The sequence below is a fragment of the Cryptomeria japonica genome, unplaced genomic scaffold (assembly GCF_030272615.1).
Source record: "Cryptomeria japonica unplaced genomic scaffold, Sugi_1.0 HiC_scaffold_332, whole genome shotgun sequence".
Lineage (NCBI taxonomy): Eukaryota > Viridiplantae > Streptophyta > Pinopsida > Cupressales > Cupressaceae > Cryptomeria > Cryptomeria japonica.
The window spans coordinates 108,116-170,560 of NW_026729154.1; the positions used below are offsets into that span (position 1 = coordinate 108,116).

At 35.3% G+C, this 62,445-nt stretch overlaps 3 protein-coding genes across 3 annotated transcripts; all 3 read right to left on the reverse strand.

The window, feature by feature from the left end:
* Positions 1 to 3,419: 3,419 nt before the first annotated feature.
* Positions 3,420 to 27,692, reverse strand: LOC131030707 (laccase-4-like). The gene is made up of 7 exons (XM_059215886.1): positions 27,645 to 27,692; positions 5,575 to 5,706; positions 5,318 to 5,469; positions 4,967 to 5,211; positions 4,736 to 4,864; positions 3,659 to 4,630; positions 3,420 to 3,553 (listed from the first exon to the last, which is right to left on the reverse strand). Exons 1-7 carry the CDS (start codon positions 27,690 to 27,692, stop codon positions 3,420 to 3,422), a joined length of 1,812 nt encoding a protein of 603 aa, XP_059071869.1.
* A 177-nt stretch (positions 27,693 to 27,869) lies between these two features.
* Positions 27,870 to 52,145, reverse strand: LOC131870494 (laccase-4-like). Its single transcript, XM_059215887.1, has 7 exons — positions 52,098 to 52,145; positions 30,025 to 30,156; positions 29,768 to 29,919; positions 29,417 to 29,661; positions 29,186 to 29,314; positions 28,109 to 29,080; positions 27,870 to 28,003 (listed from the first exon to the last, which is right to left on the reverse strand). The coding sequence occupies exons 1-7, from the start codon at positions 52,143 to 52,145 to the stop codon at positions 27,870 to 27,872; spliced, it is 1,812 nt and encodes a 603-aa protein (XP_059071870.1).
* Positions 52,146 to 52,322: 177 nt separating this feature from the next.
* LOC131030717 (laccase-4-like) lies at positions 52,323 to 54,609 on the reverse strand (the record flags this gene model as incomplete). Its single annotated transcript, XM_059215888.1, has 6 exons — positions 52,323 to 52,456; positions 52,562 to 53,533; positions 53,639 to 53,767; positions 53,870 to 54,114; positions 54,221 to 54,372; positions 54,478 to 54,609. Coding segments are annotated over 6 exons (1,764 nt in total), but the record flags the coding sequence as incomplete, so codon positions are not given.
* Between the last annotated feature and the right edge of the window lie 7,836 nt (positions 54,610 to 62,445).

The following is a 62,445-nucleotide window of genomic DNA, read 5'->3' on the forward strand; positions in this document are numbered from 1 at the left end:
TCCAATAGCGCACAGTTCTCATTGGTGGACGAGATCCAATTAGAAGCCTTATTTTTAAGAGTGGAAAGATGAAAAAATATACTATTCTTATCCTCGCATCGCAACTATAGAGATCTCTCTATATTTGTTAGCATAATTCTTCCTCCTTTGAAATGAGGTTATGGAGACAAGCCAGCAAGGAATTTTTCTAGTCTAGGATACTGCAACTTTAACCATCTTTTTTGAATGGAATCTTACACAACCTTGAGATCCCTTTAAATGATTTTCTTCTCAGAAAAGATATGAACAAAACAAGTATCATTCAAAATAATAACCTTAGCTTTGACCAATCTCATTTTTTTAGAAACTCAAAACATAGTCGTATTGTTAGTCCTGACATTCCATCATTTTCTAATTCTATAGAACAGGTTAGGTTGCTTGAGCCACATTTTCTCAAAGTGAAAGGAAAAAAGAATTTCCTTCCAAGACAATCAAGCAAGAGAGATGGGGAAGTGATCAAATCCAATACGAAAGATCAACTAAAGGGACCACGAGTACAAAACAAAACAGTAATGGGTAATTAGGGCTCTATCCAATATCACTATAGTGTCAAAAAAAAAAATTAATTAATAATCAACACAAAATTTTAAATGAAAATTACAAACATTATTGACTAGGAGAAAAATAGTTACAGATGTAGAAATGAATCTCTATTTTTTTCCTTTTTTCACTTTGTCTTTGTTAACAAGTCGTGTCTCTTACATGCTTTGTTCTAAATCACTACTGCATCTATCTTCTCAATCCATTTACCACACAACCCTAGCAGGCTCATCTATTTCTGGTTTTCCTTGTCCATGCTTCATATCCTTTTCCATGATCTCTACCCTGTCTGTATTCATGCACTGGGCATCAATTTCTTATCATCTGTTCTTTATTTCCTCCACACGCTTTTCTGGCTATCCCTTTGTTTTTGAATCTCATAGGTTTGATGTCTTCTACTCTACACACTCTCCTTCCCTTTGTAATTAAAAATATGTTGATCTTCCCACACAATGTTATTATTTTTCCTTACTCATAAATCCCTTTTCACCTTTCAGTTTTTCTCAATCATTTTGGCGCACCCTCTCTTCTTTTTCGGATTTCTATTTTGTTTTATTTTACATAATAATTATTTCCCATCTTTTCAAATCCACATGTGGCCCCACGCCTTCATTCTTATTCTAGTTTTTTTTTGTTTAACATCCAAACTCTTCATTTACCCCAGACACCTCTTCGCCACGCCTCCATCCCACACTGATTGATATGCCTGCAATATGTTTCAATTATTTTATTTAAACTACCTATCACTTTAAACTTACTTGGACAATATTTCTTATTGTTTGTTCATTTCACCTCATATTTGACTCTCCTTAGCTTTGTTAGTGTTGTTAATTTTCTTCAAAGAATTTAATTACTCAAATAAAACACTTACAAACTTATAAGCTAAAATTTATCAAAATAAAGATAAGAAATGAAAATCCTCATTTTAATATTTCAAAATTGAGGTTTGGTGCAAGCTATTTGTGCCCCCTCCCAGATGCCCCTGCATCAATTTGTGTTTGATATAATTGTTAAAACATTTATATGTAACATATGCTTTATTTATTATGTAGTGAAAGCATATTTCAATTTCAATGGTCCTTGGATTATAATTCATATTATGTATGAATTGATTTAAATTATATGTATGTAGAATTTCAATACAAGCAAGTAGTTATTTGTGTGTGTGTGTGCATTTATTCCAATAATATGTTTTCTTAACTAGAAGAGATTCTATAGAGCCAAACCCCATCTCAAAACTCCACACCACAAAGCCCGAAACCCCCTCCACTTTATGAAGCTTTAATTAAGAGAAACAAAATATGAAAACATAGCCACATTATTGGTAGTATAGATTATTTCGCAATGAACTGAATAATTCCCATACATTAAATATTCAATACTGAAGATGTAAGTCATCATCGATTCCATGAAATAAGTCAATATCAATTGACGCGGCTGTAATAGTGGTATGTGCACTGACAATAAAAATGTCTATAAAGTTTTATGTGATAAATGAAAACCATATGAATATCAATTGATATCAATAGGTATACACCTTAACAATGATATACATCAATTATATGTTGTAGCTAGCTATATTTGTGTTATATTGTTGTTAAATCATTTATATGTCACACGTGCATTATGTATCATATACTGAAAACATATTAAAGTTTCAATGGTACTTATAAGATTACAATTCAAATTATATAGGAATTGAGTTAAATTATAAAAACAAATTAAATCATATGCATGTAGCATATCAATACAAGCAAGTGCAATTATGTGCATGTGTGGGGGGGAGAAACTAAATTCCAAGAATGTAGTTTTTATCTAGAAGAGATTCGACATAATGAATGCCCATCTCGGAGCTCTACACCACAAAGCCCCCACCCCCTCCGTTTGATAGAAGCTCTAATTAAGGGAATGAATAAATGTTCAAATATAGAGAGATTATTGAGAAAATATATTTTTTCACAATGAATTGAATAATTTCCATATATTTCATATTTAGTATTGAAGATATGAGTCATCATTAATCACATCAAATATGTTGATGCAAATCTAGATAGATTCTATGCATAGAAGGAGGAGAAGTGGTATTATAATTGAGATTAAATAAAACAAAGACAGATCTTTCATTTACATATCTATAAGTATGCCTTAATCCAATTATTTAATTAAATTTAACTTTTTATAATGCACTTAAAAACTAATTCAGAAAAGTGCTAGTCCTAGTACAAAATGAGGTAGTATCAGATAACAATCTGACAGAAATCATGAGAAAAAGGTTACAAACGATAGATATCAATGTGTTTTTAAAAGTTTCTTATAAATCTTACTATATTTCAAAATAGACTAAATTGTCAATAACAAAATTGTAATTTTTCTAATGATTCATTATACATTTTTTCTTATTTATTAATTGACTATTTAGATGTTGAAAAATGAAGATAATATTTAAGATTAAACTATCTGTCACAGAACAACATTATTTTCAATTAAGTATTCGAATGAAGAAATATACTGCTGAAAATCTCAACCATATAAAACAACAATAAATAAGTATATTATAAGGAAATGTGAATCTTACTGTTAGAAATTCTCTGCAAAACTTGTAATTTTAATTCTACCTTCGCACTTTCACTTTTGAAAGGTCCATGTGGAGATGTCTCTGTCATAGTAATTCAACCAAGGTCTCATCACTGATATATTCCAAAGCATACTTATTGATACACAAATATACTGATATGTTTCTCTTTATCGATCGTTTGCAAACTACTTTGGACCAGCACACGATTGGATGCAGTCAGATTTTAGGAAGCACAAATTGAATAGTCTAATTGAAGGATGAATGATCAACAGGGGGGAAGATCTTTGGGAGGAGGAAGAAGAGATTGAGATCTGCCACCATTTCCATTTAAAACAACCCACGCCATCTTCAATCCCCAGCTGGTATGCAGCTCGAGATGACAATGCATGAACCACACTCCTGCAAAAAACATACATACAATCGGATATATGTTTATACGAAAGAAGCACAAATCTTTGAACCAGATGAGCGATTGAAGCTAACATTACGTAATGATATTAATACCTGGATTATCAGCTAGGAATCTGAGAGCCACCCAACCTCCACTGGGAACTCCAACTGTGTTTCTCTCCGGAGGATCCACCAGATTAAAGTTAGATGGGTCAGTGCTTGCATTGTAGTTTCCCATACCCTGACCCACTATGAAGAAGTTGAAGCCGTGCAGATGCAGAGGATGGCTCTCGAAGGTCGCAATGCTGGTGTCCTGCAGAACTAGCTGTACGCTAGTGTTAAAGGGAAGCACTTCGACTCTGGTGTCGTTGAGGGTCTGTGTGTTGTTAGGCGGCGTGCCGGTGTAGTTGAAAGGAAATGGCGGATTGTCAGGGAAAGTGGTATTGTAAACTCCATTGGACTGATTAAAGTAGTATGCTTGAAGAAGAGCGGTGGTGGGAAGAATGAAGGATATGTTGTTAATGGAGGCTGCAAATTTGGTACCGTTGGGGCCTTGACATGTCTGTCCTTGGGGACACGGATTTAGCCCCAACCCGACTGTGAATAGGAACTGTTTATCCATCTTCTGAGGGACAGCTGCTGCAGGAAATTTCGGATTGCCCAAGCTTCTCATCTTTTGGCTAAAATTGGCGGCAAAGGAGGTATCGTTGGGGGCTGGAAGCGTCGGTTTCATCATAGGAAGAGAGGATGAGGATGAATTAACTGCTGTCGCATTGGAAGTTACATACTCTAAAATTCCAGCACTGGTTGAGTTATCAAAAGCTGCTGTTCCCGTAGCGAATGGGCCTGCTAACATGAGGAATGTGGCATTGGGTGGCTGAGACATAGCTGTCAAGAGGACGTTGGTAGTCTGACCGGGAGTGATGAGAATAACATTGGTTTGAAAAGGCTTGACATACACAGCATCCGCTTCTACCACAGTCAATGTGTGGTTGGCTATTGCGAAAAACAGGTCACTATTGAGTGCAGCATTAACTATACGCAGTAGGTAAGTTTTCCCAGGGTTCACTTTGAGCCTGAATGTATCTGCATTACACAACACAGGAAACCTTTGTTACATTTACATTTAAACAAATGAACAATAGCGACCAGTCTAGTTATGTTTCATCCATTTTAATACCCCGCCCTCACCGTTGGTAGAGCAGTTATACATAAGTCCAGGGAGCCCGTTGATGGTATATGCATCTGACACATTAGCTTGCGCACCACTTTGCATTGCTTGATTGATAACAGTCTCAGTGTCTGCATTCCACCACTCCCCTGCAATTTGCAACACATTATCAACAGCAGTATTTTCATTGTAAATTTAGGACTATGTACGTACAATGGCAACACATTATCAACGAGTACTGAAGGGCATACCGAAAACAATAGGCACTTCCTGGTGTGGGCGAGGGAATGGGTAAGAAGCATTCTTCTTGGGATAGATGATAATGGGCCCATGTATGCTTGCTCGCAACCATGAGATGTGGGCATGCCACCACAGTGTTCCTCTCTGCCTTTTGACAATAAACTTGTACACATAACTTTGCCCGGTTTGAATTGGACACTGAGTGACATAAGCAGGACCATCCGCCCATCCAGATCTAAGCTGCCGAATTCCATGCCTGAGCGATTCATAGGAATTCATTAGGTGCACCCACTAAAGGGACATCAGCATATAATATTATTTTTATTAAGTAAATAACTGAGTAGCGGGAGCAGAAGAGATACCAATGTATGCTAATATTGTTTTTAACATTATTTGTTACTTTGATAACCACGCGATCTCCTTCTCGAGCAACTACTGGAGGCCCCGGATATTGCCCGTTGACAGTCAAGAGAGCTTTCGTGGTGCAAAGACGAGTCACATTCGTCATTTGGATCTGTGGATATTTAGAACAAAGAATCAATCACGGCTATCTGTAAAAATTTAATACTTTCCTAAACAATAAAACATTCAACTCATTCCATAGAATTATATAACCCACAGTGAAATTGTAGCGCCGTGTGATCACAGCATGTTTCGCTGAAACAAATTGAATAGTGAACCACAATGCCAAAAGTGGCAGCACGAGGCGGCCATAAAATGTCTGCATTGCTAGAATCGTACAATACTTCCTCTTTCAGAGTCTGATCACAACTTAAACAGGCTAAAATGCCAAATTGTTTCTGAACTGAGATGTGAAAATCTGTTTCTTTGTGTTTGTATATATAGATACACGAATTAAATCAGCTGTTGTTGGGTAGGTTGGTAGGCAATACTGATATTTTAACACGAGTATAAATCGACATGAACAAGTATTGTTAGCAACTGTATTAATCTATTTCATTTTCTTGACTTTTAATGATTCACATGTACTCTTCGTCGTTTTTGTTTGTTATGGAGATAAGGTGGGGCTTTCTATCCGGAGTGGCAACCAAGTAAACGATTCGCCCGATGAATACACCATCTTTTCCATTGTCATTAAAATCCATGAAATGTAAACCTATTTTGGTATACCAACCACTGCTCATATTTTTGTTATTGGGAATTTTTGAGTTACTGGGTTCACATCCGTTCGTTCCAGACTGGTCTAAGCCTCCACTCCCGGTCTTCGAAGCAACATCGTTTACCCATGCGGGACTACGAAACTTTAACTCCTTTTAGCTTCTAGGATCACATGAAATGATTGCATGATTAGAATTTCAGTAAACATAAATCAAACGAGACCACTCCTAAAAACACTCTGATGTTTTCTCAATCTTCATTTATGATTGTCATATCTACATGATGCCAATCAACTTCAAGCATCCGATCTTGCTCATGGATGTGACGATATAGCTCCTATATATATTTTTAGCTCATTGTTAATCACACACCACACCCTAATTTCCCAATGGAAATTACTGAGCCCCGTTTTGGAGGTTGGTCTAATCCTCATTCATTTGAATTAGGTCCTATATTTGTGCATGTGTGGTCCCTTCATTGGAAAACCATAGTTATGTTAATAAGTGATTTGAGAGTGTTTGTTTTCGCATATAGATTTCCCTTGTGTTTCTCCCATGCCTGCGACATTCAGTCTAACCTCCTCACCCAAAGTTATGATTCCTAGGCTACCTTCTATGTTAGTAATTTGAATACACATGTAATTAGTGTTTATATGTCACAAATTAAATTTACTATAATGTTCAATGTTCATGTTTGTGGGTGTGCCATGAGGTCTTGTTTTGTGAGTAACAAGTCAGAATCAGGGCCAAGTGGCTAAATAAATTGGTTTGCAATCGATTTCATTCTCCTCATTTTTCACATATTAGTCGATCTAGTTGTGATCAATGTTAATCATAATATACATTCAAAGCCCTTATCCTAACCCATCTCATGTTCTAGTGAGATAGGGATTTAATAAATAAAAAATGATAATTGAAAAAGATTCTAGTGTATTATATGTTGTCACACAACCAGTGTTTCTTTTGTATCAATACATGTGGCTAGAGCAGATGATTAAAAATGCAATTATAATACTTCTATGAGTCTTGACATAAAATAATGGAGATATACAACTACAAAAATGTGCATTATTAAATCTTTACTATACTAATATAAAGTGCATCCATTCATTTACAATTTATATGTTCAATTCTCTATAACACTAAAAAAAATTACTATACCTTAGAATTGGTTTAGTGACCAATTATTTAAATGAACTACTAGTTCATATAGATATATCATTAGATCTATCATTTATTAGCGTTTAGCAACTCTTGGGAGACTTGGTACTAGGAAATTGTTAAATATTCAAGGAAAATTGTGATGTCCCACTCACAATTAACTATTATTTAACAGTCACATTCAAAAAATTGTGAAAAACGTTTTAGTAATTTCATTCATCACTCCTATAGGTCTAGCATGAAATGAAGTGAGGAAACCTAGAAAATATATTGCAAATAGAATCTAGATATTGTCTTAAGTTTATCATGATCTATGATAGTAACCACAAAAATAATTAGGGAAAAAAAACCCATTTCATTCATTTTTACTTCTTAAATATACGTCATTTTGGCTAAAATATATACCTTTGTGGCACTTGCAAAATTAAATTTGGTGATTGTAGGGGCTTATCAACCACTAATGGAATCACGAGCATTGCAAAAGGATAGGCGACATTTATTAGAGATATTTAGCATGCTATTATTCATTATATCTCTTTCTATAATTAAAATAATTATTTTAGCTACGCTTACTTGATATGTTAGATCTTTTTTCCTATTATGAACCATGTCATATTGTTGGCACAATAGTGAGCTTTTGAAATATGGACCACACTTTTGAATGGTTTGAAAACTCATACACCTTGTAATTCTTTTGCCTATGCATCTTTATTTGATTTTAAATGGTGATTCAAAGTGTTTCAAAGCCTACATGAAATCGATAATACCTATTCACATCATCTTCAGTTTAGAGCATTTCCCCTCACAGAATCATGTTGAGGATTTATAAGGTTCTTAAACCTTCATATTGTCCAAAACCAATACTTGCTTTTTTCTCTCTTTCATGTCAAATATTTTGTAAACATTTTAACTTGATGCATGAGACACTTCTTCATTGTTTGTGTTTGCATATTGAGAGTATTGAGGTAAACATCCCTTAAAGTAGGTGGATGGACGAAATCCTGACAAGTTGATAAGCATATAGGAAAGTTAAACTCCTAGAAGGAAGCATGGGGACCGAGGGAATCTTAAAAGTCCAACTTTAAAAGTTATTAAAAGGGCCTTTGAATATTTTAGAGGATTGAGGAAGGTATGAAGGGAAGGCCAAGTCTAAAGGTTGAAGAAATAGACTTAGAAAATGTTCAGAGGACAAGGGATTAGGATATCAATTTTAACAGGTAAATGGTATTTGGGATGGGAATGTCCAATGGTCCAACTTGAAAGACTCAATTTTTTTTAAAGGTGATGTATTAGGAGGTTAGGATTGACGAGAAAGATGTGACATAAACTGAAACTTTGAAACTATATGAATTTGGCAAACATAGAAAACACCGAGGAAATCAAGTAGAGAGCTCTCATACTTAAATTTTATGGAAATTTGATATTTTTTAATATATGAGGGGATTAAAAATAACTACAATAAGTTATAAATCATAAATTAATACCCACATAGATGTTTCTTAGATTGATTACAAGTAATGGGTCAAATAGGGTTAAACATACAAAAGGGAGGGGACTCAAGAAGTATTGTGGGATCACCCGTGAAGAGGGACAAGAACAAGAAGAGGAACAAGACACAAAAGGAAAGGAACGACAAAAATCTAAGTAAAATTAGAAGAAGAAGGTCAATGAGAAGGAGAAGGAAAAGTAGAAGAAAGGCAATAAGAAGAGGAAAAATTACATGAAATTAAAATATCTAATACAAATATAGTGTGGTATTAATAGTAGGTCAAATAAGAGTATATCACAGAAGATAACATAAAACATTTTGAAGAATAAGTATCTGATCATTATACCTATTTCATTATTACAATATATTACCCTTTTACATGAATATTGTGACAAAATATGTAGCTTGATAATTCTTCTTGCCAAAGAGCTTCCTTATTTTTGGCGCTAAATTTTTTTTTGATTTTATGGTACTTGAATATTCATGTCAAACACTATATTTTTTTGTTGGGCACTGGGGTCACCATTCGTATTTTCCTTGTTGACCTTGGTGGCCTCTACAATATCCCTTTTTAAAGTAATTAATGCATTTAATACACTGCATGAGTTCTATGAACACAAATTTCTAAGTTAGTTTAGTGCACTTGTTCCCTTGAGTTGAGTAGTCCTACAAAGTGGGGGAAAAATTTAGTGTCGTAAACTACACCTAGTGCATTAATGACACTTATGCAATAGGCTCGGTGTGTTTATAATAAAAAATAATAATCAAGATACTATCATTCCAGCATCATGGATTTTAAAGATGAAGCATTAGCAACCCCTAATCCAAATGTGGGATTGATTTGGTCAAATGGGAGAGTGGTGAGCATACATGTATGTAGCGCACAAACGTCCCGAAATGATTTTAGATTTAAATTGGATATATTCTACATCGAGCCTCTTTTGATGCATGTCCCTTCTTTTGGGCACATTCAAAATGGCTATTCCCACTCATTTTGAGCAGAAAAACTCTTCTTTCTCTTTCATTTTGCAACATTCACACTCTCGGATATCTATCTCTCACACTAGTAATAAAACTCTACCAAAATCTGCACTCATGAAAATAAAAAACAATTATTATCTTGCTTACAATCGTGCCATTATTTCAAGAGAGGGGTCTTTCCTATGTAATGTTTTCCTTTCTCTCTTATCTCTTGTATGTATTTTTTTTCAATATAACATCATGTCACTAGTCTCTAAATGTATTTATTATCTATTTGAATTAATCAAATTAACATTTTATCTCAAATAATAGTGGGTTTCCTCCATTAAGAAGAGTTTGTTTCTATTGCACAATCTAATCTTTTATTTTATCCAATCTATGTATCTAGTTGTCTATGGAGGTATAAACATAGAAACAGGGGTTTGAATAAGGCAAACCCCTATACAACCCCAACATGTTGCCCTATATGAGTGTGTGTTGGTGATGAATAGTTTCATAGTGCATGAGATTCTTTTTGGTGTGACTTTTGGTGCTTTTCTATTTTTTGTTTCTACATATGACACCGCAATGTGTAGATGTCCCTCTGGCACATTGGTATCCAAGGCTAAGGCTTCACCAGTTCATGGGTAAAGTATGCATTTATAGAGATTTCTTTTTCTATAATCAAAATATTTTGACTATTTGATATTCCTTTCTTATGTAGTATTTTATGTTTATAGACATAGTTTAGTTTGTTTCCTTTCTTCCATATCAATCTTCTTGGCTCACGAGAGTGAAAATTAAGTGATGTATCGAAGGTTGGTTTCCTACACAAGATATTTTCATCTCAATGGTAGTAAATACTCTCCTCTACACTCTCTTTTTTAAACATGATAAATATCTAAGAGCATTTGAAGAAGATTCCGAAGTACAATGGAGGCTTCATACATTCAATAAATTCCTTAATCTAGCAATTCCTTTTCATTTAAACCTCCTTCAAAATTTGAAGGATTAAATTGTAGCTTCAAATTAATCCAGGTGATGGCCTTGATGAATATCTCCTCTCTTTGATCAAGCCTGAGTTGATTCACATTATCTCCCCCTTCAACAGTATACTCTTTGACATTTTCATTGACGTCCTCTATATGGGCTCCTCTTCTCTGAGACATCTCCAATGTGTCCATTTTCCATATTAAACCTCTAACTATGTCTGTAATATCGAGCTCAAAGCCTCTTTGTCTTCTTCCTCTTCAACCCTTGTTTCTATATGTCATATTGGCTACCTATAGGTCTTCTTCTTGACACAAATGAACTTCCTCTAATCCTACTTGATGCATGCCAACTTACTAAACAGAATTTCAAATTGGGTATGGTTTATTATTAAGGAAAAAATGGTTTTGAAGGGATCTGAAAACCCTGAGTACAAAGAGCTGCAAATAGAAAACACATAGCCAAACAACAACACAAAAATTACCTAGAATACAGAACCCTAAAATAGTAGGCCAACAAAAGAAAATATAAAACCTAACACAAATTCTTCAGGGCTTTAGCAAACTCAACTTTCATTTGTTCCATATTTTGGGTAATGTTCATCAGATCTTGCAATTCTATGTTTGCTTTAGCTCCCTAGCGTTCTTGAGATGTCCATGGGTTTGAGATGATGGACCTACACTATCATCCTTATTCTAGTTACTCTTCTCGACTAGGTTGATATTAATTGAAATGTTGCCCCCAAACTTCAAAGCCTACATAGTCTACCACTGATTCACAAAAGTTTTATCCCCTTCTACATTGCTGTGAATGGTTTTAAGGCTCATGCTAATAGATTAGTGAGGTTATAATTAATTCTCTTCATCTTGGCTTCAATAGCCCAAGTCTACCTTCATAGTCTTCAAGTGAGCAACATATTTGGTCATGTTTTCTAAGATAGAGAGCATTTTGTCTTTTTCCTCATAAGAGATCACATTGTCAACAGGATCCCTAAACGAATATCGACCATCACCTTGCTCCAAAATAACCACTTTTCTTTTAATGGATTGGATGTTGATATTAACTTGATTGATTTCTAAAAAAGGCTCTTAGGAAATCCTAAACTAGTCTACTATGGCATCCCTATTAATACCCAAAAAATAGCTAGATTCCCAGGGTCACTTCCAAGGAAAGGGGACTATTTTTAAAGATCCCTAGGAAAGGGAGGATTATTAATTCTCTCTTGATTAGCATAATTAAAAGATCAAGGGGAAGGGGAACTCCCAAGAAGCCTTCTCCTCCACCCATCACATTCTCCCTTTCGCCCAAAAAATTCTCCCCTTCCAAATTTTGGTTCTTGTCAACCTCCTCAGCATCTAACTCCTCATCAAGTCATCTAGGAGAATCATGCATGTAAAATTATTTAATTTAACAAATCTTTCTTTTTATACTGAATTTAATGAGATTCTCTTTTTCTTCTCCTCTGACACATTATTCTTGTTTTACTTTGAGGAAGTTTCATCCTTTGTTTGCTAGTCCTCATCCTCTGAATCATCATCACATTCCCCTATATTTCTCTACATACCCTCCTTTGACACCTATTCACCGAGTGCAAAGGGGGATAACCTTGATATTTTCACTTAGAGGAAAATGGGAGGGCATTGAATTGTTCCATAATTAGAAGGATCGAGCCCTCATGAAGATTAGGGTTTCTTTGCTTCTTATTATGTTCTTTAATATTGGCTTCCAAGGATGATAAGAGATAGAATGGAAACAAACGAAGAACTTATTTCTAAAGTGTTTAAGCCGAGAAAAATGACCACCATAGATTTTGGTAAACCACCCATCTAAGGTAAAATATTGTATAAGGACCTTAGCCACACCCACCCAAAGGGGTTTAAGGGTGTCTACTTGGTAAGAAATGTTTGAATTGTTGACAAGATTCAACCCCTCTCCATATTTTAGAAAGGTTTTCACCATGGACTCAGAAGATTTTGCCCTTGAAATTGTTTGTTCCTTCCATAGGCAGCCCAATAAGCTCCACAATCAACTCCTTTGTGAAATATGAGCTTTTATTGTCATTTCAAAAAAATAAAGTGCATCCATTATCTACCAAAAATCTTTGTTACCTTTGGATCAAAGCCATGAGGATTCTCTAAAAAGGGTGTAACCCCACATTAAGTAAAAATCCACAAATTTTTCTCTTTTATGTGCATTTCGTCAGAGGAAATGCGCTCCTATTGATGTCTCTCCTCCTATTATGGATCCCACATATAAAATAAAAAAGAAATGCCTACCCCAACAACAGTCATAATCAAAGCCCTAAAAACCCCACCATGAATGTCATCAGAGGAAATGGACTCCTATTGATGTATGTCCCCCGCCATGATGGAGCCCACACATAAAATAACAAAGAAATGCCTACCCCACAATTGACCACCCAACAACATAGTCTCAATTGAAGCCCTTAAAAGCGCTATTTGAAATAAGGAAATCTAAAAACCAAGAAACTGGGTACTAATATCACCCACAATCCAACTGGAAATAGTTAGCTAGTGAGCACCAAGGGGGAAAAATACCTAACTATCATCATTAAAACATATCAAATAATGAAGAAAGGATAGGTTGAAAAATATAATCACCCACATAGACAAAAACAAGTTAACCAAGGTGGTTAATATTGTTAAATATCCAGGCAACTGAGAGGGGCTTGAATTAGTTGAAAAACATAAATCAATTTCATGTAACCCTTTTGCACATCTGGAGTAACCAATAGAATTAATTAAGATAGATATAGCATGAAAACATAAACATACAACAAATCACACAATGAACACTAGATATGATGTGGAAAACCCAGAAAGCGAAAAATCACAGAGAATGTTAGTTCTCAATATAAAATATTGGTTTAGGTGACACCAGTTAAGGTAATTTTTACAAAGGGTTTCTCATTGTTAGAATACTCACTTCAAGAGGGCTCATTGCCCAGAAAAAAGGTCGACTACTGAAGAAACAAAAAATGAAAAGAAAGAATCCACCATTGAATCTCAATCTGAAACACCAGACTACTTCTGGTAGCTCAGTACCAATGCACTCTCACATATTGCCAAAAATCAGATCTTTCCTTTCCAATATCGCATTCAATAGAAATGCGACACTTTTTCTATATAAATTCATTTAGATCTTTCTTTTATATAAATACATATATACATGTATATATGTATATATATATACATGTATATATGTATATACATGTATATATATACATGTATATACATGTATATATATACATGTATATACATGTATATATATACATGTATATATATCTACATATATACATGTATACATATATACATGTATATATATATGTATATATGTATATATATATATGTATCTATACATGTATATATACATGTATACATGTATACATATATCTATACATGTATATATACATTTACACATGTATATATGTATACATGTATACATGTATATATACATGTATAGATACATATATATATATGTATGTATATATATGTATATCTATGTATATATATATACATATATATGTATATATATACATATATATGTATATATATACATATATATGTATATATATACATATATATGTATATATATACATATATATACATATATATATTGTCTCAGGGAAACATAATCTTCTAAATCGGCCAAGAGAGAGTTCTAAAATAGGTCAACACTAAACCTTATTGTGGTGGGAAGGAATCAAAAGTAAACCATACCACAATGGAGAACAATTGTCAGATCAAAATGTTACATCCATTATAAATTTTGGACCCGAAACATGACTTACACTACACCAAAGCTGCTACACAACCTCAAATTCTAGACTTAATCCAGACCCAAAAATCATTGCCCAATACAATGAAAATAAGAATGGAATCAAGATACACATGAATACAATTAATCAACACCATATCTAATAGACAAAAATATCTAGATTGACAGATCAACTCAATTAACCCATGTTGAAACATAACTTCCAGAGTACCAAAGGTTTCAGGAGTTCATCTTTTGGATCACCAACACCAAGGACATCAAAAATGTTGATTTCACATCCATCTGATAAACCTTGAAATCCTTATAAGCTACAAAAGCCAAAAGCATCCTAATTTCCTCCATCCGAGCAACCAGGCCATATGTCTCGTCAAAATTAATCTCTTCAATCAAAGTGTAACCTTTACAAACCAATATTTCTTTATTTCTCATAACATTTCCAGCTTCATTGAGCTTGTTCTAGAATACCCACTTTGTTCCAATCACATTCTTATATGTCATTTTATTAACTAGTTCCCATGTTGAATTATTCTCAATTGTGTCCAACTCTTCTATCATTACCTTCATCCAATTCTGATAATTGCAAGCTTCTTCTGTTGTTTTCAATTCAATCTCTAAAAGTTAACATAACAAAACTTGTTCTTGAGCTGCTTTGCTTCTTGTGATAATTCCTTTGTTTGTATCTCTGAAAAAACGGTCCACTAAATGATTCTTCTAAACATATCTCAATGTCTTAGATGTAGAAGTTGAAGCTTCCTAATCTTTCTTTTCTTCTTCTCCTTCTTCGATCTTCTCTCCACTTTTTCTGTCGGTCGATTCATCAGACTCATAACCTACCAATTTGTCAGACTCTTTAGAAATGTATTCATCAACCTTCGCATTTTCACTTTCAACAATCTTGTTTAGCCTTATATTACAACGCTGATATGCTTTCCTCTTTGTTGAATATCCTAGGAATATGCCTTCATCTTCTCTATTGTCAAATTTTCCAAGATTATCTTCATCTCTCCGGATGTAGCAGTTTCTTCCAAATACCTTAAAATATTTCACTGTCGACTTTCTACCATGTCATAGCTCATAAGATGTATTTCCATGTATTTTCTTATATAAAATTACGTTAGGATTGTAGACTATAGTATGAAATGCTTCTCTCCAGTAGACTTCTCTGTTGATCACTATTTTGGTTGCATCTTGAATTATTTGGTTCATCCTTTCCACTACACCATTCTGTTGCAGTGTTCTAGGGGAAGATGACTATTTTCTAATACCATGTCTCTCACAAAAGTTGTTGAACTCTTCCGAATTAAATTCTCCTCCTCTATTAGACCTCAAACACTTAATTTTTCTATCAACTTCATTTTCAACTTGAGCCTTAAATATCTTGAATTTCTCTAATGCTTCTAGCTTCTCTCTCAAAAATGCAAACCATGAAATTCTAGAATAATCATCAATCAACAACATGAAATGCTTCTCACCTTGTATACTTCTTGTTTTGGTCGGACCGCATAGTTTTGTGTGCACTAAATTCAACAACCTAGTGGACAAGTGCTCTAAATTATTTTGTATTTTCCTTTCATCTACTTCAAAGTTTACATTCTCTACAAATTTTGTTGGTTTGGTCGAACTCGGTAAATCTCTCACTACACTTGATGAGCTAATCTTCACCAAGTTGTCAAAATTGATATGACATGTCCTTTGGTGCCAGAGTCAGATATCATTGATCTAAGATAACAAACAATTGTTTGCATCTCCTTCCAAGAAATACATGTTCCACCAATCTTTTTCCCTGCTACAATAACAATTTCAGATTCTTTCTAGATCTCACAACCATCATCTTGAAAAACAACGTTGTAACCATTTTCACACATTTGTCCAACACTCAAAATATTAAGATGAAAACCATTAACATAGTAAACATTATCAGTATTGTTCTTTCCATCAAAAGAAATAGAACCAATCCCACAATTTGTGTTGTTTGATCATCTCTGAACCTAACAAAACTACCATCGTACTTTTCAAGTTTCACAAACTTACTTTAGTCATGAGTCATATGATTTCAGCATCCACTATAAATCAATCATTCATTTCTATCTCTTCTAACATGTACAACAGTAGCAACCACCTTAGGAATATCAATCTTTGTTACATCTCTTTTTACCAAAACAAGCAATCACCATCTTCATAATTTAAATCATCATCTAAAATACCAACATCATCTTTGACATAATAGGCTCTCTTATTAAATTTTCCTTTACCTTCTCTAGACCTTTGTCTTGAACCTTTTCCCGAACATCTAGTAGCAATGTGACCAATCTTTTCACATCTAAAGCATTTAAAAGGTAACATACCTTTGTATTTGTCGGTGTCTCTCTTCAGTTTTCTCACAAAGCTTGCTTTCGTCTCATCTAAAATTTCATCTTCTGGATCTTCGTTAGATGCTTTGAAGGTAGACTCGATCTTAGCTTTGTGTTTTCCAAGCTTACCTCTCTCAAATCCTAATAGAGTACCATAAGGCTTCACTCTTGTAAATTTCTTCCGATCATAGGTTTCTTCATTAGTCAAGATCTTATCATTGTAGCTTTCTGGTAGGGACATTAGAATCTTCTCAATTATGTATTCATCCAACAAGCTGACACCAAGTTCTCTGATTTCATTTACCGCACTATCAACCTTATAAAAATCGGTTGTTATATCTTCTCCTTCTTCCATTTTCAAGTTCTCATATCTGTGATTAGTTTTTATCTTCTTTGATAATTTAACTCTGTCACTTCCTTCATAGATATCTCTCAACTTTTTCCAAACCTCATGAGTAGTATTCAATGAAATAATCATTGTCAATTCAATCTTTGATAAAGCACTAAACATAGCATACCGTGCCTTTTCATTCACTTCATAAGCTTGAACCTTATCTAGAGTACTAAGACCATTTTCCGATTGAATATACTAAGTTTCCACTGCTTTCCAAGTGTTGTATCCCAAAGAGATCAGGTAGCCTCTAATCTTTAATTTCCAAAAACTATATTCGGATCCTTCAAAAATAGGAATAGTCAATTTATGTGCCATTGGATCAAGATCTACCTCAAGCAGATAAGCTCTTCTCCAAGTAACCAAATCTCTGATACCAATAGTTGAATATCCGAGCAACTGATAGGGGGAATGAATTAGATGAAAAAATTAAATCAATTTCTTCTAACCCTTTTGCATATCTATAGTGACCAATAAAATTATTTAAGAAAAATATAGCATGAACATATAAACATACAATAGATCACACAATGAACACCAGATATAACGTGGAAAACCCAAGAAGGGAAAAACCATAGAGAATGTTAGTTCTCAATATAAAACACGGGTTAAGGTGACACGGGTTAAGGTGATTTTTACAAAGGGTGGCTCACTGCTAGGATCCTCACTATGAGAGAGAACACTACCCAGAAAAAGGCTCACTATCGAAGAAATAAAGGAATAATTTAGAAAAGAAAGAATCCACCACTGAATCTCAATCTGCAAGACTGGACTGCTTCTGATACCTCAATACCAATGCACTCTCACCCATTTCCAACTATCAGATCTTTCCTTTTCAATCTCGCATATCTTCAATAATAATACCATATTTTTTTATATAAATTCATTCAAATCTTCCTCATATATATATATATATATATATATATATATTATCTCCAAGAAACATAATCTTCTTAGTTTGCCAAGAGTGAGATCTAAAATAGGTCAACACTAAACATTCTTATGGTGGGAAGGAATGAGAATTAGATGATACCACAATGAACAATAATGATCATATCAACATGTTACATCCATTACAAATTCCAGAACCAAATCATGGCTCATACGCTACACCAAACCTCGAATTCTGGACTTAATCTATCTCCAAAAATCATTGCCCAGTAAAAAAAAAAAATGGAATCAAGATACACATGAATACAATGAATCAACACCATATCCAATAGATAAAACTATCCAGATTGCCATCAACTCAATTAACCCATGCTAAAACACAACTTTTATAGCACCAAACGTTCCAAGAACACATCAACTGGATCACCAACACCAAGGACATCAATGACAACCATTATGTTGACTTTGAAATGACAACCAGTGATAATCATCATCATCACATTTGCAACGAATATCAAGTTTCATATTGTCCTCAATGTTAGGGGGAAGAGGGTCAATCCCATTCCAATAAAATCCTTGTCTTTGGAATGCACCAATATTTTCAAAAGCATCCGCAAGAGAATTACCTTCCCTAAAAATATCATAAATATACAAACTATCAAAATCCTTGATAATGTTTAACACAACCTTCACCAAATATTTAATGGAACAACTTGAAGTATGTAATAAGTTTAAACAATTAATTATGTTGAGTGAATCATCCTCAATCTAAACCTTCCAAGAACCAAGATCAAGAGCTAACTTGAAGGAATTAAAAATAGATGAGGCTTCAGCCAGGTGGTTGGACTTGATTCCCAAAGGGAGTGCCATTTGCAAAAGGAGCCTGCCATAATCATCACTCAGCACACCCCACAACTAGTTGGCCCAGGATTCCCCTTAGCTGCCCCGTCAAAATTAACCTTCACCGAATCAAAAAATGGAGTAGACCATTTAACATTAGTTCTAGAGGTTTTAACATTTCCCAAAGTTCTAGAAATATCAAAATTTGAACCCCAATTAATAGGAGACTACTGATCTGAAGCATTAATATATATAGGAGGCAAGCCAAGATTAACATCCTTAAGTACAATCTAGAAATTATCCTTTACAACTGTACGAATCCTCTAAAACACCACCTTAAAAGGGAGAAGTACATCCCTAAAGACACAGTTGTTTCTCTTGTTTTCAGATCTACATAGACACATGAGGCATAATCAAAGACCAAAGTAAATTCAAAGATAGATTAAGAGAAGGAGGGGACCAGTGAGACCACATCTCCCCGACAGAGGAAAGGAAGACCCAATTAAAATTCTAGGTGGCCAAGATAAGAGACCAAAATTATCTGGTAAAACAACACTCCATAAAATGATAATTGACACTCTCTATTTATGCAAATAACAAAGAAGGCATTTATTAACAGGAAAAATACCATGCTTACAAAGGTTATCCAAAGTAAGAATCTTAGTTTGAATCAAGAACCAGAAAAAGATGTTAATCTTAAGAATCAACTTACAATTCCAGATTGAAAATCTCATAGAGAAAAGGTCAACTTAGGATGATAGGGAAGGGAAAAGGCTAAGGTGGAAAAAAAAAATCCAAAGGGTGGAGGCCACCAAATAATATGATCTAGAAAAGAAGCCATGAAAGGAATATGCTAGAAGCTCAAAAAATTGGAGCTCACCTAGACCTCGATCAATCACTAAGGTTCCTTCGACTATCATTAGTAAAGTAATGCACCATCTTATCACCAAATTGGGCCAAGAAAGCCTCCCTAATTGGTCTAAAGGAAGGGACCTCGAAAATAGGGGAATCTCCAATCCACCAATCATATAAAAATTCAATGCTCCATCCATTCCCTAGAATCCATCTAATACCCTCAGAGAGAATACATATGGCCTTGATCAAATTATTCCAAAGCACCATCTTAGTAGGGTGAGAAAGAGCCTCCAAGAGTTGCCCCAAACCAAGCATGGCCTGGGCATATTTACAGCTATAATCTTACACCAATCCAAATCTCCAAAGAAAAGTCTTTGTAATTACTTAGCTGACAAAGCAACATTGAAATCCTCAAGCTTTTTGATACTCAAACCACTAGATTTATAAGGCAAGCAAACTTGGTCCAAGAAGCCAAATGAATACATTTACTATCTTCTGTGACAAACAAGAGAAAGCATTTCTAAATATTTTCAATTCTTTCATAAAAAATTGAGGGAGTTTTAAAAAGGTTCATAGCATACACCAAAATATTCTAAATCAAATCCTTGATCATTTGAACTTTACTCGCTTGACTAAGATGCATAACTTTCCATCTAACAAGTTCTGAATTGAATCTATCAATCAACCCATTCCAAAATAAATTATGAATCACATTACTATGAAGCGGGAGACCAAGATAAGTTGTAGGAAGATCCTCAATTTTACAACCCAAAATATCAACAATTCTTCTCTGTCTAAGAATAGGAGTGTTAAATAAGAATAAAGAGCTCTTCTCAAAACTAACTTTTTGACTCGAGTTAGATTCATACCTAACAATATAGGCTTCAAAGATCTTACTTCTCTAATTCAAGAGTATCTCAAAATCAAAGTATTATCAACAAATTATTAATGTGGAGGGCATATGAAATAAACTTTGAAATAAGCGAAGGTGGGAGAAGTGATTGTGGGGGCGGTAGGGCATCTGTAGGGGAGGATGAGGACACTAACTCTTATGACGATGAAGGCAGCAAGGAGTGGTTGGTCGCAGGGCTTGCTATGCCAAATGGGTCGTTGTTTTGGGTGGTTCATTTTGTTTTTGGCTAGGCAGGTGTTATGATGGGCATGGACTGGTTTCTCCTTAACATAGCGGGTCTCCGTGTTTTTTCACCTTCTTTGTGCCCTATGGCGGTAGTTGCAATTCTTTCCTATGGATCTGGAGTGGTGGTGGCCTTTGGGTGGTGTTGGGAGGATGTTGTGGGAGTTGTAGATTCTCTCATGTCTTTTTTTTTGCTCCCAGGTTTGCTACTCTATCGTGCGTGATGGCAAGTGTGGGCTTGGTCTGTGATGAACCAGGATGGGAAGTTGTTATTATTTTTTTGAACAGCGCTAGTAGTTGTTTCTATTCTCCCTCCCTGTTCTTTTTCTCCCTTTCTTTCCTTGGATCTCATTGAGAACCCTCACCGGTAGTTGGGTGTTCGATCCAGGAAATTGCTAGAGCTTGGCTTTGTGCAGTCATTTTGGTGGGAGTTTTTTTTCTTTTGGGTGTGACCAGACCCTTGTTTATTTCCTTGTCTCATCCTGGTTGTGAGTCTCTTCTACTCTTCCCTCTTTTCTTGGTTCTCCGTTGGCTTTGGGTTGCCCTACTATTGAGGTGGAGGGGTTGCTTGTGTGTTGGGTTGTGCAAGGATTGCTTAAGCAGTGGGTCTTCTCTCCTCAGTGTCCTATTGAGGTGCCTCTTTCTCCTTTTGAGGTGGAGACAAGGTATCAGGGAGTGGTTCAGCTTCTGCGAACTGCGAATGGACTTTGTGTATGGTTGGCTTGATTTCCACTCTTGCCTATAGAGGTGGCTCTTTCTCCTATTGAGGTGGAGAGAAGGGGTGAGGGAGCTTTTTGAATCCTATTGATGCTCGTGTTGCTAGTTGTGGGTGCCTGTCAATCCTTCCATGGTGACCGTCACAGTTGGGTTTGGGTTTCCTTTATTAACCCAGCTTCATAAGTTGCTTTGTGGGTTGAGGGAGCCTATAAAAACCCTCTTGTTCTTTCCTTTAAAATGTTTAGGGTGGCTTTTAAAAACCCCGTTTCCCAGATTGTTGTTTTCAGGTTGTTTTATTGTGATCTGGTTCCTGTCTGGTTGTTGGATCCGTGTAAAACCCATTTTTAAGGTTGAGGGAGCCTGGAAAAAACGTATTGTTTTTCTTTCATTCAGGGGTTGGCTGGATGCTAGTAGTACGCTATCAAGTTGTGGGATCCTCTTAAAACCCATTCTCAAGCTTGTGGGAGCTACCGATTCTCTCATGTCTATTTTTTTGCTCCAAGGTTTACTGCTCTATCGTGTGTGATGGTAAGGGTGGGCTTGGTCTGTGATGAGCCAAGATGGGAGGTTGTTATTATTGTTTTTGATAGCGCTGGTGGTTGTTTCTATTCTCCCTCCCTATTCTTTCTCTCACTTTCTTTCCTTGGATCACATTGAGAACCCTCACCCGTAGTTGGGTGTTCGATCCAAGGAATTGCGAGAGCTTGTCTTTGTGCAATCATTTTGGTGGGAGTTTTTTTTTCTTTTCGGTGTGAGTAGACCCTTGTTTATTTCCTTGTCTCATCCTTGTTGTGAGTCTCTTCTGCTCTCCCCTATTTTCCCGGTTCTCTGTTGTCTTTGGGTTGCCCTCCTACTGAGGTGGAGGGGCTTCTTGTATGTTGGGTGCTACAAGGATTGCTTAGGCAGTGGGTCTGCTCTCCTCGGTGTCTGATTGAGGTAGCTCTCTCTCCTTTTGAGGTGGAGACAAGGTATGAGGGAGTGCTTCAACTTCTGCGGGCTGCAAATGGACTTTGTGGATGGTTGGCTTTCTTTCCACTCTTGCCTATAGAGGTGGCTCTTTCTCCTATTGAGGTGGAGAGAAGGGGTGAGGGAGCTTTTTGAATCCTAATGATGCTCGTGTTGCTGGTTGTGGGTGTCTGCCAATCCTTCCATGGTGACCGTCATAGTTGGGTTTGGGTTTCCTTTCTTAACCCATCTTCACAAGTTGCTTTACGGGTTGAGGGAGCCTGTAAAAACCCTCTTGGTCTTTCCTTTAAAAGCTTTAGAGTGCCTTTTAAAAACCCTATTTCCCATATTTTTTTTCTGGTTGTTTTACTATGATCTGGGTCTTGTCTGGTTGTGGGATCTGTGTAAAACCCATTTTTAAGGTTGAGGGAGCCTAGGAAAAACCTATTGTTTTTCATTCGTTCAAGGGCTGGATGGATGCTAGTAGTACCGTGTCTGGTTCTTGGAGCCTCTTAAAACCCATCCTCAAGGTTGAGGGAGCCTAGAAAAACCCTTGGTATTTTTCTTTTTTAATGGATAGGCTGGATGCTGGTAGTTTTCAATGGCCCAATTTGGCCAGTTTGTGTTTTTGATTAGGCTTAGGTTTTGCTGTTAGTGATCTGGAGACTCTGCTATAGGTTAAGGGAGCCTGGTAAAACCCAAATGTGTGGGTTGGGGTGCTAGTTAAACCCTCATTTTCGATTTCTCAGATCTATAAGGTGGTTTAGATCTGTTGATTTGGCCGGCCTTGTTTGCATTGTCGCTCTTTTGTGTTTGGCTCATGATTGTTTCATTTTGGGTGCCCTGTGTCTTGTAGCCTCTTGTGCCACAAGAGAAGTAATGTACAAACCTTCTCAGATGTTTTTTGGCTTTTCTGTTGTTGAGCTTTGTTGTATCTGTCTACAGCATCCCTTTGTTGGTGTGAACAAACCAGATTAGAAGAGGAGGGGGATAAACCTCTAAGCAAACCAACAACTACAACTTTAAAAATGAAACAGCTCAAGGCTTCAACCATAATAATAAAGAGAAAAGAGGAAATTAGATCCCCCTATTCGATACCCTTATAACTATTGAATAAACTAGAGGGGGAGTAATTAATCACCACCTAAAAGGTAGGAAGCGAAACAAATTGCCAAGAAATCTCCAAAAAAATATCTCTAAAACCAAAATCTTTAAGAACTTTAATAAGAAAACCCCAACTCACACGGTCATAAGCCTTCATAAGATCAAGCTTGAGGAGAATCCCTACTCTCGTTTTGCATCTCAATGAGTGACTGTTCTCGTAAAAAATTGCAATAGAATCAATAATTTTCCTCCTATGAAAAAAAACCATTTTTCTTAGGAGAAATAATCATTGAGAGGACCAGCTACAATCTTAAAGCCATAATTTTGAAAAATATTTTATAAATAGAGTTGTAGAGACTAGTCTATCTGAAAGTATCAAAATAATTAGCCCCCATGAAACTAGGGACAAGAACAATTAAATCGGCATTGAGTTCCTTGAGAATCCTTCTACAACCAAAAAATTCCTTAGCTGGATCATAAATATCTTTTTCCACAATCTCCCAGAAACATTGGAAGTAGAAAAAAGGAAAAGCATCTGGACCCAAGCCTTGTTATATTCAAAAGAGAACACCATATTTTTAATTTTATCATCAAAGGGGATGGAATTGAGAATTCTATTAGTATCATCTTTAATAACATTAGGTATAACATCCAAAAAAATTCTCCACATCACCACTCAGAGGCAATCCTTCCTCAAAGAGGCGATTGGAGAAAAAACTAGCAACTGCCACATTAATGTGCTTTTCCAAATCCAATAGCGCACAGTTCTCATTGGTGGACGAGATCCAATTAGAAGCCTTATTTTTAAGAGTGGAAAGATGAAAAAATATACTATTCTTATCCTCGCATCGCAACTATAGAGATCTCTCTATATTTGTTAGCATAATTCTTCCTCCTTTGAAATGAGGTTATGGAGACAAGCCAGCAAGGAATTTTTCTAGTCTAGGATACTGCAACTTTAACCATCTTTTTTGAATGGAATCTTACACAACCTTGAGATCCCTTTAAATGATTTTCTTCTCAGAAAAGATATGAACAAAACAAGTATCATTCAAAATAATAACCTTAGCTTTGACCAATCTCATTTTTTTAGAAACTCAAAACATAGTCGTATTGTTAGTCCTGACATTCCATCATTTTCTAATTCTATAGAACAGGTTAGGTTGCTTGAGCCACATTTTCTCAAAGTGAAAGGAAAAAAGAATTTCCTTCCAAGACAATCAAGCAAGAGAGATGGGGAAGTGATCAAATCCAATACGAAAGATCAACTAAAGGGACCACGAGTACAAAACAAAACAGTAATGGGTAATTAGGGCTCTATCCAATATCACTATAGTGTCAAAAAAAAAAATTAATTAATAATCAACACAAAATTTTAAATGAAAATTACAAACATTATTGACTAGGAGAAAAATAGTTACAGATGTAGAAATGAATCTCTATTTTTTTCCTTTTTTCACTTTGTCTTTTTTAACAAGTCGTGTCTCTTACATGCTTTGTTCTAAATCACTACTACATCTATCTTCTCAATCCATTTACCACACAACCCTAGCAGGCTCATCTATTTCTGGTTTTCCTTGTCCATGCTTCATATCCTTTTCCATGATCTCTACCCTGTCTGTATTCATGCACTGGGCATCAATTTCTTATCATCTGTTCTTTATTTCCTCCACACGCTTTTCTGGCTATCCCTTTGTTTTTGAATCTCATAGGTTTGATGTCTTCTACTCTACACACTCTCCTTCCCTTTGTAATTAAAAATATGTTGATCTTCCCACACAATGTTATTATTTTTCCTTACTCATAAATCCCTTTTCACCTTTCAGTTTTTCTCAATCATTTTGGCGCACCCTCTCTTCTTTTTCGGATTTCTATTTTGTTTTATTTTACATAATAATTATTTCCCATCTTTTCAAATCCACATGTGGCCCCACGCCTTCATTCTTATTCTAGTTTTTTTTTGTTTAACATCCAAACTCTTCATTTACCCCAGACACCTCTTCGCCACGCCTCCATCCCACACTGATTGATATGCCTGCAATATGTTTCAATTATTTTATTTAAACTACCTATCACTTTAAACTTACTTGGACAATATTTCTTATTGTTTGTTCATTTCACCTCATATTTGACTCTCCTTAGCTTTGTTAGTGTTGTTAATTTTCTTCAAAGAATTTAATTACTCAAATAAAACACTTACAAACTTATAAGCTAAAATTTATCAAAATAAAGATAAGAAATGAAAATCCTCATTTTAATATTTCAAAATTGAGGTTTGGTGCAAGCTATTTGTGCCCCCTCCCAGATGCCCCTGCATCAATTTGTGTTTGATATAATTGTTAAAACATTTATATGTAACATATGCTTTATTTATTATGTAGTGAAAGCATATTTCAATTTCAATGGTCCTTGGATTATAATTCATATTATGTATGAATTGATTTAAATTATATGTATGTAGAATTTCAATACAAGCAAGTAGTTATTTGTGTGTGTGTGTGCATTTATTCCAATAATATGTTTTCTTAACTAGAAGAGATTCTATAGAGCCAAACCCCATCTCAAAACTCCACACCACAAAGCCCCAAACCCCCTCCACTTTATGAAGCTTTAATTAAGAGAAACAAAATATGAAAACATAGCCACATTATTGGTAGTATAGATTATTTCGCAATGAACTGAATAATTCCCATACATTAAATATTCAATACTGAAGATGTAAGTCATCATCGATTCCATGAAATAAGTCAATATCAATTGACGCGGCTGTAATAGTGGTATGTGCACTGACAATAAAAATGTCTATAAAGTTTTATGTGATAAATGAAAACCATATGAATATCAATTGATATCAATAGGTATACACCTTAACAATGATATACATCAATTATATGTTGTAGCTAGCTATATTTGTGTTATATTGTTGTTAAATCATTTATATGTCACACGTGCATTATGTATCATATACTGAAAACATATTAAAGTTTCAATGGTACTTATAAGATTACAATTCAAATTATATAGGAATTGAGTTAAATTATAAAAACAAATTAAATCATATGCATGTAGCATATCAATACAAGCAAGTGCAATTATGTGCATGTGTGGGGGGGAGAAACTAAATTCCAAGAATGTAGTTTTTATCTAGAAGAGATTCGACATAATGAATGCCCATCTCGGAGCTCTACACCACAAAGCCCCCACCCCCTCCGTTTGATAGAAGCTCTAATTAAGGGAATGAATAAATGTTCAAATATAGAGAGATTATTGAGAAAATATATTTTTTCACAATGAATTGAATAATTTCCATATATTTCATATTTAGTATTGAAGATATGAGTCATCATTAATCACATCAAATATGTTGATGCAAATCTAGATAGATTCTATGCATAGAAGGAGGAGAAGTGGTATTATAATTGAGATTAAATAAAACAAAGACAGATCTTTCATTTACATATCTATAAGTATGCCTTAATCCAATTATTTAATTAAATTTAACTTTTTATAATGCACTTAAAAACTAATTCAGAAAAGTGCTAGTCCTAGTACAAAATGAGGTAGTATCAGATAACAATCTGACAGAAATCATGAGAAAAAGGTTACAAACGATAGATATCAATGTGTTTTTAAAAGTTTCTTATAAATCTTACTATATTTCAAAATAGACTAAATTGTCAATAACAAAATTGTAATTTTTCTAATGATTCATTATACATTTTTTCTTATTTATTAATTGACTATTTAGATGTTGAAAAATGAAGATAATATTTAAGATTAAACTATCTGTCACAGAACAACATTATTTTCAATTAAGTATTCGAATGAAGAAATATACTGCTGAAAATCTCAACCATATAAAACAACAATAAATAAGTATATTATAAGGAAATGTGAATCTTACTGTTAGAAATTCTCTGCAAAACTTGTAATTTTAATTCTACCTTCGCACTTTCACTTTTGAAAGGTCCATGTGGAGATGTCTCTGTCATAGTAATTCAACCAAGGTCTCATCACTGATATATTCCAAAGCATACTTATTGATACACAAATATACTGATATGTTTCTCTTTATCGATCGTTTGCAAACTACTTTGGACCAGCACACGATTGGATGCAGTCAGATTTTAGGAAGCACAAATTGAATAGTCTAATTGAAGGATGAATGATCAACAGGGGGGAAGATCTTTGGGAGGAGGAAGAAGAGATTGAGATCTGCCACCATTTCCATTTAAAACAACCCACGCCATCTTCAATCCCCAGCTGGTATGCAGCTCGAGATGACAATGCATGAACCACACTCCTGCAAAAAACATACATACAATCGGATATATGTTTATACGAAAGAAGCACAAATCTTTGAACCAGATGAGCGATTGAAGCTAACATTACGTAATGATATTAATACCTGGATTATCAGCTAGGAATCTGAGAGCCACCCAACCTCCACTGGGAACTCCAACTGTGTTTCTCTCCGGAGGATCCACCAGATTAAAGTTAGATGGGTCAGTGCTTGCATTGTAGTTTCCCATACCCTGACCCACTATGAAGAAGTTGAAGCCGTGCAGATGCAGAGGATGGCTCTCGAAGGTCGCAATGCTGGTGTCCTGCAGAACTAGCTGTACGCTAGTGTTAAAGGGAAGCACTTCGACTCTGGTGTCGTTGAGGGTCTGTGTGTTGTTAGGCGGCGTGCCGGTGTAGTTGAAAGGAAATGGCGGATTGTCAGGGAAAGTGGTATTGTAAACTCCATTGGACTGATTAAAGTAGTATGCTTGAAGAAGAGCGGTGGTGGGAAGAATGAAGGATATGTTGTTAATGGAGGCTGCAAATTTGGTACCGTTGGGGCCTTGACATGTCTGTCCTTGGGGACACGGATTTAGCCCCAACCCGACTGTGAATAGGAACTGTTTATCCATCTTCTGAGGGACAGCTGCTGCAGGAAATTTCGGATTGCCCAAGCTTCTCATCTTTTGGCTAAAATTGGCGGCAAAGGAGGTATCGTTGGGGGCTGGAAGCGTCGGTTTCATCATAGGAAGAGAGGATGAGGATGAATTAACTGCTGTCGCATTGGAAGTTACATACTCTAAAATTCCAGCACTGGTTGAGTTATCAAAAGCTGCTGTTCCCGTAGCGAATGGGCCTGCTAACATGAGGAATGTGGCATTGGGTGGCTGAGACATAGCTGTCAAGAGGACGTTGGTAGTCTGACCGGGAGTGATGAGAATAACATTGGTTTGAAAAGGCTTGACATACACAGCATCCGCTTCTACCACAGTCAATGTGTGGTTGGCTATTGCGAAAAACAGGTCACTATTGAGTGCAGCATTAACTATACGCAGTAGGTAAGTTTTCCCAGGGTTCACTTTGAGCCTGAATGTATCTGCATTACACAACACAGGAAACCTTTGTTACATTTACATTTAAACAAATGAACAATAGCGACCAGTCTAGTTATGTTTCATCCATTTTAATACCCCGCCCTCACCGTTGGTAGAGCAGTTATACATAAGTCCAGGGAGCCCGTTGATGGTATATGCATCTGACACATTAGCTTGCGCACCACTTTGCATTGCTTGATTGATAACAGTCTCAGTGTCTGCATTCCACCACTCCCCTGCAATTTGCAACACATTATCAACAGCAGTATTTTCATTGTAAATTTAGGACTATGTACGTACAATGGCAACACATTATCAACGAGTACTGAAGGGCATACCGAAAACAATAGGCACTTCCTGGTGTGGGCGAGGGAATGGGTAAGAAGCATTCTTCTTGGGATAGATGATAATGGGCCCATGTATGCTTGCTCGCAACCATGAGATGTGGGCATGCCACCACAGTGTTCCTCTCTGCCTTTTGACAATAAACTTGTACACATAACTTTGCCCGGTTTGAATTGGACACTGAGTGACATAAGCAGGACCATCCGCCCATCCAGATCTAAGCTGCCGAATTCCATGCCTGAGCGATTCATAGGAATTCATTAGGTGCACCCACTAAAGGGACATCAGCATATAATATTATTTTTATTAAGTAAATAACTGAGTAGCGGGAGCAGAAGAGATACCAATGTATGCTAATATTGTTTTTAACATTATTTGTTACTTTGATAACCACGCGATCTCCTTCTCGAGCAACTACTGGAGGCCCCGGATATTGCCCGTTGACAGTCAAGAGAGCTTTCGTGGTGCAAAGACGAGTCACATTCGTCATTTGGATCTGTGGATATTTAGAACAAAGAATCAATCACGGCTATCTGTAAAAATTTAATACTTTCCTAAACAATAAAACATTCAACTCATTCCATAGAATTATATAACCCACAGTGAAATTGTAGCGCCGTGTGATCACAGCATGTTTCGCTGAAACAAATTGAATAGTGAACCACAATGCCAAAAGTGGCAGCACGAGGCGGCCATAAAATGTCTGCATTGCTAGAATCGTACAATACTTCCTCTTTCAGAGTCTGATCACAACTTAAACAGGCTAAAATGCCAAATTGTTTCTGAACTGAGATGTGAAAATCTGTTTCTTTGTGTTTGTATATATAGATACACGAATTAAATCAGCTGTTGTTGGGTAGGTTGGTAGGCAATACTGATATTTTAACACGAGTATAAATCGACATGAACAAGTATTGTTAGCAACTGTATTAATCTATTTCATTTTCTTGACTTTTAATGATTCACATGTACTCTTCGTCGTTTTTGTTTGTTATGGAGATAAGGTGGGGCTTTCTATCCGGAGTGGCAACCAAGTAAACGATTCGCCCGATGAATACACCATCTTTTCCATTGTCATTAAAATCCATGAAATGTAAACCTATTTTGGTATACCAACCACTGCTCATATTTTTGTTATTGGGAATTTTTGAGTTACTGGGTTCACATCCGTTCGTTCCAGACTGGTCTAAGCCTCCACTCCCGGTCTTCGAAGCAACATCGTTTACCCATGCGGGACTACGAAACTTTAACTCCTTTTAGCTTCTAGGATCACATGAAATGATTGCATGATTAGAATTTCAGTAAACATAAATCAAACGAGACCACTCCTAAAAACACTCTGATGTTTTCTCAATCTTCATTTATGATTGTCATATCTACATGATGCCAATCAACTTCAAGCATCCGATCTTGCTCATGGATGTGACGATATAGCTCCTATATATATTTTTAGCTCATTGTTAATCACACACCACACCCTAATTTCCCAATGGAAATTACTGAGCCCCGTTTTGGAGGTTGGTCTAATCCTCATTCATTTGAATTAGGTCCTATATTTGTGCATGTGTGGTCCCTTCATTGGAAAACCATAGTTATGTTAATAAGTGATTTGAGAGTGTTTGTTTTCGCATATAGATTTCCCTTGTGTTTCTCCCATGCCTGCGACATTCAGTCTAACCTCCTCACCCAAAGTTATGATTCCTAGGCTACCTTCTATGTTAGTAATTTGAATACACATGTAATTAGTGTTTATATGTCACAAATTAAATTTACTATAATGTTCAATGTTCATGTTTGTGGGTGTGCCATGAGGTCTTGTTTTGTGAGTAACAAGTCAGAATCAGGGCCAAGTGGCTAAATAAATTGGTTTGCAATCGATTTCATTCTCCTCATTTTTCACATATTAGTCGATCTAGTTGTGATCAATGTTAATCATAATATACATTCAAAGCCCTTATCCTAACCCATCTCATGTTCTAGTGAGATAGGGATTTAATAAATAAAAAATGATAATTGAAAAAGATTCTAGTGTATTATATGTTGTCACACAACCAGTGTTTCTTTTGTATCAATACATGTGGCTAGAGCAGATGATTAAAAATGCAATTATAATACTTCTATGAGTCTTGACATAAAATAATGGAGATATACAACTACAAAAATGTGCATTATTAAATCTTTACTATACTAATATAAAGTGCATCCATTCATTTACAATTTATATGTTCAATTCTCTATAACACTAAAAAAAATTACTATACCTTAGAATTGGTTTAGTGACCAATTATTTAAATGAACTACTAGTTCATATAGATATATCATTAGATCTATCATTTATTAGCGTTTAGCAACTCTTGGGAGACTTGGTACTAGGAAATTGTTAAATATTCAAGGAAAATTGTGATGTCCCACTCACAATTAACTATTATTTAACAGTCACATTCAAAAAATTGTGAAAAACGTTTTAGTAATTTCATTCATCACTCCTATAGGTCTAGCATGAAATGAAGTGAGGAAACCTAGAAAATATATTGCAAATAGAATCTAGATATTGTCTTAAGTTTATCATGATCTATGATAGTAACCACAAAAATAATTAGGGAAAAAAAACCCATTTCATTCATTTTTACTTCTTAAATATACGTCATTTTGGCTAAAATATATACCTTTGTGGCACTTGCAAAATTAAATTTGGTGATTGTAGGGGCTTATCAACCACTAATGGAATCACGAGCATTGCAAAAGGATAGGCGACATTTATTAGAGATATTTAGCATGCTATTATTCATTATATCTCTTTCTATAATTAAAATAATTATTTTAGCTACGCTTACTTGATATGTTAGATCTTTTTTCCTATTATGAACCATGTCATATTGTTGGCACAATAGTGAGCTTTTGAAATATGGACCACACTTTTGAATGGTTTGAAAACTCATACACCTTGTAATTCTTTTGCCTATGCATCTTTATTTGATTTTAAATGGTGATTCAAAGTGTTTCAAAGCCTACATGAAATCGATAATACCTATTCACATCATCTTCAGTTTAGAGCATTTCCCCTCACAGAATCATGTTGAGGATTTATAAGGTTCTTAAACCTTCATATTGTCCAAAACCAATACTTGCTTTTTTCTCTCTTTCATGTCAAATATTTTGTAAACATTTTAACTTGATGCATGAGACACTTCTTCATTGTTTGTGTTTGCATATTGAGAGTATTGAGGTAAACATCCCTTAAAGTAGGTGGATGGACGAAATCCTGACAAGTTGATAAGCATATAGGAAAGTTAAACTCCTAGAAGGAAGCATGGGGACCGAGGGAATCTTAAAAGTCCAACTTTAAAAGTTATTAAAAGGGCCTTTGAATATTTTAGAGGATTGAGGAAGGTATGAAGGGAAGGCCAAGTCTAAAGGTTGAAGAAATAGACTTAGAAAATGTTCAGAGGACAAGGGATTAGGATATCAATTTTAACAGGTAAATGGTATTTGGGATGGGAATGTCCAATGGTCCAACTTGAAAGACTCAATTTTTTTTAAAGGTGATGTATTAGGAGGTTAGGATTGACGAGAAAGATGTGACATAAACTGAAACTTTGAAACTATATGAATTTGGCAAACATAGAAAACACCGAGGAAATCAAGTAGAGAGCTCTCATACTTAAATTTTATGGAAATTTGATATTTTTTAATATATGAGGGGATTAAAAATAACTACAATAAGTTATAAATCATAAATTAATACCCACATAGATGTTTCTTAGATTGATTACAAGTAATGGGTCAAATAGGGTTAAACATACAAAAGGGAGGGGACTCAAGAAGTATTGTGGGATCACCCGTGAAGAGGGACAAGAACAAGAAGAGGAACAAGACACAAAAGGAAAGGAACGACAAAAATCTAAGTAAAATTAGAAGAAGAAGGTCAATGAGAAGGAGAAGGAAAAGTAGAAGAAAGGCAATAAGAAGAGGAAAAATTACATGAAATTAAAATATCTAATACAAATATAGTGTGGTATTAATAGTAGGTCAAATAAGAGTATATCACAGAAGATAACATAAAACATTTTGAAGAATAAGTATCTGATCATTATACCTATTTCATTATTACAATATATTACCCTTTTACATGAATATTGTGACAAAATATGTAGCTTGATAATTCTTCTTGCCAAAGAGCTTCCTTATTTTTGGCGCTAAATTTTTTTTTGATTTTATGGTACTTGAATATTCATGTCAAACACTATATTTTTTTGTTGGGCACTGGGGTCACCATTCGTATTTTCCTTGTTGACCTTGGTGGCCTCTACAATATCCCTTTTTAAAGTAATTAATGCATTTAATACACTGCATGAGTTCTATGAACACAAATTTCTAAGTTAGTTTAGTGCACTTGTTCCCTTGAGTTGAGTAGTCCTACAAAGTGGGGGAAAAATTTAGTGTCGTAAACTACACCTAGTGCATTAATGACACTTATGCAATAGGCTCGGTGTGTTTATAATAAAAAATAATAATCAAGATACTATCATTCCAGCATCATGGATTTTAAAGATGAAGCATTAGCAACCCCTAATCCAAATGTGGGATTGATTTGGTCAAATGGGAGAGTGGTGAGCATACATGTATGTAGTGCACAAACGTCCCGAAATGATTTTAGATTTAAATTGGATATATTCTACATCGAGCCTCTTTTGATGCATGTCCCTTCTTTTGGGCACATTCAAAATGGCTATTCCCACTCATTTTGAGCAGAAAAACTCTTCTTTCTCTTTCATTTTGCAACATTCACACTCTCGGATATCTATCTCTCACACTAGTAATAAAACTCTACCAAAATCTGCACTCATGAAAATAAAAAACAATTATTATCTTGCTTACAATCGTGCCATTATTTCAAGAGAGGGGTCTTTCCTATGTAATGTTTTCCTTTCTCTCTTATCTCTTGTATGTATTTTTTTTCAATATAACATCATGTCACTAGTCTCTAAATGTATTTATTATCTATTTGAATTAATCAAATTAACATTTTATCTCAAATAATAGTGGGTTTCCTCCATTAAGAAGAGTTTGTTTCTATTGCACAATCTAATCTTTTATTTTATCCAATCTATGTATCTAGTTGTCTATGGAGGTATAAACATAGAAACAGGGGTTTGAATAAGGCAAACCCCTATACAACCCCAACATGTTGCCCTATATGAGTGTGTGTTGGTGATGAATAGTTTCATAGTGCATGAGATTCTTTTTGGTGTGACTTTTGGTGCTTTTCTATTTTTTGTTTCTACATATGACACCGCAATGTGTAGATGTCCCTCTGGCACATTGGTATCCAAGGCTAAGGCTTCACCAGTTCATGGGTAAAGTATGCATTTATAGAGATTTCTTTTTCTATAATCAAAATATTTTGACTATTTGATATTCCTTTCTTATGTAGTATTTTATGTTTATAGACATAGTTTAGTTTGTTTCCTTTCTTCCATATCAATCTTCTTGGCTCACGAGAGTGAAAATAAGTGGTGTATCGAAGGTTGGTTTCCTACACAAGATATTTTCATCTCAACGGTAGTAAATACTCTCCTCTACACTCTCTTTTTTAAACATGATAAATATCTAAGAGCATTTGAAGAAGATTCCGAAGTACAATGGAGGCTTCATACATTCAATAAATTCCTTAATCTAGCAATTCCTTTTCATTTAAACCTCCTTCAAAATTTGAAGGATTAAATTGTAGCTTCAAATTAATCCAGGTGATGGCCTTGATGAATATCTCCTCTCTTTGATCAAGCCTGAGTTGATTCACATTATCTCCCCCTTCAACAGTATACTCTTTGACATTTTCATTGACGTCCTCTATATGGGCTCCTCTTCTCTGAGACATCTCCAATGTGTCCATTTTCCATATTAAACCTCTAACTATGTCTGTAATATCGAGCTCAAAGCCTCTTTGTCTTCTTCCTCTTCAACCCTTGTTTCTATATGTCATATTGGCTACCTATAGGTCTTCTTCTTGACACAAATGAACTTCCTCTAATCCTACTTGATGCATGCCAACTTACTAAACAGAATTTCAAATTGGGTATGGTTTATTATTAAGGAAAAAATGGTTTTGAAGGGATCTGAAAACCCTGAGTACAAAGAGCTGCAAATAGAAAACACATAGCCAAACAACAACACAAAAATTACCTAGAATACAGAACCCTAAAATAGTAGGCCAACAAAAGAAAATATAAAACCTAACACAAATTCTTCAGGGCTTTAGCAAACTCAACTTTCATTTGTTCCATATTTTGGGTAATGTTCATCAGATCTTGCAATTCTATGTTTGCTTTAGCTCCCTAGCGTTCTTGAGATGTCCATGGGTTTGAGATGATGGACCTACACTATCATCCTTATTCTAGTTACTCTTCTCGACTAGGTTGATATTAATTGAAATGTTGCCCCCAAACTTCAAAGCCTACATAGTCTACCACTGATTCACAAAAGTTTTATCCCCTTCTACATTGCTGTGAATGGTTTTAAGGCTCATGCTAATAGATTAGTGAGGTTATAATTAATTCTCTTCATCTTGGCTTCAATAGCCCAAGTCTACCTTCATAGTCTTCAAGTGAGCAACATATTTGGTCATGTTTTCTAAGATAGAGAGCATTTTGTCTTTTTCCTCATAAGAGATCACATTGTCAACAGGATCCCTAAACGAATATCGACCATCACCTTGCTCCAAAATAACCACTTTTATTTTAATGGATTGGATGTTGATATTAACTTGATTGATTTCTAAAAAAGGCTCTTAGGAAATCCTAAACTAGTCTACTATGGCATCCCTATTAATACCCAAAAAATAGCTAGATTCCCAGGGTCACTTCCAAGGAAAGGGGACTATTTTTAAAGATCCCTAGGAAAGGGAGGATTATTAATTCTCTCTTGATTAGCATAATTAAAAGATCAAGGGGAAGGGGAACTCCCAAGAAGCCTTCTCCTCCACCCATCACATTCTCCCTTTCGCCCAAAAAATTCTCCCCTTCCAAATTTTGGTTCTTGTCAACCTCCTCAGCATCTAACTCCTCATCAAGTCATCTAGGAGAATCATGCATGTAAAATTATTTAATTTAACAAATCTTTCTTTTTATACTGAATTTAATGAGATTCTCTTTTTCTTCTCCTCTGACACATTATTCTTGTTTTACTTTGAGGAAGTTTCATCCTTTGTTTGCTAGTCCTCATCCTCTGAATCATCATCACATTCCCCTATATTTCTCTACATACCCTCCTTTGACACCTATTCACCGAGTGCAAAGGGGGATAACCTTGATATTTTCACTTAGAGGAAAATGGGAGGGCATTGAATTGTTCCATAATTAGAAGGATCGAGCCCTCATGAAGATTAGGGTTTCTTTGCTTCTTATTATGTTCTTTAATATTGGCTTCCAAGGATGATAAGAGATAGAATGGAAACAAACGAAGAACTTATTTCTAAAGTGTTTAAGCCGAGAAAAATGACCACCATAGATTTTGGTAAACCACCCATCTAAGGTAAAATATTGTATAAGGACCTTAGCCACACCCACCCAAAGGGGTTTAAGGGTGTCTACTTGGTAAGAAATGTTTGAATTGTTGACAAGATTCAACCCCTCTCCATATTTTAGAAAGGTTTTCACCATGGACTCAGAAGATTTTGCCCTTGAAATTGTTTGTTCCTTCCATAGGCAGCCCAATAAGCTCCACAATCAACTCCTTTGTGAAATCTGAGCTTTTATTGTCATTTCAAAAAAATAAAGTGCATCCATTATCTACCAAAAATCTTTGTTACCTTTGGATCAAAGCCATGAGGATTCTCTAAAAAGGGTGTAACCCCACATTAAGTAAAAATCCACAAATTTTTCTCTTTTATGTGCATTTCGTCAGAGGAAATGCGCTCCTATTGATGTCTCTCCTCCTATTATGGATCCCACATATAAAATAAAAAAGAAATGCCTACCCCAACAACAGTCATAATCAAAGCCCTAAAAACCCCACCATGAATGTCATCAGAGGAAATGGACTCCTATTGATGTATGTCCCCCGCCATGATGGAGCCCACACATAAAATAACAAAGAAATGCCTACCCCACAATTGACCACCCAACAACATAGTCTCAATTGAAGCCCTTAAAAGCGCTATTTGAAATAAGGAAATCTAAAAACCAAGAAACTGGGTACTAATATCACCCACAATCCAACTGGAAATAGTTAGCTAGTGAGCACCAAGGGGGAAAAATACCTAACTATCATCATTAAAACATATCAAATAATGAAGAAAGGATAGGTTGAAAAATATAATCACCCACATAGACAAAAACAAGTTAACCAAGGTGGTTAATATTGTTAAATATCCAGGCAACTGAGAGGGGCTTGAATTAGTTGAAAAACATAAATCAATTTCATGTAACCCTTTTGCACATCTGGAGTAACCAATAGAATTAATTAAGATAGATATAGCATGAAAACATAAACATACAACAAATCACACAATGAACACTAGATATGATGTGGAAAACCCAGAAAGCGAAAAATCACAGAGAATGTTAGTTCTCAATATAAAATATTGGTTTAGGTGACACCAGTTAAGGTAATTTTTACAAAGGGTTTCTCATTGTTAGAATACTCACTTCAAGAGGGCTCATTGCCCAGAAAAAAGGTCGACTACTGAAGAAACAAAAAATGAAAAGAAAGAATCCACCATTGAATCTCAATCTGAAACACCAGACTACTTCTGGTAGCTCAGTACCAATGCACTCTCACATATTGCCAAAAATCAGATCTTTCCTTTCCAATATCGCATTCAATAGAAATGCGACACTTTTTCTATATAAATTCATTTAGATCTTTCTTTTATATAAATACATATATACATGTATATATGTATATATATATACATGTATATATGTATATACATGTATATATATACATGTATATACATGTATATATATACATGTATATACATGTATATATATACATGTATATATATCTACATATATACATGTATACATATATACATGTATATATATATATGTATATATGTATATATATATATATATGTATCTATACATGTATATATACATGTATACATGTATACATATATCTATACATGTATATATACATTTACACATGTATATATGTATACATGTATACATGTATATATACATGTATAGATACATATATATATATGTATGTATATATATGTATATCTATGTATATATATATACATATATATGTATATATATACATATATATGTATATATATACATATATATGTATATATATACATATATATGTATATATATACATATATATACATATATATATTGTCTCAGGGAAACATAATCTTCTAAATCGGCCAAGAGAGAGTTCTAAAATAGGTCAACACTAAACCTTATTGTGGTGGGAAGGAATCAGAAGTAAACCATACCACAATGGAGAACAATTGTCAGATCAAAATGTTACATCCATTATAAATTTTGGACCCGAAACATGACTTACACTACACCAAAGCTGCTACACAACCTCAAATTCTAGACTTAATCCAGACCCAAAAATCATTGCCCAATACAATGAAAATAAGAATGGAATCAAGATACACATGAATACAATTAATCAACACCATATCTAATAGACAAAAATATCTAGATTGACAGATCAACTCAATTAACCCATGTTGAAACATAACTTCCAGAGTACCAAAGGTTTCAGGAGTTCATCTTTTGGATCACCAACACCAAGGACATCAAAAATGTTGATTTCACATCCATCTGATAAACCTTGAAATCCTTATAAGCTACAAAAGCCAAAAGCATCCTAATTTCCTCCATCCGAGCAACCAGGCCATATGTCTCGTCAAAATTAATCTCTTCAATCAAAGTGTAACCTTTACAAACCAATATTTCTTTATTTCTCATAACATTTCCAGCTTCATTGAGCTTGTTCTAGAATACCCACTTTGTTCCAATCACATTCTTATATGTCATTTTATTAACTAGTTCCCATGTTGAATTATTCTCAATTGTGTCCAACTCTTCTATCATTACCTTCATCCAATTCTGATAATTGCAAGCTTCTTCTGTTGTTTTCAATTCAATCTCTAAAAGTTAACATAACAAAACTTGTTCTTGAGCTGCTTTGCTTCTTGTGATAATTCCTTTGTTTGTATCTCTGAAAAAACGGTCCACTAAATGATTCTTCTAAACATATCTCAATGTCTTAGATGTAGAAGTTGAAGCTTCCTAATCTTTCTTTTCTTCTTCTCCTTCTTCGATCTTCTCTCCACTTTTTCTGTCGGTCGATTCATCAGACTCATAACCTACCAATTTGTCAGACTCTTTAGAAATGTATTCATCAACCTTCGCATTTTCACTTTCAACAATCTTGTTTAGCCTTATATTACAACGCTGATATGCTTTCCTCTTTGTTGAATATCCTAGGAATATGCCTTCATCTTCTCTATTGTCAAATTTTCCAAGATTATCTTCATCTCTCCGGATGTAGCAATTTCTTCCAAATACCTTAAAATATTTCACTGTCGACTTTCTACCATGTCATAGCTCATAAGATGTATTTCCATGTATTTTCTTATATAAAATTACGTTAGGATTGTAGACTATAGTATGAAATGCTTCTCTCCAGTAGACTTCTCTGTTGATCACTATTTTGGTTGCATCTTGAATTATTTGGTTCATCCTTTCCACTACACCATTCTGTTGCAGTGTTCTAGGGGAAGATGACTATTTTCTAATACCATGTCTCTCACAAAAGTTGTTGAACTCTTCCGAATTAAATTCTCCTCCTCTATTAGACCTCAAACACTTAATTTTTCTATCAACTTCATTTTCAACTTGAGCCTTAAATATCTTGAATTTCTCTAATGCTTCTAGCTTCTCTCTCAAAAATGCAAACCATGAAATTCTAGAATAATCATCAATCAACAATATGAAATGCTTCTCACCTTGTATACTTCTTGTTTTGGTCGGACCGCATAGTTTTGTGTGCACTAAATTCAACAACCTAGTGGACAAGTGCTCTAAATTATTTTGTATTTTCCTTTCATCTACTTCAAAGTTTACATTCTCTACAAATTTTGTTGGTTTGGTCGAACTCGGTAAATCTCTCACTACACTTGATGAGCTAATCTTCACCAAGTTGTCAAAATTGATATGACATGTCCTTTGGTGCCAGAGTCAGATATCATTGATCTAAGATAACAAACAATTGTTTGCATCTCCTTCCAAGAAATACATGTTCCACCAATCTTTTTCCCTGCTACAATAACAATTTCAGATTCTTTCTAGATCTCACAACCATCATCTTGAAAAACAACGTTGTAACCATTTTCACACATTTGTCCAACACTCAAAATATTAAGATGAAAACCATTAACATAGTAAACATTATCAGTATTGTTCTTTCCATCAAAAGAAATAGAACCAATCCCACAATTTGTGTTGTTTGATCATCTCTGAACCTAACAAAACTACCATCGTACTTTTCAAGTTTCACAAACTTACTTTAGTCATGAGTCATATGATTTCAGCATCCACTATAAATCAATCATTCATTTCTATCTCTTCTAACATGTACAACAGTAGCAACCACCTTAGGAATATCAATCTTTGTTACATCTCTTTTTACCAAAACAAGCAATCACCATCTTCATAATTTAAATCATCATCTAAAATACCAACATCATCTTTGACATAATAGGCTCTCTTATTAAATTTTCCTTTACCTTCTCTAGACCTTTGTCTTGAACCTTTTCCCGAACATCTAGTAGCAATGTGACCAATCTTTTCACATCTAAAGCATTTAAAAGGTAACATACCTTTGTATTTGTCGGTGTCTCTCTTCAGTTTTCTCACAAAGCTTGCTTTCGTCTCATCTAAAATTTCATCTTCTGGATCTTCGTTAGATGCTTTGAAGGTAGACTCGATCTTAGCTTTGTGTTTTCCAAGCTTACCTCTCTCAAATCCTAATAGAGTACCATAAGGCTTCACTCTTGTAAATTTCTTCCGATCATAGGTTTCTTCATTAGTCAAGATCTTATCATTGTAGCTTTCTGGTAGGGACATTAGAATCTTCTCAATTATGTATTCATCCAACAAGCTGACACCAAGTTCTCTGATTTCATTTACCGCACTATCAACCTTATAAAAATCGGTTGTTATATCTTCTCCTTCTTCCATTTTCAAGTTCTCATATCTGTGATTAGTTTTTATCTTCTTTGATAATTTAACTCTGTCACTTCCTTCATAGATATCTCTCAACTTTTTCCAAACCTCATGAGTAGTATTCAATGAAATAATCATTGTCAATTCAATCTTTGATAAAGCACTAAACATAGCATACCGTGCCTTTTCATTCACTTCATAAGCTTGAACCTTATCTAGAGTACTAAGACCATTTTCCGATTGAATATACTAAGTTTCCACTGCTTTCCAAGTGTTGTATCCCAAAGAGATCAGGTAGCCTCTAATCTTTAATTTCCAAAAACTATATTCGGATCCTTCAAAAATAGGAATAGTCAATTTATGTGCCATTGGATCAAGATCTACCTCAAGCAGATAAGCTCTTCTCCAAGTAACCAAATCTCTGATACCAATAGTTGAATATCCGAGCAACTGATAGGGGGAATGAATTAGATGAAAAAATTAAATCAATTTCTTCTAACCCTTTTGCATATCTATAGTGACCAATAAAATTATTTAAGAAAAATATAGCATGAACATATAAACATACAATAGATCACACAATGAACACCAGATATAACGTGGAAAACCCAAGAAGGGAAAAACCATAGAGAATGTTAGTTCTCAATATAAAACACGGGTTAAGGTGACACGGGTTAAGGTGATTTTTACAAAGGGTGGCTCACTGCTAGGATCCTCACTATGAGAGAGAACACTACCCAGAAAAAGGCTCACTATCGAAGAAATAAAGGAATAATTTAGAAAAGAAAGAATCCACCACTGAATCTCAATCTGCAAGACTGGACTGCTTCTGATACCTCAATACCAATGCACTCTCACCCATTTCCAACTATCAGATCTTTCCTTTTCAATCTCGCATATCTTCAATAATAATACCATATTTTTTTATATAAATTCATTCAAATCTTCCTCATATATATATATATATATATATATATATTATCTCCAAGAAACATAATCTTCTTAGTTTGCCAAGAGTGAGATCTAAAATAGGTCAACACTAAACATTCTTATGGTGGGAAGGAATGAGAATTAGATGATACCACAATGAACAATAATGATCATATCAACATGTTACATCCATTACAAATTCCAGAACCAAATCATGGCTCATACGCTACACCAAACCTCGAATTCTGGACTTAATCTATCTCCAAAAATCATTGCCCAGTAAAAAAAAAAAATGGAATCAAGATACACATGAATACAATGAATCAACACCATATCCAATAGATAAAACTATCCAGATTGCCATCAACTCAATTAACCCATGCTAAAACACAACTTTTATAGCACCAAACGTTCCAAGAACACATCAACTGGATCACCAACACCAAGGACATCAATGACAACCATTATGTTGACTTTGAAATGACAACCAGTGATAATCATCATCATCACATTTGCAACGAATATCAAGTTTCATATTGTCCTCAATGTTAGGGGGAAGAGGGTCAATCCCATTCCAATAAAATCCTTGTCTTTGGAATGCACCAATATTTTCAAAAGCATCCGCAAGAGAATTACCTTCCCTAAAAATATCATAAATATACAAACTATCAAAATCCTTGATAATGTTTAACACAACCTTCACCAAATATTTAATGGAACAACTTGAAGTATGTAATAAGTTTAAACAATTAATTATGTTGAGTGAATCATCCTCAATCTAAACCTTCCAAGAACCAAGATCAAGAGCTAACTTGAAGGAATTAAAAATAGATGAGGCTTCAGCCAGGTGGTTGGACTTGATTCCCAAAGGGAGTGCCATTTGCAAAAGGAGCCTGCCATAATCATCACTCAGCACACCCCACAACTAGTTGGCCCAGGATTCCCCTTAGCTGCCCCGTCAAAATTAACCTTCACCGAATCAAAAAATGGAGTAGACCATTTAACATTAGTTCTAGAGGTTTTAACATTTCCCAAAGTTCTAGAAATATCAAAATTTGAACCCCAATTAATAGGAGACTACTGATCTGAAGCATTAATATATATAGGAGGCAAGCCAAGATTAACATCCTTAAGTACAATCTAGAAATTATCCTTTACAACTGTACGAATCCTCTAAAACACCACCTTAAAAGGGAGAAGTACATCCCTAAAGACACAGTTGTTTCTCTTGTTTTCAGATCTACATAGACACATGAGGCATAATCAAAGACCAAAGTAAATTCAAAGATAGATTAAGAGAAGGAGGGGACCAGTGAGACCACATCTCCCCGACAGAGGAAAGGAAGACCCAATTAAAATTCTAGGTGGCCAAGATAAGAGACCAAAATTATCTGGTAAAACAACACTCCATAAAATGATAATTGACACTCTCTATTTATGCAAATAACAAAGAAGGCATTTATTAACAGGAAAAATACCATGCTTACAAAGGTTATCCAAAGTAAGAATCTTAGTTTGAATCAAGAACCAGAAAAAGATGTTAATCTTAAGAATCAACTTACAATTCCAGATTGAAAATCTCATAGAGAAAAGGTCAACTTAGGATGATAGGGAAGGGAAAAGGCTAAGGTGGAAAAAAAAAATCCAAAGGGTGGAGGCCCCCAAATAATATGATCTAGAAAAGAAGCCATGAAAGGAATATGCTAGAAGCTCAAAAAATTGGAGCTCACCTAGACCTCGATCAATCACTAAGGTTCCTTCGACTATCATTAGTAAAGTAATGCACCATCTTATCACCAAATTGGGCCAAGAAAGCCTCCCTAATTGGTCTAAAGGAAGGGACCTCAAAAATAGGGGAATCTCCAATCCACCAATCATATAAAAATTCAATGCTCCATCCATTCCCTAGAATCCATCTAATACCCTCAGAGAGAATACATATGGCCTTGATCAAATTATTCCAAAGCACCATCTTAGTAGGGTGAGAAAGAGCCTCCAAGAGTTGCCCCAAACCAAGCATGGCCTGGGCATATTTACAGCTATAATCTTACACCAATCCAAATCTCCAAAGAAAAGTCTTTGTAATTACTTAGCTGACAAAGCAACATTGAAATCCTCAAGCTTTTTGATACTCAAACCACTAGATTTATAAGGCAAGCAAACTTGGTCCAAGAAGCCAAATGAATACATTTACTATCTTCTGTGACAAACAAGAGAAAGCATTTCTAAATATTTTCAATTCTTTCATAAAAAATTGAGGGAGTTTTAAAAAGGTTCATAGCATACACCAAAATATTCTAAATCAAATCCTTGATCATTTGAACTTTACTCGCTTGACTAAGATGCATAACTTTCCATCTAACAAGTTCTGAATTGAATCTATCAATCAACCCATTCCAAAATAAATTATGAATCACATTACTATGAAGCGGGAGACCAAGATAAGTTGTAGGAAGATCCTCAATTTTACAACCCAAAATATCAACAATTCTTCTCTGTCTAAGAATAGGAGTGTTAAATAAGAATAAAGAGCTCTTCTCAAAACTAACTTTTTGACTCGAGTTAGATTCATACCTAACAATATAGGCTTCAAAGATCTTACTTCTCTAATTCAAGAGTATCTCAAAATCAAAGTATTATCAACAAATTATTAATGTGGAGGGCATATGAAATAAACTTTGAAATAAGCGAAGGTGGGAGAAGTGATTGTGGGGGCGGTAGGGCATCTGTAGGGGAGGATGAGGACACTAACTCTTATGACGATGAAGGCAGCAAGGAGTGGTTGGTCGCAGGGCTTGCTATGCCAAATGGGTCGTTGTTTTGGGTGGTTCATTTTGTTTTTGGCTAGGCAGGTGTTATGATGGGCATGGACTGGTTTCTCCTTAACATAGCGGGTCTCCGTGTTTTTTCACCTTCTTTGTGCCCTATGGCGGTAGTTGCAATTCTTTCCTATGGATCTGGAGTGGTGGTGGCCTTTGGGTGGTGTTGGGAGGATGTTGTGGGAGTTGTAGATTCTCTCATGTCTTTTTTTTTGCTCCCAGGTTTGCTACTCTATCGTGCGTGATGGCAAGTGTGGGCTTGGTCTGTGATGAACCAGGATGGGAAGTTGTTATTATTTTTTTGAACAGCGCTAGTAGTTGTTTCTATTCTCCCTCCCTGTTCTTTTTCTCCCTTTCTTTCCTTGGATCTCATTGAGAACCCTCACCGGTAGTTGGGTGTTCGATCCAGGAAATTGCTAGAGCTTGGCTTTGTGCAGTCATTTTGGTGGGAGTTTTTTTTCTTTTGGGTGTGACCAGACCCTTGTTTATTTCCTTGTCTCATCCTGGTTGTGAGTCTCTTCTACTCTTCCCTCTTTTCTTGGTTCTCCGTTGGCTTTGGGTTGCCCTACTATTGAGGTGGAGGGGTTGCTTGTGTGTTGGGTTGTGCAAGGATTGCTTAAGCAGTGGGTCTTCTCTCCTCAGTGTCCTATTGAGGTGCCTCTTTCTCCTTTTGAGGTGGAGACAAGGTATCAGGGAGTGGTTCAGCTTCTGCGAACTGCGAATGGACTTTGTGTATGGTTGGCTTGATTTCCACTCTTGCCTATAGAGGTGGCTCTTTCTCCTATTGAGGTGGAGAGAAGGGGTGAGGGAGCTTTTTGAATCCTATTGATGCTCGTGTTGCTAGTTGTGGGTGCCTGTCAATCCTTCCATGGTGACCGTCACAGTTGGGTTTGGGTTTCCTTTATTAACCCAGCTTCATAAGTTGCTTTGTGGGTTGAGGGAGCCTATAAAAACCCTCTTGTTCTTTCCTTTAAAATGTTTAGGGTGGCTTTTAAAAACCCCATTTCCCAGATTGTTGTTTTCAGGTTGTTTTATTGTGATCTGGTTCCTGTCTGGTTGTTGGATCCGTGTAAAACCCATTTTTAAGGTTGAGGGAGCCTGGAAAAAACGTATTGTTTTTCTTTCATTCAGGGGTTGGCTGGATGCTAGTAGTACGCTATCAAGTTGTGGGATCCTCTTAAAACCCATTCTCAAGCTTGTGGGAGCTACCGATTCTCTCATGTCTATTTTTTTGCTCCAAGGTTTACTGCTCTATCATGTGTGATGGTAAGGGTGGGCTTGGTCTGTGATGAGCCAAGATGGGAGGTTGTTATTATTGTTTTTGACAGCGCTGGTGGTTGTTTCTATTCTCCCTCCCTATTCTTTCTCTCACTTTCTTTCCTTGGATCACATTGAGAACCCTCACCCGTAGTTGGGTGTTCGATCCAAGGACTTGCGAGAGCTTGGCTTTGTGCAATCATTTTGGTGGGAGTTTTTTTTTCTTTTCGGTGTGAGTAGACCCTTGTTTATTTCCTTGTCTCATCCTTGTTGTGAGTCTCTTCTGCTCTCCCCTATTTTCCCGGTTCTCTGTTGTCTTTGGGTTGCCCTCCTACTGAGGTGGAGGGGCTTCTTGTATGTTGGGTGCTACAAGGATTGCTTAGGCAGTGGGTCTGCTCTCCTCGGTGTCTGATTGAGGTAGCTCTCTCTCCTTTTGAGGTGGAGACAAGGTATGAGGGAGTGCTTCAACTTCTGCGGGCTGCAAATGGACTTTGTGGATGGTTGGCTTTCTTTCCACTCTTGCCTATAGAGGTGGCTCTTTCTCCTATTGAGGTGGAGAGAAGGGGTGAGGGAGCTTTTTGAATCCTAATGATGCTCGTGTTGCTGGTTGTGGGTGTCTGCCAATCCTTCCATGGTGACCGTCATAGTTGGGTTTGGGTTTCCTTTCTTAACCCATCTTCACAAGTTGCTTTACGGGTTGAGGGAGCCTGTAAAAACCCTCTTGGTCTTTCCTTTAAAAGCTTTAGAGTGCCTTTTAAAAACCCTATTTCCCATATTTTTTTTCTGGTTGTTTTACTATGATCTGGGTCTTGTCTGGTTGTGGGATCTGTGTAAAACCCATTTTTAAGGTTGAGGGAGCCTAGGAAAAACCTATTGTTTTTCATTCGTTCAAGGGCTGGATGGATGCTAGTAGTACCGTGTCTGGTTCTTGGAGCCTCTTAAAACCCATCCTCAAGGTTGAGGGAGCCTAGAAAAACCCTTGGTATTTTTCTTTTTTAATGGATAGGCTGGATGCTGGTAGTTTTCAATGGCCCAATTTGGCCAGTTTGTGTTTTCGATTAGGCTTAGGTTTTGCTGTTAGTGATCTGGAGACTCTGCTATAGGCTAAGGGAGCCTGGTAAAACCCAAATGTGTGGGTTGGGGTGCTAGTTAAACCCTCATTTTCGATTTCTCAGATCTATAAGGTGGTTTAGATCTGTTGATTTGGCCGGCCTTGTTTGCATTGTCGCTCTTTTGTGTTTGGCTCATGATTGTTTCATTTTGGGTGCCCTGTGTCTTGTAGCCTCTTGTGCCACAAGAGAAGTAATGTACAAACCTTCTCAGATGTTTTTTGGCTTTTCTGTTGTTGAGCTTTGTTGTATCTGTCTACAGCATCCCTTTGTTGGTGTGAACAAACCAGATTAGAAGAGGAGGGGGATAAACCTCTAAGCAAACCAACAACTACAACTTTAAAAATGAAACAGCTCAAGGCTTCAACCATAATAATAAAGAGAAAAGAGGAAATTAGATCCCCCTATTCGATACCCTTATAACTATTGAATAAACTAGAGGGGGAGTAATTAATCACCACCTAAAAGGTAGGAAGCGAAACAAATTGCCAAGAAATCTCCAAAAAAATATCTCTAAAACCAAAATCTTTAAGAACTTTAATAAGAAAACCCCAACTCACACGGTCATAAGCCTTCATAAGATCAAGCTTGAGGAGAATCCCTACTCTCGTTTTGCATCTCAATGAGTGACTGTTCTCGTAAAAAATTGCAATAGAATCAATAATTTTCCTCCTATGAAAAAAAACCATTTTTCTTAGGAGAAATAATCATTGAGAGGACCAGCTACAATCTTAAAGCCATAATTTTGAAAAATATTTTATAAATAGAGTTGTAGAGACTAGTCTATCTGAAAGTATCAAAATAATTAGCCCCCATGAAACTAGGGACAAGAACAATTAAATCGGCATTGAGTTCCTTGAGAATCCTTCTACAACCAAAAAATTCCTTAGCTGGATCATAAATATCTTTTTCCACAATCTCCCAGAAACATTGGAAGTAGAAAAAAGGAAAAGCATCTGGACCCAAGCCTTGTTATATTCAAAAGAGAACACCATATTTTTAATTTTATCATCAAAGGGGATGGAATTGAGAATTCTATTAGTATCATCTTTAATAACATTAGGTATAACATCCAAAAAAATTCTCCACATCACCACTCAGAGGCAATCCTTCCTCAAAGAGGCGATTGGAGAAAAAACTAGCAACTGCCACATTAATGTGCTTTTCCAAATCCAATAGCGCACAGTTCTCATTGGTGGACGAGATCCAATTAGAAGCCTTATTTTTAAGAGTGGAAAGATGAAAAAATATACTATTCTTATCCTCGCATCGCAACTATAGAGATCTCTCTATATTTGTTAGCATAATTCTTCCTCCTTTGAAATGAGGTTATGGAGACAAGCCAGCAAGGAATTTTTCTAGTCTAGGATACTGCAACTTTAACCATCTTTTTTGAATGGAATCTTACACAACCTTGAGATCCCTTTAAATGATTTTCTTCTCAGAAAAGATATGAACAAAACAAGTATCATTCAAAATAATAACCTTAGCTTTGACCAATCTCATTTTTTTAGAAACTCAAAACATAGTCGTATTGTTAGTCCTGACATTCCATCATTTTCTAATTCTATAGAACAGGTTAGGTTGCTTGAGCCACATTTTCTCAAAGTGAAAGGAAAAAAGAATTTCCTTCCAAGACAATCAAGCAAGAGAGATGGGGAAGTGATCAAATCCAATACGAAAGATCAACTAAAGGGACCACGAGTACAAAACAAAACAGTAATGGGTAATTAGGGCTCTATCCAATATCACTATAGTGTCAAAAAAAAAAATTAATTAATAATCAACACAAAATTTTAAATGAAAATTACAAACATTATTGACTAGGAGAAAAATAGTTACAGATGTAGAAATGAATCTCTATTTTTTTCCTTTTTTCACTTTGTCTTTTTTAACAAGTCGTGTCTCTTACATGCTTTGTTCTAAATCACTACTACATCTATCTTCTCAATCCATTTACCACACAACCCTAGCAGGCTCATCTATTTCTGGTTTTCCTTGTCCATGCTTCATATCCTTTTCCATGATCTCTACCCTGTCTGTATTCATGCACTGGGCATCAATTTCTTATCATCTGTTCTTTATTTCCTCCACACGCTTTTCTGGCTATCCCTTTGTTTTTGAATCTCATAGGTTTGATGTCTTCTACTCTACACACTCTCCTTCCCTTTGTAATTAAAAATATGTTGATCTTCCCACACAATGTTATTATTTTTCCTTACTCATAAATCCCTTTTCACCTTTCAGTTTTTCTCAATCATTTTGGCGCACCCTCTCTTCTTTTTCGGATTTCTATTTTGTTTTATTTTACATAATAATTATTTCCCATCTTTTCAAATCCACATGTGGCCCCACGCCTTCATTCTTATTCTAGTTTTTTTTTGTTTAACATCCAAACTCTTCATTTACCCCAGACACCTCTTCGCCACGCCTCCATCCCACACTGATTGATATGCCTGCAATATGTTTCAATTATTTTATTTAAACTACCTATCACTTTAAACTTACTTGGACAATATTTCTTATTGTTTGTTCATTTCACCTCATATTTGACTCTCCTTAGCTTTGTTAGTGTTGTTAATTTTCTTCAAAGAATTTAATTACTCAAATAAAACACTTACAAACTTATAAGCTAAAATTTATCAAAATAAAGATAAGAAATGAAAATCCTCATTTTAATATTTCAAAATTGAGGTTTGGTGCAAGCTATTTGTGCCCCCTCCCAGATGCCCCTGCATCAATTTGTGTTTGATATAATTGTTAAAACATTTATATGTAACATATGCTTTATTTATTATGTAGTGAAAGCATATTTCAATTTCAATGGTCCTTGGATTATAATTCATATTATGTATGAATTGATTTAAATTATATGTATGTAGAATTTCAATACAAGCAAGTAGTTATTTGTGTGTGTGTGTGCATTTATTCCAATAATATGTTTTCTTAACTAGAAGAGATTCTATAGAGCCAAACCCCATCTCAAAACTCCACACCACAAAGCCCCAAACCCCCTCCACTTTATGAAGCTTTAATTAAGAGAAACAAAATATGAAAACATAGCCACATTATTGGTAGTATAGATTATTTCGCAATGAACTGAATAATTCCCATACATTAAATATTCAATACTGAAGATGTAAGTCATCATCGATTCCATGAAATAAGTCAATATCAATTGACGCGGCTGTAATAGTGGTATGTGCACTGACAATAAAAATGTCTATAAAGTTTTATGTGATAAATGAAAACCATATGAATATCAATTGATATCAATAGGTATACACCTTAACAATGATATACATCAATTATATGTTGTAGCTAGCTATATTTGTGTTATATTGTTGTTAAATCATTTATATGTCACACGTGCATTATGTATCATATACTGAAAACATATTAAAGTTTCAATGGTACTTATAAGATTACAATTCAAATTATATAGGAATTGAGTTAAATTATAAAAACAAATTAAATCATATGCATGTAGCATATCAATACAAGCAAGTGCAATTATGTGCATGTGTGGGGGGGAGAAACTAAATTCCAAGAATGTAGTTTTTATCTAGAAGAGATTCGACATAATGAATGCCCATCTCGGAGCTCTACACCACAAAGCCCCCACCCCCTCCGTTTGATAGAAGCTCTAATTAAGGGAATGAATAAATGTTCAAATATAGAGAGATTATTGAGAAAATATATTTTTTCACAATGAATTGAATAATTTCCATATATTTCATATTTAGTATTGAAGATATGAGTCATCATTAATCACATCAAATATGTTGATGCAAATCTAGATAGATTCTATGCATAGAAGGAGGAGAAGTGGTATTATAATTGAGATTAAATAAAACAAAGACAGATCTTTCATTTACATATCTATAAGTATGCCTTAATCCAATTATTTAATTAAATTTAACTTTTTATAATGCACTTAAAAACTAATTCAGAAAAGTGCTAGTCCTAGTACAAAATGAGGTAGTATCAGATAACAATCTGACAGAAATCATGAGAAAAAGGTTACAAACGATAGATATCAATGTGTTTTTAAAAGTTTCTTATAAATCTTACTATATTTCAAAATAGACTAAATTGTCAATAACAAAATTGTAATTTTTCTAATGATTCATTATACATTTTTTCTTATTTATTAATTGACTATTTAGATGTTGAAAAATGAAGATAATATTTAAGATTAAACTATCTGTCACAGAACAACATTATTTTCAATTAAGTATTCGAATGAAGAAATATACTGCTGAAAATCTCAACCATATAAAACAACAATAAATAAGTATATTATAAGGAAATGTGAATCTTACTGTTAGAAATTCTCTGCAAAACTTGTAATTTTAATTCTACCTTCGCACTTTCACTTTTGAAAGGTCCATGTGGAGATGTCTCTGTCATAGTAATTCAACCAAGGTCTCATCACTGATATATTCCAAAGCATACTTATTGATACACAAATATACTGATATGTTTCTCTTTATCGATCGTTTGCAAACTACTTTGGACCAGCACACGATTGGATGCAGTCAGATTTTAGGAAGCACAAATTGAATAGTCTAATTGAAGGATGAATGATCAACAGGGGGGAAGATCTTTGGGAGGAGGAAGAAGAGATTGAGATCTGCCACCATTTCCATTTAAAACAACCCACGCCATCTTCAATCCCCAGCTGGTATGCAGCTCGAGATGACAATGCATGAACCACACTCCTGCAAAAAACATACATACAATCGGATATATGTTTATACGAAAGAAGCACAAATCTTTGAACCAGATGAGCGATTGAAGCTAACATTACGTAATGATATTAATACCTGGATTATCAGCTAGGAATCTGAGAGCCACCCAACCTCCACTGGGAACTCCAACTGTGTTTCTCTCCGGAGGATCCACCAGATTAAAGTTAGATGGGTCAGTGCTTGCATTGTAGTTTCCCATACCCTGACCCACTATGAAGAAGTTGAAGCCGTGCAGATGCAGAGGATGGCTCTCGAAGGTCGCAATGCTGGTGTCCTGCAGAACTAGCTGTACGCTAGTGTTAAAGGGAAGCACTTCGACTCTGGTGTCGTTGAGGGTCTGTGTGTTGTTAGGCGGCGTGCCGGTGTAGTTGAAAGGAAATGGCGGATTGTCAGGGAAAGTGGTATTGTAAACTCCATTGGACTGATTAAAGTAGTATGCTTGAAGAAGAGCGGTGGTGGGAAGAATGAAGGATATGTTGTTAATGGAGGCTGCAAATTTGGTACCGTTGGGGCCTTGACATGTCTGTCCTTGGGGACACGGATTTAGCCCCAACCCGACTGTGAATAGGAACTGTTTATCCATCTTCTGAGGGACAGCTGCTGCAGGAAATTTCGGATTGCCCAAGCTTCTCATCTTTTGGCTAAAATTGGCGGCAAAGGAGGTATCGTTGGGGGCTGGAAGCGTCGGTTTCATCATAGGAAGAGAGGATGAGGATGAATTAACTGCTGTCGCATTGGAAGTTACATACTCTAAAATTCCAGCACTGGTTGAGTTATCAAAAGCTGCTGTTCCCGTAGCGAATGGGCCTGCTAACATGAGGAATGTGGCATTGGGTGGCTGAGACATAGCTGTCAAGAGGACGTTGGTAGTCTGACCGGGAGTGATGAGAATAACATTGGTTTGAAAAGGCTTGACATACACAGCATCCGCTTCTACCACAGTCAATGTGTGGTTGGCTATTGCGAAAAACAGGTCACTATTGAGTGCAGCATTAACTATACGCAGTAGGTAAGTTTTCCCAGGGTTCACTTTGAGCCTGAATGTATCTGCATTACACAACACAGGAAACCTTTGTTACATTTACATTTAAACAAATGAACAATAGCGACCAGTCTAGTTATGTTTCATCCATTTTAATACCCCGCCCTCACCGTTGGTAGAGCAGTTATACATAAGTCCAGGGAGCCCGTTGATGGTATATGCATCTGACACATTAGCTTGCGCACCACTTTGCATTGCTTGATTGATAACAGTCTCAGTGTCTGCATTCCACCACTCCCCTGCAATTTGCAACACATTATCAACAGCAGTATTTTCATTGTAAATTTAGGACTATGTACGTACAATGGCAACACATTATCAACGAGTACTGAAGGGCATACCGAAAACAATAGGCACTTCCTGGTGTGGGCGAGGGAATGGGTAAGAAGCATTCTTCTTGGGATAGATGATAATGGGCCCATGTATGCTTGCTCGCAACCATGAGATGTGGGCATGCCACCACAGTGTTCCTCTCTGCCTTTTGACAATAAACTTGTACACATAACTTTGCCCGGTTTGAATTGGACACTGAGTGACATAAGCAGGACCATCCGCCCATCCAGATCTAAGCTGCCGAATTCCATGCCTGAGCGATTCATAGGAATTCATTAGGTGCACCCACTAAAGGGACATCAGCATATAATATTATTTTTATTAAGTAAATAACTGAGTAGCGGGAGCAGAAGAGATACCAATGTATGCTAATATTGTTTTTAACATTATTTGTTACTTTGATAACCACGCGATCTCCTTCTCGAGCAACTACTGGAGGCCCCGGATATTGCCCGTTGACAGTCAAGAGAGCTTTCGTGGTGCAAAGACGAGTCACATTCGTCATTTGGATCTGTGGATATTTAGAACAAAGAATCAATCACGGCTATCTGTAAAAATTTAATACTTTCCTAAACAATAAAACATTCAACTCATTCCATAGAATTATATAACCCACAGTGAAATTGTAGCGCCGTGTGATCACAGCATGTTTCGCTGAAACAAATTGAATAGTGAACCACAATGCCAAAAGTGGCAGCACGAGGCGGCCATAAAATGTCTGCATTGCTAGAATCGTACAATACTTCCTCTTTCAGAGTCTGATCACAACTTAAACAGGCTAAAATGCCAAATTGTTTCTGAACTGAGATGTGAAAATCTGTTTCTTTGTGTTTGTATATATAGATACACGAATTAAATCAGCTGTTGTTGGGTAGGTTGGTAGGCAATACTGATATTTTAACACGAGTATAAATCGACATGAACAAGTATTGTTAGCAACTGTATTAATCTATTTCATTTTCTTGACTTTTAATGATTCACATGTACTCTTCGTCGTTTTTGTTTGTTATGGAGATAAGGTGGGGCTTTCTATCCGGAGTGGCAACCAAGTAAACGATTCGCCCGATGAATACACCATCTTTTCCATTGTCATTAAAATCCATGAAATGTAAACCTATTTTGGTATACCAACCACTGCTCATATTTTTGTTATTGGGAATTTTTGAGTTACTGGGTTCACATCCGTTCGTTCCAGACTGGTCTAAGCCTCCACTCCCGGTCTTCGAAGCAACATCGTTTACCCATGCGGGACTACGAAACTTTAACTCCTTTTAGCTTCTAGGATCACATGAAATGATTGCATGATTAGAATTTCAGTAAACATAAATCAAACGAGACCACTCCTAAAAACACTCTGATGTTTTCTCAATCTTCATTTATGATTGTCATATCTACATGATGCCAATCAACTTCAAGCATCCGATCTTGCTCATGGATGTGACGATATAGCTCCTATATATATTTTTAGCTCATTGTTAATCACACACCACACCCTAATTTCCCAATGGAAATTACTGAGCCCCGTTTTGGAGGTTGGTCTAATCCTCATTCATTTGAATTAGGTCCTATATTTGTGCATGTGTGGTCCCTTCATTGGAAAACCATAGTTATGTTAATAAGTGATTTGAGAGTGTTTGTTTTCGCATATAGATTTCCCTTGTGTTTCTCCCATGCCTGCGACATTCAGTCTAACCTCCTCACCCAAAGTTATGATTCCTAGGCTACCTTCTATGTTAGTAATTTGAATACACATGTAATTAGTGTTTATATGTCACAAATTAAATTTACTATAATGTTCAATGTTCATGTTTGTGGGTGTGCCATGAGGTCTTGTTTTGTGAGTAACAAGTCAGAATCAGGGCCAAGTGGCTAAATAAATTGGTTTGCAATCGATTTCATTCTCCTCATTTTTCACATATTAGTCGATCTAGTTGTGATCAATGTTAATCATAATATACATTCAAAGCCCTTATCCTAACCCATCTCATGTTCTAGTGAGATAGGGATTTAATAAATAAAAAATGATAATTGAAAAAGATTCTAGTGTATTATATGTTGTCACACAACCAGTGTTTCTTTTGTATCAATACATGTGGCTAGAGCAGATGATTAAAAATGCAATTATAATACTTCTATGAGTCTTGACATAAAATAATGGAGATATACAACTACAAAAATGTGCATTATTAAATCTTTACTATACTAATATAAAGTGCATCCATTCATTTACAATTTATATGTTCAATTCTCTATAACACTAAAAAAAATTACTATACCTTAGAATTGGTTTAGTGACCAATTATTTAAATGAACTACTAGTTCATATAGATATATCATTAGATCTATCATTTATTAGCATTTAGCAACTCTTGGGAGACTTGGTACTAGGAAATTGTTAAATATTCAAGGAAAATTGTGATGTCCCACTCACAATTAACTATTATTTAACAGTCACATTCAAAAAATTGTGAAAAACGTTTTAGTAATTTCATTCATCACTCCTATAGGTCTAGCATGAAATGAAGTGAGGAAACCTAGAAAATATATTGCAAATAGAATCTAGATATTGTCTTAAGTTTATCATGATCTATGATAGTAACCACAAAAATAATTAGGGAAAAAAAACCCATTTCATTCATTTTTACTTCTTAAATATACGTCATTTTGGCTAAAATATATACCTTTGTGGCACTTGCAAAATTAAATTTGGTGATTGTAGGGGCTTATCAACCACTAATGGAATCACGAGCATTGCAAAAGGATAGGCGACATTTATTAGAGATATTTAGCATGCTATTATTCATTATATCTCTTTCTATAATTAAAATAATTATTTTAGCTACGCTTACTTGATATGTTAGATCTTTTTTCCTATTATGAACCATGTCATATTGTTGGCACAATAGTGAGCTTTTGAAATATGGACCACACTTTTGAATGGTTTGAAAACTCATACACCTTGTAATTATTTTGCCTATGCATCTTTATTTGATTTTAAATGGTGATTCAAAGTGTTTCAAAGCCTACATGAAATCGATAATACCTATTCACATCATCTTCAGTTTAGAGCATTTCCCCTCACAGAATCATGTTGAGGATTTATAAGGTTCTTAAACCTTCATATTGTCCAAAACCAATACTTGCTTTTTTCTCTCTTTCATGTCAAATATTTTGTAAACATTTTAACTTGATGCATGAGACACTTCTTCATTGTTTGTGTTTGCATATTGAGAGTATTGAGGTAAACATCCCTTAAAGTAGGTGGATGGACGAAATCCTGACAAGTTGATAAGCATATAGGAAAGTTAAACTCCTAGAAGGAAGCATGGGGACCGAGGGAATCTTAAAAGTCCAACTTTAAAAGTTATTAAAAGGGCCTTTGAATATTTTAGAGGATTGAGGAAGGTATGAAGGGAAGGCCAAGTCTAAAGGTTGAAGAAATAGACTTAGAAAATGTTCAGAGGACAAGGGATTAGGATATCAATTTTAACAGGTAAATGGTATTTGGGATGGGAATGTCCAATGGTCCAACTTGAAAGACTCAATTTTTTTTAAAGGTGATGTATTAGGAGGTTAGGATTGACGAGAAAGATGTGACATAAACTGAAACTTTGAAACTATATGAATTTGGCAAACATAGAAAACACCGAGGAAATCAAGTAGAGAGCTCTCATACTTAAATTTTATGGAAATTTGATATTTTTTAATATATGAGGGGATTAAAAATAACTACAATAAGTTATAAATCATAAATTAATACCCACATAGATGTTTCTTAGATTGATTACAAGTAATGGGTCAAATAGGGTTAAACATACAAAAGGGAGGGGACTCAAGAAGTATTGTGGGATCACCCGTGAAGAGGGACAAGAACAAGAAGAGGAACAAGACACAAAAGGAAAGGAACGACAAAAATCTAAGTAAAATTAGAAGAAGAAGGTCAATGAGAAGGAGAAGGAAAAGTAGAAGAAAGGCAATAAGAAGAGGAAAAATTACATGAAATTAAAATATCTAATACAAATATAGTGTGGTATTAATAGTAGGTCAAATAAGAGTATATCACAGAAGATAACATAAAACATTTTGAAGAATAAGTATCTGATCATTATACCTATTTCATTATTACAATATATTACCCTTTTACATGAATATTGTGACAAAATATGTAGCTTGATAATTCTTCTTGCCAAAGAGCTTCCTTATTTTTGGCGCTAAATTTTTTTTTGATTTTATGGTACTTGAATATTCATGTCAAACACTATATTTTTTTGTTGGGCACTGGGGTCACCATTCGTATTTTCCTTGTTGACCTTGGTGGCCTCTACAATATCCCTTTTTAAAGTAATTAATGCATTTAATACACTGCATGAGTTCTATGAACACAAATTTCTAAGTTAGTTTAGTGCACTTGTTCCCTTGAGTTGAGTAGTCCTACAAAGTGGGGGAAAAATTTAGTGTCGTAAACTACACCTAGTGCATTAATGACACTTATGCAATAGGCTCGGTGTGTTTATAATAAAAAATAATAATCAAGATACTATCATTCCAGCATCATGGATTTTAAAGATGAAGCATTAGCAACCCCTAATCCAAATGTGGGATTGATTTGGTCAAATGGGAGAGTGGTGAGCATACATGTATGTAGCGCACAAACGTCCCGAAATGATTTTAGATTTAAATTGGATATATTCTACATCGAGCCTCTTTTGATGCATGTCCCTTCTTTTGGGCACATTCAAAATGGCTATTCCCACTCATTTTGAGCAGAAAAACTCTTCTTTCTCTTTCATTTTGCAACATTCACACTCTCGGATATCTATCTCTCACACTAGTAATAAAACTCTACCAAAATCTGCACTCATGAAAATAAAAAACAATTATTATCTTGCTTACAATCGTGCCATTATTTCAAGAGAGGGGTCTTTCCTATGTAATGTTTTCCTTTCTCTCTTATCTCTTGTATGTATTTTTTTTCAATATAACATCATGTCACTAGTCTCTAAATGTATTTATTATCTATTTGAATTAATCAAATTAACATTTTATCTCAAATAATAGTGGGTTTCCTCCATTAAGAAGAGTTTGTTTCTATTGCACAATCTAATCTTTTATTTTATCCAATCTATGTATCTAGTTGTCTATGGAGGTATAAACATAGAAACAGGGGTTTGAATAAGGCAAACCCCTATACAACCCCAACATGTTGCCCTATATGAGTGTGTGTTGGTGATGAATAGTTTCATAGTGCATGAGATTCTTTTTGGTGTGACTTTTGGTGCTTTTCTATTTTTTGTTTCTACATATGACACCGCAATGTGTAGATGTCCCTCTGGCACATTGGTATCCAAGGCTAAGGCTTCACCAGTTCATGGGTAAAGTATGCATTTATAGAGATTTCTTTTTCTATAATCAAAATATTTTGACTATTTGATATTCCTTTCTTATGTAGTATTTTATGTTTATAGACATAGTTTAGTTTGTTTCCTTTCTTCCATATCAATCTTCTTGGCTCACGAGAGTGAAAATAAGTGGTGTATCGAAGGTTGGTTTCCTACACAAGATATTTTCATCTCAACTGTAGTAAATACTCTCCTCTACATTCTCTTTTTTACACATGATAAATATCTAAGAGCATTTAAAGAAGATTCAGAAGTACAATGGAGGCTTCATACATTCAATAAATTCATTAATCTAGCAATTCCTTTTCATTTAAACATCCTTCAAAATTTGAAGGATTAAATTGTAACTTCAAATTAATCTAGGTGATGGCCTTGATGAATATCTCCTCTCTTTGATCAAGCCTGAGTTGATTCACATTCTCTCCCCCTTCAATAGTATTCTCTTTGACATTTTCATTGACGTCCTCTATATGGGCTCCTCTTCTCTGAGACATCTCCAATGTGTCCATTTTCCCTATTAAACCTCTAACTATGTCTGTAATATCAGGCTCAAAGCCTCTTTATCTTCTTCCTCTTCAACCCTTGTTTCTATATGTCATATTGGCTACCTATAGGTCTTCTTCTTGACACAAATGAACTTCCTCTAATACTACTTGATGCATGCCAACTTACTAAACAGAATTTCAAATTGGGTATGGTTTATTATTAAGGAAAAAATGGTTTTGAAGGGATCTGAAAACCCTGAGTACAAAGAGCTACAAATAGAAAACACATAGCGAACAACATTTCAAAAATTACCTAGAATACAAAACCCTAAAATAGTAGGCCAACAAAAGAAAACATAAAACCTAACACAAATTCTTCAAGGCTTCAGCAACCTCAATTTTCATTTGTTCCATATTTTGGGTAATGTTCATCAGATCTTGCAATTCTATGTTTGCTTGAGCTCCCTAGTGTTCTTGAGATGTCCATGGGTCTGAGATGATGGACCTGCACTATCATCCTTATTCTAGTTATTCTTCTCAACTAGGTTGATATTAATTGAAATGTTGCCCCCAAACTTCAAAGCCTACATAGTCTACCACTGATTCGCATAAGTTTTATTTTCCTTCTACATTGGTGTGAATGGTTTGAAGGCTCATGCTAATAGATTAGTGAGGTTATAATTAATTCTCTTCATCTTGTCTTCAAGAACCTGAGTCTACCTTCATAGTCTTCAAGTGAGCAACATATTTGGTCATGTTTTCTAAGATAGAGAGCATTTATTCTTTTTCCTCATCAGAGATCACATTGTCAATAGGACCCCTAAAAGAATCTCGACCATCACCTTGCTCCAAAATAACCACTTTTCTTTTAATGTACTGGATGTTGATATTAACTTGATTAATTTCTAAAAACAACTGTTTGGAAATCCTAAACTAGTCTGCTATTGCATCCCTAGTAATACCCAAAAAAATAGGTGGATTCCCAAGGTCACTTCCAAGGAAAGGGGGGTATTTTTAAAGATCCCTAGGAAAGGGAGGATTATTAATTCTCTCTTGATTAGTACAATTAAAAAATCGAGGGGAAGGGGAACTCCCAAGAAGCCTTCTCCTCCACCCATCACATTCTCCATTTTGCACAAAAAATTCTCCCTTTCCAAGTTTTGGTTATTATCAACCTCCTCGGCATTAACTCCTCATCAAGTCATCTAGTAGAATCATGCATGTAAAATTATTTAATTTAACAAATCTTTCTTTTTTATACTGAATTTAATTGTCATTTCAAAAAAAATTGTGCTTCCATTGTCTAGAAAAAGTCTTTGTTACCTTTGGATCAAAGCCATGAGGATTCCTTAAAAAGGGTGTAACCCCACCTTAAGTCAAAGTCCATGAATTTTTCATTTTTATGTTAATTTCGTCAGAGGAAATGCGCTCATATTGATGTCTCTCCTCCCATTATGGATCCCACATATAAAATAAAAAATAAATGGCTACCCCACAACCAACCCCCCAACAACAGTCATAATCAAAGCCCTAAAAACCTCACTATGAATGTCGTCAGAGGAAATGGGATCCTATTGATGTATGTCCCCCACCATGATGGAGCCCACACATAAAATAAAAAGGAATTTCCTACCCCACAACTAACCCCCCCAACAACATAGTCTCAATTGAAGCCCTTAAAAGCACTATTTGAAATAAGGCAATCTAAAAACCAAGAAACTGGATACTAATATCACCCACAATCCAAGTGGAAATAATTAGCTAGTGAACACCAAGGGGGAAAAATACCTAGCTATCATCATTAAAACATATCAAATAATGAAGAAAGAATAGGTTGAAAAATATAATCACCCACATAGACAAAAACAAGTTAACCAAGGTGGTTAATATTGTTGAATATCCAGGCAACTGAGAGGGGGTTGAATTAGTTGAAAAACTTAAATCAATTTCATGTAACCCTTTTGCATAGCTGGAGTAACCAATAGAATTAATTAAGATAGATATAGCATGAAAATATAAACATACAACAAATCACACAATGAACACTAGATATGATGTGGAAAACCCAAGAAGGGAAAAATCACAAAGAACGTTAATTCTCAATATAAAACATCAGTTTAGGAGACATTGGTAAGGTAATTTTTACAAAGAGTTTCGCATTGTTAGAATAATCACTTCAAGAGGGCTCATTGCCCAGAAAAAAGGTTGACTACTGAAGAAAGAAAAAATGAAAAGAAAGAATCCACCATTGAATCTCAATCTCCAAGACCGGACTACTTCTGGTAGCTCAGTACCAATGCACTCTCACATATTTCCAAAAATCAAATCTTTGCTTTCCAATATCGTATTCAATATAAATGCCACACTTTTTCTATATAAATGCATTGAGATCTTCCTCATATATATATATATATATATAGTCTCGAGGAAACATAATCTTCTAAGTCGACCAAGAGAGAGATCTAAAATAGATCAACACTAAACTTTATAGTGGTGGGAAGGAATGATAAGTAGACCATACCACAATGGACAACAATGGTCAAATCAAAATGTTACATCCATTATAAATTTTGGACCCGAAACATGACTTACACTACACCAAAGTTGCTACACAACCTCAAATTCTAGACTTAATATAGAACCAAAAATCATTGCCCAATACAATGAAAATAAGAATGGAATCAATATACACATGAATAC

Bases quoted from the DNA above. Each gene is read 5' to 3' on its own strand.
- LOC131030707 (XM_059215886.1), bottom strand. From the start codon at position 27,692: ATGACAGAGACATCTCCACATGGACCTTTCAAAAGTGAAAGTGCGAAG. The intron at 5,470-5,574 runs GTGGGTTATATA...AAATATCCACAG, and splicing joins CACGGCGCTACAATTTCACT to ATCCAAATGACGAATGTGAC. The intron at 3,554-3,658 runs GTATTAATATCA...TGTTTTTTGCAG, and splicing joins ATTCCTAGCTGATAATCCAG to GAGTGTGGTTCATGCATTGT.
- LOC131870494 (XM_059215887.1), bottom strand. From the start codon at position 52,145: ATGACAGAGACATCTCCACATGGACCTTTCAAAAGTGAAAGTGCGAAG. The intron at 29,920-30,024 runs GTGGGTTATATA...AAATATCCACAG, and splicing joins CACGGCGCTACAATTTCACT to ATCCAAATGACGAATGTGAC. The intron at 29,315-29,416 runs GTATGCCCTTCA...TGCAAATTGCAG, and splicing joins GGAAGTGCCTATTGTTTTCG to GGGAGTGGTGGAATGCAGAC.